We start from the raw sequence: 70676 nt of genomic DNA on the forward strand, positions 1-70676 counted from the left end.
TGTCATATATTATAATAGCATACAAAAAACAGAAATGGATAGCGTACGATCATAGATCCAATTTGGCTAAGTCAGAAGAAAGCCCATAAAATTGTCAGTCTCCAGTCGCCAGTCATAGACTGTTTTCTCTGCTACCAGACTCTGCTACCAGACCCATGATGCGTTCGGAAGTCAATGATCAGAATACTATGATCAGAATACTAAAGCTGCATGAACTGTCAAGTCTAGACTAATTTGAATCAGATTAATGAATCAGTTGATCGCAAAGGATGGCACATTTATATGCAATAAGTCCTTATCAGTATGTATAATCAATATACTCTACATGACCCAAAGTATGTGGACAACTGCTCATCGAAACATCTCGTTCCAAAATCATGGGCTTTAATATGGAGTTGGTGGAGTCCCAACTTTGCTTCTATAACAGCCTCCACTCTTCTAAGTTTTTTCCACTAGATGTTGGAACATTGCTGCAGGGACTTGCTTCCATTCAGCCACAAGAGCATTAGTGTTGGGCGATTAGACTTGGCTAGCAGTCAGCGTTCCAATTCATCCCAAAGGTGTTCGATGGGGTTGAGGTCAAGGCTCTGTGTAGGCCAGTCAAGTTCTTCCACATCGATCTCGACAAACCATTTCTGTATGGATCTCGCTTTTTGTCATGCTGAAACAGGAAAGGGATTTCCCCAAACTGTTACCACAAAGTTGGAAGCACAGAATCATCACATGGTGAAGCGTGATTCATCACTCCAGAGAACGCGTTTCCACTGCTCCAGGGTCCAATGGCGGCGAGCTTTACACCACTCCAGCCGACACTTGGCATTGCGCATTGTGATCTTAGGCTTGTGTGCGGCTGCTTGGCTATGGAAAACAATTTCATGAAGCTCCTGACAAAAGTTATTGTGCTGACATTACTTCCAGAGGCAGTGTGGAACTCGGAAGTGAGATTTTTACGCTCTTAAGCACTCGTGGTCCCGTTCTGTGAGCTTGTGTGACCTACCAATTTCGCGGCTGAGCCATTGTTGCTCCTAGACTTTTCCACTTCACAAAAATAGCACTTACTGTTGACCAGGGCATCTCTAGCAGCGCATACATTTTTCAAACTGACTTGTTGGAAAGGTGGCATCCTATGATGGTGCCACATTGAAAGTCATTGAGCTCTTCAGTAAGGCCATTCTACTGCCAATGTTTGTCTATGGAGAGTGCGTGGCTGTGTGCTCGATTTTATACACCTGTCAGCAACGGGTGTGGCAGAAATATATCTGAATCCACAAATTTGTAGGGGTGTCTTCATACTTTTGTATATATAGTTTATTTTATTAGTAATAAAGCTTATAATACATTCGCCACTGAGTTATGAGCAATATTGACCATGTATCATATGTCAAATATTTATCTAAGGTTAGGAAGAAGTTATTCTGAAATAAAACCAGACAATCTTCATGAGATTTTATGATGCGTTATTTATTAGCATTTGACCTATCTGCACACATCTTGGTAAAACAAGTATATACTGGAATTAAACAAGCAGTACATCGAAGGCTGATTAGTAGTCATTCATGCTGAATGTTATAAACACTTTTCCTAGATTTACTCAGCAGCAGCAGGAGGAATGAAAAGGATAAGTTATACAGTATTTGACAAGTAGTGTAGTACAGAAAATACATATTTTTCAAATGTGATTCTTTAGCACTCAGCAAGCTGAGAAGACATTTATTTAAAGTGCTAGCTACACAAAAGCAAAGCTAATTTAATAATCAAGTCATACATACTTTAATAGCCATAGCTGAGCACATCACAAGTGTTTGTTTCAATTCCTCCCCATGACATGTTTCTTGGTATTTCTCTCTGGTTTTATAAAAAGTATATAACATTTTGGAGCAAAAATACAAATCAATAATCCAAAGGCGGAAGACAGAATAGCAAAGATCTCCACAGCTACAGTGAACTTCCCAGGAGCGCTGACATAAGCTGGGATAAAGGTGATCCAGACTGCACAGAATATGAGCATGCTGAAGGTGATGAATTTGGCCTCATTGAAGTTATCAGGCAGCTTACGAGACAGAAAAGCCAGAACCAAACATATCCCTGCAAGAATACCTATATATCCCAACACTGCATAGAATGCAGTCTCGGAACCAGTATTACATTCTAGAACTATTTTCCTATGACTATATCTGAAGTCCCTGTAAGGTGGGTTCAGGTTTAGCCAGAGCACACAGATAAATATCTGAACCACTGTGCAGGAGCACACGATGATCCTCTGCTGGGAGGGCCCAAACTTCCCTGCCACGTTGTTGCCGGGCAGCGTAGCCCTGAAGGCTGTTACCACCACGATGGTCTTGCCCAGCATGCAGGAGATGCAGAGGGCAAAGGTCACCCCGAAGGCGGTGTGGCGCAACATGCAAGTCCAGGCAGTGGGCCTGCCGATGAAAGTGAGGGGACAGAGGAAGCACAGGAAGAGAGAGAACAGCAGTAGAGAGCTCAGCTCAGAGTTACTGGCCTTGACCACCGGTGTGTCCTTATAGTGAATGAACACCAGCATTGTGGCAAACGACAGGCAGGTCCCGAGCAGGGACACCATAGTAAGGGCGATCCCCATTGGTTCGTGGTAAGACAGGAACTCGACTGTTTTCAGGATGCATTGGTCCCTCCCGTCGTTGGACCAGTACTCCTGTGGACATGGGCTGCAGTCCGCTGCTCCTGAATAACTCACACACAACACCAGCTTATAGTTCATTAATAGCACAAATTAGTTTTCATTTTGACTGTGGATACTTGTTGATATTCCAGTGTGTTGATTGTAAACCTACCTGTTGATATTCCAGTGTGTTGACTGTTGACCTACCTGTTGATATTGCAGTGTGTAGGCTTACCTGTTGCATTGGCTATTGTCCCATCAGCACAGGGGATGCAATCAAAACAGCAGACAGATTTTCCTTTGATTTGGGCTTTTCTGGTTCCAACAGGGCAGATTTGAGAGCACACTGCTACAGGAATCTAATGAGGAAAGTAAATATGTATAGTAGTTATATTATATTATTATTAGTAGTAGTAGTATAGTAGTATACATGTTCACAATTTTCCATGCAAATACTGTAAATAAATAAATTATTGTAATGTATCTTTCTACCCTAAATATTCTGTCAAAGGTATGTTGCTATAGCTACCGATTTCCCTGTCCTCCAGACTATGCTATCTTCCTGGATGCTGAGTTCGTAGGCCTGGTTAGCAGCTAAGCCAAACTGGCCCACAGTCACATGCTGCACCTGCCCTGCCCTCAGCTGCCAGTTGATGACGTCATACGAGGCAGGGGGGTCTCCATTTCCGTCAAAGAACACAGCCTCACCAAATTGATTTATGAAATGCACAGTCTTCAGTTGATCACTGACCTATCAATTAGAAGAAGGAGAAAGATTAATGTTTTTGCATGAATAGTAGTAGGACAAGAAAAAGGTAAATGCTTTTTATCCGCCTCCTCAGCTCACCTCATTAGGCTGTATCTGTGATAGATTTACACATGGTCTCATAGGGCTTTCCCCTTCTTTTTTGCAAAATATTAAGTGATGAAGGGCATGTGCAACAGCATACACTGCCTTATACACATTATAGGACACTCTCAGCTGTGTGACGTTGAAGAACAGATCCTGTGAGTCCACAAGTGTCTCTGCTCCAGTACACGTCTTACTGCTCCTCTCAGAGCCTGAGGGCTCACCGGCTGAGAGAGGCCAACAACCCACCATCTTCTCCCAGAAATCCCTCACAAAGGCAGCCTTTCGATCTGTGTATGGACTGATGCCCATGAGAAAGTGTCGTAGTTTTGGGATGGCCATCTTCCGCACCACAAATCCTATGGCACCACCGAAGGAGCTGTATATTTCAGGGGTGGAGGGCCGGGCTGCTGTGATCCAAGCCTCACTGGCGATCCACTGAATGTGCGTTATGTTCTGCCTCACCACCTCCCTCATCAGCGGGTAAAGGTCCCCCTCAGGAACAAAGGACAGGATGACTTGGACTGTTGATTGTTTGATCATGTCCACCACATCAAGGATTTTACTGCTTGGGTAGGTTCGTAACACCGTCCCAACAAACGCAATGCAAACCCCAAGTTTTTTAACCTCTTCAGTGAAGGCTTGGACCCCATTCCGCCCATAGTCATTATCGGACTGTATCGCCCCAATCCAAGTCCAGCCAAAGTGCTTGACCAGGGCTGCTAAAGCCTTAGCCTGATGGTAGTCGCTGGGGATGGTGCGGAAGAATGTGGGGTATTTACCTTTATCACTCAGACATGCACATGTAGAGAAGTAACTGACCTGATAAAATGCAGAAAAAAATATAGAACGAAGAAGAAAGTCAATGAAAAGCTTCCTATCTTTACTCTAAGTATGATTTTTGATTTAAAATCTTTACAATTATGAGAACACATCACACACCAGACATGCAAACATTACAGGATATCAAGTACATCGGTATTGTACATATTTTCAATTTAGCTAGACACCCATCATAAATGAAGCATGTGGCTCTTACCATTGGCACTCTGAATGGTCCCAGTGTTCCAGCCACAGCCAGGGACTGAGAGGAGCCTGATTCAGCTATAAGGGCAGATATAGTAGGTAGGCATGGGGCAGTGGGCTCGATCTCCACTGGACTGCTAACCAACGTCAGAGCAGCCCGTAAAGTATTGGTTGGAGATGCACACGAGTCAAGGATCCTGTAGCCTAGGGAGACGTTGGGTAGTAGACTACTGTCTTTGTTTATTTCATCAATCGCAAATATCATCACTTGGGTCCAGCGAAAGGCCCGCAAGTCAAATCTGCCAGAGCAGGTTTAGAAGGAGAAGAAAATTGTAGAAAAAAAGATTTAATAATCAGAATGAACAGACATACACACAACTGGTATCTCATGGTACAGACGGGTGGCACACTTACCCAGCACACTTCACTTTATCAGGCTCCTTCACAAAAGAGGCACTGCTGTCCTCTTGTTTGTTGAATACAGGGAAAATACCCCCTATCATGACATCCCCTGCTTTGAACAAACTAGGCATGTCAAACCGGCCCAATAGTTCACAGGCAAACGCTGTGTGGATGCAGAGCAACGGCAATGAGCCGAGTATGACCCTCTCTAGTCCACACATGATCGCTCAGCATCTTGTGAGCGGGTTCCGTTCTATGTCTGTGCTTTATATATACCTCTGTTCCTGTTGTGGATGTGTGTGTGTGTGTGTGTGTGTGTGTGTGTGTGTGTGTGTGTGTGTGTGTGTGTGTGTGTGTGTGTGTGTGTGTGTGTGTAGGGGACAGGCAGGGGGTGTGCCCACTGGAAAACCTCCTCAGTGATGCTTCTCCCAGAGGGTTCAGCACTGGCATTCTTGGATGGCACCACTTGGCAAAAATAGTGGGTACAACAATATGATATACACATAGCTTAAAAGGGACTATAGAACAATAGAGAATAAAGAACCTATCTATTTCTATTGTAGAGGGGGACTAGAACCTTTAAAAACACGGAATTCTCATTCAAAATGGTTTAACGGCTTTATGGATTGATAAACATGGTAGTAACACTTTACAGTAAGGATCTTTAAACAGCTATCAAACGCTTATGCTAACTTTACTGGACTTGACTTGGCAAAATGTAGCTGAAGTTTATTTTAAGAAAAGCGAAGAATAGATTACAGTTTGTCCTGGCCCTCAGGGTGAGGAACCATCTAACATCAATTAGAAAGGGACTGAAGCATCATGGCCGTGTTTGTAATATATAGTAGTACCAGTGTGGCCAGACGAGGGTGCCACTTGCCTGTTTCTAATGTGAGGTTGCTTCGTTTCTTCTAATATCATCAATATCATCAAAATCAATAAATCATAGCACGTTTTTTGAGCTCATTCAATAGTTTTTACCTGATTAAGCAGAATCCTGATGAGTAAGTATGCTAAAGGAATACATTTTGACAATGTGGCCCTTTATCTTTATAGCACCCCAGTATCTCTACTTGCACATTCATCTTCTGCACATCTATCACTCCAGTGTTTAATTGCTAAATTGTAATTACTTTTTATTATTTATTACCTTACCTTACCTTTATTACCTTACCTCCCTAATCTTACCTCATTTGCACACACTATATATAGATTTTTCCATTGTGTTATTGACTGTACGTTTGTTTATTCCCTGTGTAACTCTGTGTTGTTGTTTGTGTCGCACTGCTTTGCTTTATCTTGGCCAAATCACAGTTGTAAATGAGACCTTGTTCTCAACTGGCCTTCCTGGTTAAACAAAGGTGAAATCAAATAAAAATATATATCTAAGCTGGAGTCAGCTAGAGGTGGCCCTTTATCTAACTTCCTTCATAATCGACACAAAGACATAACAATGACATCCACAAAATATCCCTTTAAAAGTACCATTCATATTCTTAAAACATGAGTTGGCGATGATACTGTTGATGATTCCTGTTGTCGTGCTTTATTGATTTATAGCCGAATGTCAAAACACTGGTTTTAAATATCCAAATTGCAAGACATAACATTACTCCCTACACGCCCACTTGCACTTTGATACATTAGTACCTTATAAACTGAACACGCACCAACTTTTACCAAGCGGTCACTTTAGACTGAAACTGATGAGCTTTGTTCTTAGAAAAAAGATGCTCTAGAACCTAAAAGGGTTATTCAGCTGTCTCCATAGAAAAACCCTTTTTGGTTCCATGTAGAACCCTTTCCACAGAGGGTTCTACGTAGAACCCAAAAAGGTTCTACCTGAAACCAAAAAGTAATCAATAGTAATCAATAGTAAACAATAGCGCAAGCAAATTAATCACTCACATCGATATTGTATTGAAATCAATGGAACTGGGACAATAACCGTGAAGACATGTACCGTTTGCTCTCCTCTTGAGATTTTTCCTGCATGAAAACTTGTAGCATATTCAATGTTTAAAAAGGCTTCTAACATTTGTAATTTATCCTTTAATACTTCAGACTTGATTTGCCATAACAAAAAAATGTATCAACCCCTACAAAAAATATAATCCACATAATAACTCACATTTACTGATGCTGCAGGAATATTTTCCTGCTGAAGCGAACTGGCTCAAAATCAGAGTTTACACATAGCTCCCATCCAAATGACGTGAATGATATACACTGAACAAACATTTCAACTCAACGTGTAAAGTCTTAGTCCCATGTTTCATGAGTTGAATATTTTTTTTATTAATCCTTTATTTAACAAGGCAAGTCAGATAAGAACAAATTCTTATTTACAATGTGTCACCCATGCTCCCGCTCCTCCTCCCTGGCACTCGAGGGTTCCAGGCTAACCGTCATCATACACTCCTGTTACATTTTACTTTTTTTTTTACATTTTAGTCATTTAGCAGACGCTCTTATCCAGAGCAACTTACAGTAGTGAATGCATACATTTCATAAAAAAAATGTTTTTTCCTGTGCTGGCCCCCCGTGGGAATCGAACCCACAACCCTGGTGTTGCAAACGCCATGCTCTACCAACTGAGCTACAGGGAAGACTGTTAGCAACATTACCCGCAGCTGCGCTCATTGGACTCACCTGGACTCCTTCACTTTGTTGATTATCCCTGTATATCTGTCTGTTCCTTGGTTGTGTTCCCTGTGTCCGCATTGTTCCGTATTGTGTTTGTTATGTGTTCCTGTCCAGACGCTGTTCCTGTTCCATTTCATGTCCGTCAGCTAATAAACCTTCACTCCCCGCACCTGCTTCTCATCTCCTGTGTCGCTCCCGTAACAACATGTGACAGAATGCGGACACCACCACAAGAAGCATCGGGGAGTTATTTTTGTTTTTGTGGGTGACGTCGGACTCGGAGGCCACCAAAGATGGAACCGGGGGTGCCTAAGCCAGCTCGTCAGGCTTCCACACCCTAGCTGGCTTGAGAAGTTTCCTTGCCTCAGTTGACTCGGCAGGTTCCCATCCCACGTCATGCTTCAGCCGGCCCATGGGGTTTCTACGCCGCAGCGGGATCTTCAGGATTTCACGCCTCGACCGGATCTCCAGGATCCTACGCCTCAGCCGGTTTGCCAGGCTCCCATGCCTCTGCCAGTTCATTGGGCTTCTACGCTCCAACTGGCTTGCCCAGTGCCCATGTCTCAGTTGGTTCGCCCAGGCGGGACGCCAGGTGGCGCCCCTAGAGGGGGGGGGGTACTGTCACACCTGCTCCTGCTCCTCCTCCCTGGCGCTCGAGGGCGCCAGGCTAACTGTCATCATACACTCCTGTTACCAACATTACGCGCAGCTGCACTCATTGGACTCACCTGGACTCCTTCACTTTGTTTATTACCCCCTGTATATCTTTCTGTTCCTTGGTTGTGTTCCCTGTGTCCGCCTTGTTCCGTATTGTGTTTGTTAAGTGTTCCTGTTCCGTTTCATGTCCATCAGCTAATAAACCTGCTTCACATCTCCTGCGTTGCTCCCGTAACAATATGTGACACAATGACAGCCTACCCCGGCCAAACCCGGACGACGCTGGGCCAATTGTGCGCAGCCCTGTGGGATTCCCAATCATGGTTGCATATGATGCAGTTTTGAAATGAATGATCCCAGAAATGTTCAATACACACAAACAGTGTTTTTCTCTCAAACAATTCAAATGTTATTAGTCACATGCGCCGAATACAACAGGTGTAGACCTTACAGTGAAATGTTTACTTACGAGCCCCTAACCAACAATGCAGTTAAAAAATATGGATAAGAATAAGAAATAAAAGTAACAAGTAATTAAAAAGCAGCATTAAAATAACAATAGTAAGAATATATACAGGGGGTACCGGTACCGAGTCAATGTGCAGGGGCACCGGTTGGTTGAGGTAATATGTACATGTAGGTAGAGTTATTAAGGTGACTATGCATAGATGATAACAACAGAGAGTAGCAGAAGTGTAAAAGGGTGGGCAATGTAAATAGTCTGGGTAGCCATTTGATTAGATGTTCAGGAGTCTTATGGCTTGGGGGTAGCAGCTGTTTAGAAGCCTCTTGGACAAAGACTGGGCACTCCGGTACCGCTTCAGTGCGGTAGCAGAGAGAACATTCTATGACCAGGGTGGCTGGAGTCTTTGACAATTTTTAGGGTCTTCCTCTGACACCGCCTGGGATAGAGGTCCTGGATGGCAGGAAGCTTGGCCCCAGTGATGTACTGGGCCATTCGCACTTCCCTCTGTAGTGCCTTGTGGTCAGAGGCCGAGCAGTTGCCATACCAGGCAGTGATGCAACCAGTCAGGCTCCTCTCGATGTTGCAGCTCTAGAACCTTTTGAGGATCTGAGGACCCATGCCAAATCTATTTCAGTCTCCTGAGGGAGAATAGGTTTTGTCATGCCGCTTGTTGTGCCGCTAAGCTACAGGACTGTTTTGTTAGCACAGACTGGAATATGTCCCGGGATTCCCCCGATGGCATACACCGCATCAGTCATTGGCTTCATCAATAAGTGCATCGATGACGTCATCACCACAGTGACCATAGGTACATACCCCAACCAGAAGCCATGGATTACAGGCAACATCCACACTGAGCTGAAGGCTAGAGCTGCCGCTTTCAAGGAGCAGGTCTCTAACTTTGAAGCTTATAAGTAATCCCGCTATGGCCTCCGACGAACCATCAAACAGGCAAAGCGTCAATAAAGGACTAAGATCGAATCGTACTACACCGGCTCTGACACTCGTCGGATGTTGCAGTGCTTGCAAACCATTACAGACTACAAAGGGAAGCACAGCCGAGAGCTGCCCTGTGACACGAGCCTACCAGATGAGCTAAACTACTTCTATGCTCGCTTCGAGGCAAATAACACTGAAACATGCATGAGAGCACCAGCTGTTCCTGAAGACTGTGTAGTCACGCACTCTGCAGCCGATGTGAGCAAGATCTTTAAACAGGTCAACATTTACAAGGCCGCAGGGCCAGACGGATTACCAGGACGAGTACTGCAAGCATGTGCTGACCAACTGAAGTGTCTTCACTGACATTTTCAACCTCTCCCTGTCCAAATCTGTAATACCAACATGTTTTAAGCAGACCACCATAGTGCCTGTGCCCAAGAATACTAAGGTAACCTGCCTAAATGACTACAAACCCATAGAAATCACGTGTGTATCCATGAAGTGCTTTGAAAGGCTGGTCATGGCTCACATCAACACCATTATCCCAGAAACCCTAGACCCACCCCAATTTGCATACCGCCCCAACAGATCCACAGATGATGCAATCTCTATTGCACTCCACACTGTCCTTTCCCACCTGGACAAAAGGAACAACTATGTGAGAATGCTTTTTTCATTGACTGTAGCTCAGCGTTCAACACCATAGTGCCCACAAAGCTCATCACTAAGCTAAAGACCCTGGGACTAAACTCCTCCCTCTGCAACTGGATCCTGGACTTCCTGACGAGCCACCCCCAAGTGGTAAGGGTAGGAAATAACATATCTACCATGCTTAGCCCCCTCCTGTTCTCCCTGTTCACCATGACTGCATGGCCAAGCATGATCCCAACATCATCATTAAGTTTTCTGATGACACAACAGTGGTAGGCCTGATCACCGACAATGATAAGACAGCCTATAGGGAGGATGTCAGAGACCTGGCACTGTGGTGCCAGGACAACAACATCTTCTTCATTGTGAGCAAGACAAAGGAGTTGATCGTGGACTACAGGAAAAGGATGGTCGAACACTCCCCCATTCACATCGGGGCTGTAGTGGAGCGGGTGGAGAGTTTCAAGTTCCTTGGTGTCCACATCACCAACAAACTATCATGGTCCAAACACACCAAATCAGTTGTGAAGGGGGCTCGACAACACCTTTTCCCCCTCAGGAGACTGAAAAGATTTGGCATGAGTCCCCAGATCCTTAAAAGGTAATACAGTTGCACCATCGAGAGCATCCTGACCAGTTGTATCACTGCCTGGTATGGCAACTGCTCAGCTTCCGACCATAGCCACCCGGACTATTTACATTAGCTAGCTATCTGGATATAACGCTATACAGTCAGCCAACACGAAGCTACCCTTAGTTACTGTATGTCAGAGAATGGTGCATTATTGGTAATTCCTGAGATACCTGGAATCTCTGATTCAAGACATGAGTAAAAAAATAAATAGTTATTGATTAGTAGGGCCTAAAACTGGAAAATGTAGGCTAATTGAAAATAGCATAATTTATATTAATTCACCAATGACCATAGAACCGGGCGTATGTGTTCTCACGCATACCCCTTTCCTGCAGTCAAATGACCAACTTGCCCTTTATTGGCCTCATGGGTGGAATGCTCTTAATATTTATTAATATTTAAAATAGAACAACACCGTTTGACATATAAACACCAGCATTTTTTTGTTGTTGTTGTTGTTTTTTACATAATGTTGAAAGTCTTCTGTATATGTAAAGTGTAATATTGGGCTGTAAACTCAAAATGTAACATGTTTTAACTCTATATCTGACATAGTACAGGTGGCCTCTTTATTTTAAGCCCATAACCATGTGTGTGAGGTGTACACCTTTGTTTCAAAGTAGATTGGTTTGAGACAACCCAGAAACAGTCTGTGTGATTTAGCCCACTGCTATATGTTTAGGCTTATACTGATAGGACCATACTGTACCTAATGTGCTGATCACACCCCTATTTCAGCCTACATGTTGGAGACCTGAATCAAATTTCAATGTAATGGATCCAGCTGGCTCATGAATGTCATCTGTTGTGTATGAGCTCTTTGTAATAGTGAAAGGGGAGTTTAGGCCTCTGATTCTCACAATGGGCAGTACTACTACTATGTGCTCCATTCACTGCTATGTCAGTGGGGAGCCCAGCAGGCCTACAGCTCAAGCAGGTAACATACAGATGTAGGATCTTAATTTGATCACTCTTTTGTTGGCGAGAATTTTCCTGTGAAGCAGGAAAGGCAAACTTGTATATATTTAAGAAATAAGGCCTGAGTTTTGTCATACCAGTGGTATACGGTCTGATATACCACATATTTCAGCCAATCAGCATTCAGGGCTTGAACCACCCAGTTTCTAATTTAGTTTTAAACAGGCTTCTAAAGTTTGTAATTTTCACTTTGACATTTCAGACTGGAATTTGCCCTAACAGAAAATGTTTCAACCCCAACAAAATCTCCATTCATAATAATTCACATAATAATTCACATTTCCTTTTGCTGCAAGTTTAATTTCCTGCTGTAGCAAACTGGCTCAAATTAAGATGCTACATCTGTAGTGTTGACACCTCCAAACAGATACCTTATTATACTTTAGAATGTCATCTGAGGGTTAATAGACATACTTTCTCTGTTTCATTGATTGATTGTGGGATTATGTTATGATCACCAGTTTGTTAATAATCAGAGTTGAGTGTGATGATAGTATTGTGTATTTGTATTTATTATGGATCTCCATTAGCTGCTGCCAATGTATGTTGTATTGCACTTAAGGATGCTTTGTGCACAGTTGTAAGAAACAGTTACATAATTACGTTTTTTTATTGTTGCTTTATTAAGATGACGTTAGATACATTTCTTAGGGGCGGCAGGTAGCCTAGCGGTTAGAGCGTTGGACTGAAAGGTTGCAAGATCGAATCCCAGAGCTGACAAGGTAAAAATGTGTCGTTCTGTCCCTGAACATGGCAGTTAACCCACTGTTCCTAGGCTGTCATTGAAAATAAGTATTTGTTCTTATCTGACTTAGCTAGTTAAATAAAGGTAAAATTATTGTGGTTACAAAGCTATCTTATTTCTATGGATAATATTAACAAGTGATTAGAAAACAATGAATTGATGTACAACAGGGAAGGGCAACTCCAGTCCTCGTCGGGGCCTGATTGGTATCACACTTTCCCCCAACCCTGTAGCTAACACACCTGATGAAACTAATTGCATTCTAAACTGAAGACCATGATTAGTTAAATATTGGAGTCAGGTGTGTTAGCTGAGGCTGGGGCAAAAGTGTGATACCAATCAGGCCACTGAGGACTGGAGTTGCCCATCCCTCGTGTACAACCTTTCAGTTTCTAGGTTTAGACATCTTGCTATGTTGAACGTATCTCAATGACCAATTTATACCTTGTTGGTGCCCTGGAGGTTTGCAGCCATGCTGCTAATTGTACATGTATTAGAACAGTCAATAGAATGAACTTAGCTTGCATAGAAGGTAGCTTATTGACCAGAGAGACCAGAACAAAGCACAAGAAGGCCAGGAGTCTGATGTAGGGGAAAGGAGGGGAGACTGTTAACCAAAGAACACAGATCAGGACCTGTATGAGAGTGAAAGCCAGAACACTGAGCCTCTGCTGTGGAAGCCCAAACCATTTCATGACATTACTGGCTGGAAGTGTAGCCCTGAAGGCCATCAACACCACTATTGTTTTCCCCAGAACACAAGAGATGCAGAGAACGAAGGTGATCCCAAAAGCTGTGTGGCGCAGCATACAGGACCATTCAGAGGGCCGGCCAATGGCGGTGAAAGGTGAGAGAGAACAAAGAGTCTGTGTGATGAGCAGCAGGAAGCTCAGCTTGCTGTTGGCTCTGAGGATAGGGGTGTCTCTGTGAGATCTACTGGTGTAGATCATAAGCCAGAACAGAGCCGTTAGCAGTAGTCCTTCTTCCACCCAGCCATAAGAGACACACTGATGTCTGCTCTGCAGGATATTTGGGATATAGTTCCTAGCATCTGGTAAAGAAACACAGTATTTAGAACAATGCAAGGATTTTACACTGTCAATAAGCAAAACATGAAAAAGCCGACATTGTAGCCTGAATAGATCATTGGTTATCTTTAATATTATTTGTGGTATTTAGGGTAAGATTACACTGACTTAAATTGTTGCAGAATTCACAATATTTTATACCTTGGCTTTCAGTCCTGATATACATTTTTTAAATTTCAGCGTGATTTTCACACTAAATGTTAGGTTGAATCAAATGCTTGATCAGACGTGTTATTCAAACAGATTATTTATAAACAATTTGCGGTTCATGATTTGTTACAAAAACACGACCATTATTATAGAGGAAGAAGAGGAAGTCAATATTACATCAGTCACAATTCACAAGTGGATTTTTCCTCACCATTTTTCTTACCGTGTTCTCTGTCAGTCGTCACTTTTAGGTTGAAACAACGTGGTACTATTGTGTTAGCATCACTCCATTTGCCCAGCGGAGACATCTTCATGCACACCGCCTTTGGTAGCTGTCAGTGGAATACTACAATAGTTACCACAACATGGACACACAATGCACTTAGACATACAATCTGTATTTATAATAGGGTGGCAGGTAGCCTAGTGGTTAGAGCGTTGGACTTGTAACCGCAAGATTGAATCCCCGAGCTGACAAGGTAAAAATTTGTCATTCTGCCCCTGAACAAGGCAGTTAAACCACTGTTCCTAGGCCGTCATGGAAAATAAGAATTTGTTCTTAACTGACTTGCCTAGTTAAATAAAGGTAATACAAATATATGTGAGAAATAGTTTTTTTGGGGGGTGAGGAAATCTGCCACTTTTAATTTTCCTCTCATTGCATCAGCCTTCATAAATAGTTCAGTAATCACAACATTACAAGTAAGCAAGTACCTGGTTTGGTGTCAATACAGCATATTTTAGACAGTCAGATTTAGTATGACTGTTGCTGCATTCCTTTCTCATGAGCATGTCAGCTGCCGTTGTCAATGCACACATGGCCCTATGGACATTGAACCATGCTTGGCCCTCAGATAAAGGGGAGCACAGCCACTGCTGAGCAGCCTGGCTCCAGTCACAGATAAAGGTACTCTGTGATCCATCTGAGGGTATCAGATTTAGTAAGAACTCAGTCAGGCCTGGGAGAACAAACCCCTTCACTTCATGTAAGGGAGCCTGACTCTCAGCTTTACCCTCCAGTTTGCATGTCCCACAGACAATATCCACTCTGCTCCAGCATGTCAGAGGCAGCATGAGGCCTAGGTTCTGGGCACAGTGACTGGACTCAGCTCTGAGGAGAATGGCTCTGGGGTTAACATCTCTGTCTCTCAGACATGCACAAGTACATATGTGGATCATCTGTGCACAAGGACAGGAGGGAGAACAACACATGTATTCAGTTTACATATTATTATTGAGCACACTAACTTGACTAATGTCTAATTCAACAAGATTTTATTCATTTTAAAACTTGCATTACTCAACGAATCATTCTGTAGGAGGTAGGGCTGCACAATATGTACTGCTGGGTATCACACTCCCTGTCAGTCTCACCTGTAGCCAGTGTGAGGAGCTGCTGAGTCCAGAGGAGGAGTGTCCCACCTGCGCCAGCATCCTGCTGCGGCTGCAGCTCCGCAGTCCTGTCGGCTCTCTCTGCCCCCCTCCATTCAAAGCCTCCAGAATGGCTCGCAGCAGGTTGTTGCTCTCACAGATGGCATAGACGTTGTAGCCCAGAGTCACAGCTGGTAGAAGTTCAGAGTTTCTGTTGATCACCTCTCCAGTGAATAGCATCATCCAGTCCTCTTGAATTGTGCTGGAGAATAAAATAGCATAAGATATCTTCACATGGCTGTACATACACCCCACTCCCACTTCAAAATCTTTTGAACAATTTGGAAGACAGTAAGATCCTCCTCCGACAACAATGAACAAAAAAACTAAATTTAGCCTACATATGAATGTCTGGTGTTACATCTGGACATTTAATACAGCTGTAACCTGCTTATAACAATTCAAGATGAGTGCAGTTTATTTGTATACATTTAGTCCTCAACGACAAAGAGAGAGATATCTGGAGTGACTTCGGGAGAAACTAGTACATTTCTCTGGCATCCTGTGGAGTTTCCCATCAGGTTGTTTAATTGCCTTTTTAGATGTCCCATGATATGTCATTTAGAGTCCAATCATTTGATCTCAGTTTCCCACAGAGACAATTAAAACAATTACAAAATCAGTGCTGATTATTAAACAACCAAGAGTGACATTTAAATCCAGATCCTTCAAATCTTACAATATAATGTTATATTAAGAAGTTATATGTGTATTACAGACAAAAATACATTAAATAAATGATTTGATTATTGCTAAATATAATGTTCCTAGAGAGAGAGATTGTTAGCGCTGAAAAGAGATGGTCAGATTTGCAAATAAAATGACATTAGTAAAAACATGTTTTTCTAATAATTACAATTCTATTTGTATACTCACCTTTCATATTTCAGAACCAGATTCATTCTACAGTGAGCGAGAGCATCTCCAGCAGAGTTGTTTAAAGTGAAACCTCTTGTCTCCCCATCCTCTCTACTGTGTGGTAGCTCAGTGCTCGGGTCCAGAGTCAGACAGAGTCTTCTGCAGTCGGCAGTCACTGCCCCGGTGAACAGAGCTAACAAGACAAGTGTGACTGGTCTCATCTCAGAGCCTCGCCTTGGCACAGTCACCATCCTGGAGAGTCTCTGTGTTTTATAGCCTCCTGTCTCCTACCCAGCTGTAAGGGGCTATTCAATTGGGGACAGACTGACAAGCAAACATAATTATTGCGTAAGGCTTCCAGAACTTAGGAGAACAAACAACATGACATCTGATTCCTTGGTCAACTAATGGTCATTTCCGTTCATTTACCACAGTAATTGTTTATCTCTTTCAAGAGACGTTTTCCCATTCCCACTCTCACTGTGTGGCCTAATATAAATCACATTTATTTATATAGCCCTTCTTACATCAGCTGATATATCAAAGTGCTGTACAGAAACCCAGCCTAAAACCCCAAACAGCAAGCAATGCAGGTGTAGAAGCACGGTGGCTAGGAAAAACATCCTAGAAAGGCCAAAACCTAGGAACAAACCTAGAGAGGAACCAAGCTATGAGGGGTGACCAGTCCTCTTCTGGCTGTGCCGGGTGGAGATTATAACAGAACATGGCCAAGATGTTCAAATGTTAACAAATGACCAGCATGGTCAAATAATAGTAATCACAGTGATCAGGTCAGGGTTTCATAGCCACAGGCAGAACAGTTAAAACTGGAGCAGCAGCACGGCCAGGTGGACTGGGGACAACAAGGAGTCAGCATGCCAGGTAGTCCTGAGGCATGGTCCTAGGGCTCAGGTCCTCTGAGAGAGAGAGAAAGAAAGAAAGAGAGAAAGAGAGAATTACAGAGAGCATACTTAAATTCACACAGGACACCGGATAAGACAGGAGAAATACTCCAGATATAACAGACTGACCCTAGCCCCCCGACACATAAACTACTACAGCATAAATACTGGAGGCTGAGACAGGAGGGGTCAGGAGACACTGTGGCCCCATCCGATGATACCCCGGACAGGGCCGGGGGTAACAGCCCTTTCCATTCTAGTGTACACAGTACAATTAGTTATTATCTAAGTAATTTGTTATTACATTACCTTTAATTTATTTCAACATCTATCTGAAATGGGTTACACTGGTTTCCAGTTACAGATAGATATCATTCACAAAGCCTAGTGTGTCAGCTGCAACAATAGACCTTGATTCTCTCTGCCATATTATGACATCTATCTGCCACATTATGACATCTATCTACCATATTATGACATCTATCTGCCGTATTATGACATCTATCTACCACATTATGACATCTATCTACCACATTATGACATCTATCTACCACACCATTATGACATCTATCTGCCATATTATGACATCTATCTGCCGTATTATGACATCTATCTGCCACATTATGACATCTATCTGCCATATTATGACATAGATCTGCCGTATTATGACATCTATCTGCCACATTATGACATCTATCTGCCATATTATGACATCTATCTACCACATTATGACATCTATCTGCCATATTATGACATCTATCTGCCGTATTATGACATCTATCTGCCATATTATGACATCTATCTGCCGTATTATGACAGTGTATAAAAGGCATCTTGTGATCAGTATAGCTTGCTTCCTCTTTGTTATCTGTGTTCTGTCTGGGGGAATCTGGTGTTGGAGGTCTTAGTTCCAGTGTGGTGGTTCTCTGTGGTGCTGGAGGTGGAGGGCCTAGGCGCCAGGTCTTGAGGCCTTAACTAAGATGTCACTAATAGTCCTGTGGTAGGAGTTAGCTTACCGCCTGGCTCAGTGACACTTCCTCCAGAGTGTGACATCGCGCTGGCACCCTCCATCAGCAGAGGAGGGGTACTGCTGGGAATCAGTATACTGTAGAGACTGTTGCTGCATTATGGAGGCAACTCATCATAATGATGAGGACACATCAGTTATCTGTTACAGGAAGCTCACAGCTATGCCCGGTGAATGGCTGGACATTAAAATGCTCTTGATACTAATGCTTCTTATATAGAGGTCTGAATACTTAATTGAAACTATAACAAAACGACATCCCTGCCTCTGTTTTGGTAAAAAGCTAAAGGAGGGACCTGGAGAATTGTAACCAGTCTCAAATTCATGGACAGAGCTATGGATGCAAGGACTGACCATCCATGATATCAACATTATATTCTTTTAACCATGTTTTGATGCTATACAGAGTTTGTTTAACATTTACTTTGTTTACAAAAATAGGAATAAAACAGGCTTATATTTTGGGTTCTGATGGGGTACGACAGTTGAACTAAGCTCATGAGGAATTTATAAGTTATATTCCTCAAGAATCAATGGGTAAACACTGTGTATCATTCATTTATTTTACATTTTAAGTTAAAAAAAAGATGTTGCAATTAAAGATTATAGCTTTAAGCTAATTTAAGGACGTTTCATATGTTTGATTGGGAATTAGAAAAAATATATATTATATTTGTTTCAAAATATATCTAATGAATGACTATCTTTGTAAGTAATTGATAATGGATAAGTCTCTTTCACATTTGATGAATATCTGAGATATGCATTAGAAGTGTATTTTTCATATTGGACACAGAGAGAATATATCATATTCAGCCAAGGCAGACTTTAAAGTCAGTCTGCAGACTTTAAAGATGAATGAAAGAGATGTAGTTATACTTAAAGCTTAAATCCACTAGAGGGTAGACCGTTTTCTTTGCCAACCCTTCAGGATTGTCGGTGTATAGTACTGTACATCTTTCCTCAGGTGCACTGGGCTGCTGCTGTATGCGTTATACTGTTGGATATGTATTGAAAGGTGTTTGGTTTTTTAGCATTATGTTGGGCAGATGGGTTACGGTTTGAATTCTAATAAAACAGCAAACATACAGTACCCAGACAATTGTACATTTTAAATCAACAACAAATGATTATAATACATTTTTTAGATTGAATTGTTTTTGTATATAGATGACCTAAAAGTTAGTAATGTATATCATTGGTCTCTACCCCATGAGATTTTTTTTGTGTGTGTTTTCCTCTGGCTTTTTAGAAGAAAGATACAAAAGAGCATTCCATAACTAGAAGCTAGAATAGCAAAGATCTGTCGTGGAAATTCTACACAGTGACACTCAAAGTCAATCTTAAATGAATCATCCTTTATTATTAGTGCTCGGGAGAGATTTCAACAAACTCAATGTACCAAGTACACATGTTGATCAGGAGCTCTATCGGGGCTCTATCCCGTTAGTTCTCTTATAGACTTCAGACAAGTTATATTTGCTTGATTTAGCTTATTCATAATTCTTAATTAATTCATCATTAGCGTATGCTTCATTCATGTGACCGACCAATACTGGTTCATGCATGTGACAGACTAATACCTCATGAGGCTTCTTCTCTCTGAGCTGAAACTGAGATATTTCTCATTTCTAAAACAAAGGTCTGGGCAAACTGCCAAATTGCAGATACTGAAAGTGAGGATTCGTTCAATAAGTCACTTTCCTGAACACAGAAATTGGTTATTAGAAAAGCACAAACATGACATTTTCCTCACAGATCTCCACAGCTACAGTGAACTTCCCAGGAGAGCTGAGATAAGCTGAATACAGTATGAGCATGCTGAAGGTGATGCATTTCGCCTCATGGAAGTTATCAGGAAGCTTTTGAGACAGAAAAGCCAGCACAAAGCACAAGAAAGACAGTAGTCCTACAGTGGGGGAAAAAAGTATTTGATCCCCTGCTGATTTTGTACGTTTGCCCACTGATAAAGACAGGATCAGTCTATAATTTTAATGGTAGGTTTATTTGAACAGTGAAAGACAATAACAACAAAAATATCCAGAAAAACGCATGTCAAAAATGTTATAAATTGATTTGCATTTTAATGAGGGAAATAAGTATTTGATCCCCTCTCAATCAGAAAGATTTCTGGCTCCCAGGTGTCTTTTATACAGGTAACGAGCTGAGATTAGGAGCACACTCTTAAAGGGAGTACTTCTAACCGCAGCTTGTTACCTATAAAAAAGACACATGTCCACAGAAGCAATCAATCAATCAGATTCCAAACTCTCCACCATGGCCAAGACCAAAGAGCTCTCCAAGGATGTCAGGGACAAGATTGTAGACCTACACAAGGCTGGAATGGGCTACAAGACCATCGCCAAGCAGCTTGGTGAGAAGGTGACAACATTTGGTGCGATTATTCGTAAATGAAAGAAACACAAAATAAATGTCAATCTCCCTCGGCCTGGGGCTCCATGCAAGATCTCACGTCGTGGGGTTGCAATGATCATGAGAACGGTGAAGAATCAGCCCAGAACTACACGGGAGGATCTTGTCAATGATCTCAAGGCAGCTGGGACCATTGTCACCAAGAAAACAATTGGTAACACACTACGCCGTGAAGGACTGAAATCCTGCAGCGCCCGCAAGGCCCCCCTGCTCAAGAATACATATACATGCCCGTCTGAAGTTTGCAAATGAACATCTGAATGATTCAGAGGACAACTGGTGAAAGTGTTGTGGTTAGATGAGACCAAAATGGAGCTCTTTGGCATCAACTCAACTCGCCGTGTTTGGAGGAGGAGGAATGCTGCCTATGACCCCAAGAACACCATCTCCACCGTCAAACATGGAGGTGGAAACATTATGCTTTCGGGGTGTTTTTCTGATAAGCGGACAGGACGACTTCAACGCATCATTTGATGGGGCCATGTACTGTCAAATATTGGGTGAGAACCTCCTTCCCTCAGCCAGGGCATTGAAAATGGGTCGTGGATGGGTATTCCAGCATGTCAATGACCCTAAACACACGGCCAAGGCAACAAAGGAGTAGCTCAAGAAGAAGCACATTAAGGTCCTGGAGTGGCCTAGCCAGTCTCCAGACCTTAATCCCATAGAAAATCTGTGGAGGGAGCTGAAGGTTCGAGATGCCAAACGTCAGCCTCGAAACCTTAATGACTTGGAGAAGATCTGCAAAGAGGAGTGGGACAAAATCCCTCCTGAGATGTGTGCAAACCTGGTGGCCAACTACAAGAAACGTCTGACCTCTGTGATTGCTAACAAGGGTTTTGCCACCAAGTACTAAGTCATGTTTTGCAGAGGGGTCAAATACTTACTCCCTTCATTCAAATGGAAATCATTTAATAACATTTTTGAAAATTTTCTGGATTTTTTTGTTGTTATTCTGTCTCTCACTGTTCATATAAACCTACCATTAAAATTATAGACTGATAATTTCTTTGTAAGTGGGCAAACGTACAAAATCAGCAGGGGATCAAATACTTTTTTCCCCCACTGTATATACCCCAACACAGCCCAGAAACCAATAGCTGAACCCACATCACACTCTAGAATGATCTTTTCCTGATAGGTTTTCATGAGTGAAAGCCAGAACACTGAATCTCTGCTGTGGAGGACCAAACCATTTCATGACATTACTGGCTGGAAGTGTAGCCCTGAAGGCCATCAACACCACTAATGTTTTCCCCAGAACACAAGAGATGCAGAGGACGAAGGTGATCCCAAACGCTGTGTGACGCAGCATACAGGACCATTCAGAGGGCCGGCCAATGAAAGTAAGAGAACACAGAAAACACAGAGTCAAGGAGAAGAGAAGCAGGAAGCTCAGCTCAGAGTTGTTAACCCTGACGATGGGGGACTCTCTGAATTGTAATTCAATTGTTGCTATCATAATAGCTAAACAAACCAATCAAATAAACAAAAAACAAAATGACCTTCATGACCTCAGAGTAGGAGAGGAATTCAATCTTTCCCCTCTCCCATTGGATCAGTACTGGACTGGGCACTTCATGCACTCGGCTGAATCTGTTTGGAGAAAAAGCCCACAAAAAAGCACAACATTAATGATTCAGGAAAACAAACAGACTCACATAAGGGTCCAAGGAGAGTGTGTGTATTCATGTTCACTCATGTGCATATCAATCAGCAATGCTTGTGCGCTGTGGAGTGTGTGTTACTTGACTTGTCTCGATACTTTACATACCAACAGGGGCTGAGTGGCTGAGGTTCAGTGTAATTGTTGTGTTATTGAATATCATGCAGGATAGCATACTGACTCCCCAGCCAGATATATGAGACAATATGACAATGTACCGTCTCACTACGTCCTCCCCAGATAATACTAACATCGTTCATATTGAACTGGTGGTCTTCAGGCAAAGAAGGTTCATAGAAACCAACAGTGGCCACTTCCATGGTCCCGATGTGGCACTATGTAAGTGCATCAGTTCATATCTGGCTGGGGAATCTCCATTGCTGTAAAAAAAAAAAAAAAAAAAGCCTCTCTTCCCCTTTCCCATTGTGAAATTGACAGTATGTAGGTAGTGCAAATGATAAAGAGGAAAATGTTAAAGAGAGAAAAGTATTTTTTTTATGTAGCTTTTGCATTCATCGTTCTGTTACTGTATTATCAGACTACAGTTAAATCATTTATTTTACTTTAAATGATTTGCAATAGACAAAGGTCACATTTATAGAGCGGTATGTAGGAAATAATCCTCAGATGTACAGTAGATTAAAAAATCACTCATAATATTGAAAACAATAAAACCCATATTTAAAAAAAAAGAACAATGTTCTAGTCAACTGAAAGAGGATACTCACTTCTTACACCTTGATAGATCTGGTAAACTCTGGAAGTTGGGTACCCTGCTGTCGTACTCCGTCTGGAAGGTGAAGATGCCTCCGGTGACGAGTTCCCCGTCCTTGGCCAGGTCTGGCAGCTCTGCCCTGCCCTGTAGCCTGCGTACAGGCTCTCCCTCACCCATCACCACCAGCAGCACCAACAGGACCAGCTCCAGCAGTGGAATGGCTCTTGGCTCCGTAGTGCAGTCGAGAGCAGGGTGACTCTGTGGCTCTTACCCCTCACAGCTCCTCTCTTTATACTCTCTGAACCATATGTCTGTCTCAGAGCCCCTGTCTGTCAGTGCTCCTGCCCCTGCTCCTGTCCCCATCCACATCCTGCCCACACACCCCTCAACCTGGCATGTAGGAGGTGTGACATGTCTCTGAGGTATCGAGAGCATGACATAGGGGTCTTAAGAGAGCATAGGAGAGCCCGCCAGCGCCGGGCTACCCAAGTCCTCACAGTGAGGACACATGTGCCATGCATGATTTAGGCTGTAGGTCTCTCTAAGTACTGTACCGTAGGTAGTGTCCTAGTGTCCACAGTCTAATGGAACACTGGCAAAATATGGCACATACATATCCGGGCACGTGGCTGCTATTTGATGGGCTCCAAAGCTCTGTTACAGCCATTCAAAATCACAGATTGAAAAGTGTGTGGCGGCTGCAGTCTGTGAGATGTACAGAAAAGAAATCAGGGGTTAATTGCAATCGACCTTTACTTGCCGAACCATTTGCAAAAAAACAACAACATTAAACTGGACTCATTGAGGGTATAAATGTGTACTATGGGTACACATTTATACCCTCAATGAGTCCAGTTCCCCTTTCTTCACCAGCTGGGGCTGTTGAGGTTTTCAGTCTGCAAGGTCAACTATCCTTTTAGAAGAGCTTTCTCTGTAACCAGAGAGGATGAGGCACCGCCGTAGACTCTCATAGACACCTGTCCAACTCCAATTATCCAGTAAGTCCCTTTGTATTACAATGGTTGGGATAAAGTGACAGGCTGATATCTGGGTGCATGGTTCATTTGATAGTATAGTGTATTTTTTGTAGTATGATTGCTAAAGAGTAGGCTTAAAGAGATTCGGTCAAATAGATTGCCCTGCTCTGGTTTGGGCCTCTTTGTATGTAAGGAGAGAGCAGCATTTTGTTGTGTTTATCTACAAAGCCCTCATGCAAAAAAAACATCCTATGTATCTGTTATCATTAATTCAATTTAGACTTACAAATGAACAAACCTGGTCTCAGGCTTCAATTTACACTGGAGGCCCTTCGGTCTCCACAGAGTTTGGTTTTTGCATCTTTTATGTGGAACAACTTACAGAGCTCTGTGAAATTAAATGTTCTGATCCCCTGTGGTCAGTACAGAGAAATGATCAGAGACCTCTACGTTAATAAATATGTCTGCTTTTCTTAATGTGTTTGTAATTTTGTATATTCTATGTTGTATGTGTTTGATATATTTATGCAGGGCTCATCTGTAAAAGAGAGCCTAGTCTTAGTATGACTTCCCTTTAAAAACATTTAAATAAAAAAATAAATGTAAAAATATAAAAGAGGCACATGGCACTATAAAATGGATCAGAATGTTCTGTTTTTCATTTCAAAATTCATTGAAGACTATTGTTAACCCTGTAGGCACCTTGCAACTAATCAGAGGTGAGTTAAATTACAAAGTAAATGATTATCATTGCCCCCAACCAAACGAATTAGGACTTTTTCATTGTATTTCATTTTTTCAAATTCTTCATCCTGTACAGTTTTAAATCAAATGTAAACACCAAATGATTTTTTATCAATTTCAATTTACTTTAGAAGAAATAGCGAATCATGCAAAGGTGGTCACTAATTGACAGAATCTGTATGTTACAGTATACTGTGTCCTTGGATGGAAAGTTGCTACTGTTGTTGTTGTGTTAGAGGATGAGCTGGGGGCCTTGAGGTGTTTCCTCCCCTGGGACTGTGCTCTGTGGCATTAGCAGCAGCTCCTCTGTACCTGGAGAGAGGTATCCCACTGTGTGTGCGTGTGTGTGTCAAAGGGCCTGCTTGTCTGTACCAGGTGGTTACTTGTTTACCTGTCTGTCTGTCTGTCTGTCTGTCTGTCTGTCTGTCTGTCTGTCTGTCTGTCTGTCTGTCTGTCTGTCTGTCTGTCTGTCTGTCTGTCTGTCTGTCTGTCTGTCTGTCTGTCTGTCTGTCTGTCTGTCTGTCTGTCTGTCTGTCTGTCTGTCTGTCTGTCTGTCTGTCTGTCTGTCTGTCTGCCTGCCTGCCTGCCTGCCTGCCTGCCTGCCTGCCTGCCTGCCTGCCTGCCTGCCTGCCTGCCTGCCTGCCTGCCTGCCTGCCTGCCTGCCTGCCTGCCTGCCTGCCTGCCTGCCTGCCTGCCTGCCTTGTGTTTTCATGCACACAATAACTTATTGAGACAGCCTGTCTATCTTTGACAATGTCCTAATGTTCATGTTTCAATATCTACTATTTGACAAAAGGTTTTTGTTGATTGTGATTTATTTAAATACACACAACACTAAAAGCACTAAACACTAAACAGCTAGTGACTAATATTCTTTTAACAAGGTTCAAACATGCAGCAGTTGTTGTCCTCACAGTTTACTACAGAACATTTGACAAACAGTATATCAGTTAGTAGGTGCCAACATTTTCTAAAATATGTTAATGACTTATATCATTGGATGTCTTCCCCATCATATGTTTCTTGGTGTTTTGCTCTGGCCTCAGCAATATAATGAAACATTTAGGAGCAAATATACAGAAAAGTAAACCAAAACTAGAGGCCAGAATAGCAAAGATCTCCACAGCTACAGTGAACTTCCCAGGAGAGCTGACATAAGCTGGGATAAAGGTGATCCAGACTGCACAGAATATGAGCATGCTGAAGGTGATGAATTTGGCCTCATTGAAGTTATCAGGCAGCTTCCGAGCCAGAAAAGCCAGCACAAAGCACAAGAGAGCCAGGAGTCCTATATAGCCCAACACAGCCCAGAAACCAATTGCTGAACCCACATCACACTCTAGAATGATCTTTTCCTGATAGGTTTTCATGTTCTTGTAGGGGAAAGGAGGGGAGACTGTTAACCAAAGAGCACAGATCAGGACCTGTATGAGAGTGAAAGCCAGAACACTGAGCCTCTGCTGTGGAGGACCAAACCATTTCATGACATTACTGGCTGGAAGTGTAGCCCTGAAGGCCATCAACACCACTATTGTTTTCCCCAGAACACAAGAGATGCAGAGGACGAAGGTGATCCCAAACACTGTGTGGCGCAGCATACAGGACCACTCAGAGGGCCGGCCAATGAAAGTAAGAGAACACAGAAAACACAGAGTCAAGGAGAAAAGCAGCAAGAAGCTCAGCTCAGAGTTGTTGGCCCTGACGATGGGGGACTCTCTGTAACAGTAGAAAATGAATGATGTCATCACGGTAAGAAACACCCCTAGCAATGAAAACAAGGCCAGCAGTGTCCCCATGATTTCATCATAAGATAAGAATTCAACTTTTTTCGGAAGGCAGGAATCTCTGTACTTGTTGGACCAGTATTCCAGCTGGCATCTCATACAGTCGATGGAATCTGAAGTTAGATGATAATAAAAACAACAGTCAGACTTTACTTTTACAATCGTAAAACATTTACATACTAAGATCGATGTCTGAAATATGACATCATTTAAAATGTTTTTTTTTTTTGAGGAGCGTGCCTCTGGGACCTGTGTCTATTTCTGAGTGACTGTTTCAGTGAGCCGTAAATGCTGTGTGTTTACGCATCACCTGTAGCGTTGCTGATCTCTCCCTCTGAACATGGGACACAGTCATAACAGCATACAGGCTTTCCTTTCTGTACAGCCTTACGAGTACCTGGGGGACAGCTCTCACTGCACACTGACACGGGTATCTTTAGGGGACAGAGAGCATACACGGTTTACTGTAAATGTTACATGTTTTACTCCAGCAGGGTCTGTTACAGTTTTCACTGCACACTGACACAGGCACCTGATACACAGAAAACAGCAAAAACAACCACAAAAATTCAATCAAAAGCAGTGTAATGACAGAATCATGTTAATATACTTGTGTACACTTAGATCCTAAAATGTATTTTGACATACGTAGTATATGAAGAATACAGATAGTTTTGTATTCACTGTAGATTTTATATATATATATAGAGAGAGAGAGATGTTTGAGTGACTAAGAGCCTCACCATTTTACTACCTCCTCTCCAAACGACACTGACGTTATTCATCATGAACTGGTGGCCTTTTGGCAGTGCGGCATCATAGGTACCAACGGTGACTCCATCCATGGTGCCTGGGTTAGTGGTTTGTAAGTTAACCAGTTCGTATCTAGCCGGTGAGTCTCCATTACTATCGAAAAACACTCTCTCTCCTTCCTCTGTTGTGAAATTCACTTTTTGAAGGTAATACAAAACCTTTTGTGGTTGGGGGGAGAAATTACAAAAATAGTTCAGCTACAATCAAAGTTGAAGAAGAACACATAACCTCACCAGCGTATTTGTTTATGATACGTAATATGTGACAATGAAAACTAGTAAATTCTCAGACTGGTTCCTGCTCACCTGCCATGGCTGGATGTGTGTGGGTTGAGCACAGCTCCCATTAGAGAAGGGGCCCCGGCTCTCCTCACATGTCAACAGGTTGTGGAGGGCATGAGCCACAGCATACACAGACTTATACACATTATTAGTGAATGTGAACTCGGACACATCTGTAAACGTGTTATGCACGTCTCTTAAACTCTCAGAGCCGTTGCATGGCTTCCTCTTAGGTTCTGTAGTCATATTGAGCGAGCAGTCGAACACAATCTCCCAGAAATCCCTGAGAAACATGCTGTTGGGGAAGTGAGAAGGGTGTACATCCTTCAGATGCTCTCCCAGCCCGGGGATGTGAGCCTTGGTCACCGTGAAGCCTATGGCGCCCACCAGGGCGCTGTGTCCCTCAATGGCAGTGAGAGAAGGGTCTGTGATCCAGGCATCACTGCCGATCCACTGCAGTCCTGTGATATTGTGCCTGTAGAGCTCACTCACCAGAACCTTGATCTCCCTGTGGGTCATGAAGGCCATGATGACCTTTGAACTGGACTGTTTAATAGTCTCCACTATCCTGAGAATCTCATGGCGCGGACCTGTCTGCTCAAATGCCTCAGAGTATTCTATACACACTTCTTCCTCCTGTGCAGCTAGCATGAAGGTGGCTAGGCCTCTATTCCCATAGTCGTTATCACTGCTTATAGCCCCCACCCAGCTCCAGCCAAAGTGCTTGACCAGTTGGGCCAAGGCTCTGCTCTGGTAGAAGTCACTGGGGATGGTTCTGAAGAAGGAAGGGAACTCCTTTCTGTTACTCAGACACCCACAGGTGGCGAAGTGGCTGATCTGTTTTGGTGAGGATCACAAAAGACAGTTTGTGACATTAGTGACAAAATATCACAGCACTTCTGGCTATTACAGCACTTCTGAATATCACAGCACTTCTGGCTATTACAGCACTTCTGAATATCACAGCACTTCTGAATATCACAGCACTTCTGAATATCACAGCACTTCTGAATATCACAGCACTTCTGAATATGACAAGCGCTTCTGAATATGACAGCACTCTGAATATGACAGCACTCTGAATATGACAGCACTCTGAATATGACAGCACTTCTGAATATGACAGCAGTCTGAATATGACAGCACTTCTGAATATGACAGCAGTCTGAATATGACATCAGTCTGAATATGACAGCACTTCTGAATATGACAGCACTTCTGAATATGACAGCACTCTGAATATGACAGCACTTCTGAATATGACAGCAGTCTGAATATGACAGCACTCTGAATATGACAGCACATCTGAATATGACAGCACTTCTGAATATGACAGCACTTCTGAATATGACAGCACATCTGAATATGACAGCACTTCTGAATATGACAGCACTTCTGAATATGACAGAATAGAGCATACTGTAGATACTTGTGCATTTGATTTAAAAGCTACATGAAGTAGTAATTTGTTCAAGATGACATTGTATTTACTAGACAGTTTATGTTGTTCACTTTATTTTCATTTTGTTTCTTACCACTGGTATTTGAAACCTCCCAACCATCTGTGCCATTCCGATAGTAGGTGTTGATCCAGAATGCCCAAGGATGGCCTGGACTGTGTCCGATTCAGTGCAGTTGTTGTCATTGATTATGCTCTTCTGTCCGTTAACCAGAGCCATCGCAGCTCTCAGTATATCCATAGTGCCACAGTGATTGTAGATTGTGTATCCAAGCTTAATGCCTGGAAGAATTTCATAGTTTCTGTTGATCTTCTCAATTGCAAAGATCATTGTTTGAGCAAACTGGAATTCTCTGAAATTATAACTAAAAAAAATTGTAGTTAGAAATTATTTAGTACACTTTAAACATCAAAAAACAAAAAAACAACAACAACGTTTGAAACAAATAAACATGATGAATATACCTACTTTATGCATCTACGAATTTTGGGGATGGTCTGAAATGTGTCTATGACCCCATCTTGTTCGGTGCGGAACGAGAAGATGCCTCCGATGACAAGGTCCCCATCCTTGGCCAGGTCTGGCAGCTCTTCCCTGCTCTGCAGCCTGCACACAGGCTCTCCCTCCCCCATCACCACCAGCAGCACCAACAGGACCAGCTCCAGCTGTGGCATGGCTCCTGGCTCTGTAGTGCAGTCAGGGCTCTTAGACTCTACAGCTCCTGGCCTTAGCCCTTATATAGCCCCTGGCCCCCCGCCCCTACAGCAGGGGTAGCTGCTATGGCTCCAGCCCTGGTGTGGCTCCTGGAGGAGGAAGGTCTCAGGAGACCAGGGGACATTCAACCAAACGAGAAATCAAAGACACGTTGAGATTCTGTCTCATTGTCATCAGGATGTTTTTTTGGTACTCTCTGGTTGTTGGGAAGGTGGCATGGTACTCTCTCTGGTTGTTGGGAAGGTTGACATGGTACTCTCTCTGGTTGTTGGGAAGGTTGACATGGTACTCTCTCTGGTTGTTGGGAAGGTGACATGGTAATCTCTCTGGTTGTAGGGAAGGTTGGCATGGTACTCTCTTTGGTTGTTGGGAAGGTGACATGGTAATCTCTCTGGTTGTTGGAAAGGTTGACGTGGTACTCTCTCTGGTTGTTGGGAAGGTTGGCATGGTACTCTCTCTGGTTGTTGGGAAGGTGACATGGTACTCTCTCTGGTTGTTGGGAAGGTTGACATGGTACTCTCTCTGGTTGTTGGGAAGGTTGACATGGTACTCTCTCTGGTTGTTGGGAAGGTTGGCATGGTACTCTCTCTGGTTGTTGGGAAAGTTGGCATGGTACTCTCTCTGGTTGTTGGGAAGGTTGACATGGTAATCTCTCTGGTTGTTGGGAAGGTTGGCATGGTACTCTCTCTGGTTGTTGGGAAGGTGACATGGTAATCTCTCTGGTTGTTGGGAAGGTTGACATGGTACTCTCTCTGGTTGTTGGGAAGGTTGACATGGTACTCTCTCTGGTTGTTGGAAGGTGACATGGTAATCCCTCTGGTTGTTGGGAAGGTTGGCATGGTACTCTGGTTGTTGGGAAGGTGACATGGTAGTCTCTCTGGTTGTTGGGAAGGTTAACGTGGTAATCCCTGGTTGTTGGGAAGGTTGACATGGTACTCTCTCTGGTTGTTGGGAAGGTTGGCATGGTACTCTCTCTGGTTGTTGGGAAGGTTGACATGGTACTCTCTCTGGTTGTTGGGAAGGTTGGCATGGTACTCTCTCTGGTTGTTGGGAAGGTGACATGGTACTCTCTCTGGTTGTTGGGAAGGTGACATGGTAGTCTCTCTGGTTGTTGGGAAGGTTGGCATGGTACTCTCTCTGGTTGTTGGGAAGGTTGACATGGTACTCTCTCTGGTTGTTGGGAAAGTTGGCATGGTACTCTCTCTGGTTGTTGGGAAGGTTGACATGGTAATCTCTCTGGTTGTTGGGAAGGTTGGCATGGTACTCTCTCTGGTTGTTGGGAAGGTTGACATGGTACTCTCTCTGGTTGTTGGGAAGGTTGAAATGGTAATCCCTGGTTGTTGGGAAGGTTGACATGGTACTCTCTCTGGTTGTTGGGAAGGTTGACATGGTACTCTCTCTGGTTGTTGGGAAGGTTGACATGGTACTCTTTCTGGTTGTTGGGAAGGTTGGCATGGTAATCTCTCTGGTTGTTGGGAAGGTTGGCATGGTACTCTCTCTGGTTGTTGGGAAGGTGACATGGTAGTCTCTCTGGTTGTTGGGAAGTTTGGCATGGTAATCTCTCTGGTTGTTGGGAAGGTTGACACGGTACTCTCTCTGGTTGTTGGGAAGGTGACATGGTAATCTCTGGTTGTTGGGAAGGTTGACATAGTACTCTCTCTGGTTGTTGGGAAATTTGTCATGGTATTCAGGTTATATACCTCATTCACTACAGTTTAGCCAGATTCTGACAATAAAAAAGATCTGTTAAATTGGACTTAGTTCATAATAAAGAAAACAACCAATTCAATTTCTAGTTATACATTGTTTATTTTCAACAATTAAACGTTCATACCTGAAATACTTAATATGTCAAAATAAAGTACATTATCATGAGAAATATGACTAAACAATGTACGCATTCATGCTGATTGTGTTTACATTTTTCCCATCATCATCTTTTTAGTGTTTTTCTCTGGTTTCATTAAAATTATATAACATTTAGGTGCAAATATACAGAAAAGCAACCCAAAGCTTGAGGACAGAATGGCAAAGATCTCCACAGCTACAGTGAACTTCCCAGGAGAGCTGACATAAGCTGGGATAAAGGTGATCCAGACTGCACAGAATATGAGCATGCTGAAGGTGATGAATTTGGCCTCATTGAAGTTATCAGGCAGCTTCCGAGCCAGAAAAGCCAGCACAAAGCACAAGAGAGCCAGGAGTCCTATATAGCCCAACACAGCCCAGAAACCAATAGCTGAACCCACATCACACTCCAGAATTATCTTTTCCTTGTAGGTGGTGAGGTTTTTAATGGGTAAGGGAGGGGACAAGACCAACCATAGAGTGCATATCAAAGCCTGAACAAACGTGAATGACACTACAGTCAATCTCTGCTGTGGAGGACCAAACCATTTCATGGCATTACTGCCTGGAAGTGTAGCCCTGAAGGCCATCAACACCACTATTGTTTTCCCCAGAACACAAGAGATGCAGAGGACGAAGGTGATCCCAAACGCTGTGTGGCGCAGCATACAGGACCACTCAGAGGGCCGGCCAATGAAAGTAAGAGAACACAGGAAACACAGAGTCAAGGAGAAGAGAAGCAGGAAGCTCAGCTCAGAGTTGTTGGCCCTGACGATGGGCGTTTTCTTGTATCTGAAGAAAATAAATGCCACAATACTAGTCATACATGTTCCTAGCAGGGAGACAGCAGTCAGCAACACTCCCATGATTTCTTCATAGGAGAGAAATTCTATTTCCTTCTTTTCACACATATCCCTCTTCTTATTGGTCCAAAACTCAGGATGACATTGATCACAGGTGACAGAATCTATAAAAAACAAAGAGAATGTAATAGGTTTTTTAAAGACAACACACAAACTGGTTTTCATTCCAGGACAACAGTGTAGGTCGTTTACTTTCTCTTATCACTGTTTGAATGATTAGTTACTACCTGTGTTATTACTGATCTCTCCCTCTGCACATTGGATACAGTCATAACAGCATACAGGCTTTCCTTTCTGTACAGCCTTACGAGTGCCTGGGGGACAGCTCTCACTGCAAACTGACACAGGCACCTGCAAAAACAAAAGCATTGGTGGTTTACATTAGAGAACATGGTGACACAATCCACTACTCCGTGTACTGTTACAAATGATAGCATGCAACACATAGAGTGTATTTGACATTCAATTAGTCCCACCAGCTTTGCATTCTGTGTCCACACTAAGGAGCTGTTGTTGATGGTGAGTTGCCTGTCTGCAGGTAGGGAGGCATCGTAGAGACCCACGGTAACAAACTCCACATTGCCGTCCTCTTTCGGCTGCCAGTTGATGATGTCATACTTGGCAGTAACGTCCCCTTTCTCGTTGAAATACACCTCCTCCCCCTCCTTTGTCTTGAAACGCACATTTTTGATGTGCTCGAGAATCTAAGGAGACATAACAATAACAGTAATAATAATAACATATAAGGAATGTTCATAAGCCAGCTTTTTTGCAGTTTGAACAGAAATGTGTGACATATGAAAATCTGAGTTACACTTCAAAATGTGTGCTTATCAACTCACTGTCTGTGGATCAGGCTGTGTCTTATTGCCACACGTCTCCCCACAGCCCCAGACATTATGGAGGGCATGAGCCACAGCCAGAACCCCTTTATAGACATTATTAAAGATAGCCATTAGAGACAGATCAGTGAAGATGTTCTGCAACCCAGACAGATTCTCCCTGCCTGTACACTCTTGCTGAGACTGACCCTTCTCCGACCTCTCACCCTGCCTGAAGCGACAGTCAAACAAAGCCTCCCAGAACTCAGTGAACATGCTGCTGTCAATGCCGGCGGACTTAAGCGGCCTCACGTCCAGGATGAACTCTCCCAGCCCTGTGACGTGGGCTTTGGCGATGGACAGGCCTATGGCTCCGTTCAGGACGTGGTGGGCCTCCACCCTGGCGATATAGGAGTCAATGATCCAGCCCTCGGAGCCCACCCACTGGTAGCCTGTCAGATTGTGGCGGGCAAATTGCTTCACCAGCAAGTCTAGGTCCAGGAAAGAGAGGAAGGCGACAATGACCTTGGATTTGGACGTCTTGATGCTCTCTATGACCCTCTGCAGCTTCTCCTCAGGGTCTGTCCTGAAGAAGGCCACAGAGTACTCCAGACAGATCCCCAGTTGCTCTGCCGTCTCAATGAACGTGGCCATGCCGTTGTTTCCATAGTCGTCGTTGGTTCGAATGGCGCCCACCCAAGTCCAGCCAAAGTGCTTGACCAGCTGGGCCAGGGCTCTGCTCTGGTAGTGGTCACTGGGGATGGTTCTGAAGAAGGAGGGGTACTTGACTTTATCACTCAGACACCCACATGTGGCAAAGTGGCTGATCTGAGGAAGAAAATTATACAGGTCACAATAGACAACCAATTAGGACATACAACTATCTATCGACAGTATAAGAATAGATAACACATCCAAATATTACTATTTAGGGGGAAAGCATTTTTTTCAAAAGGTTTTTAATGACTACCAATGAGCATGTTTTGAGTTCATGTATAGAACATCTTAATGCACTGATACCCTCTTGACTCCTAACCCTGCCCACTGCCTACCATCGGGATATGGAAGGGACCGAGGACGGTAGCAGTGGCCATGCTGGGCGAGGAGGAATCCTCCCCCATGATGGCCTGAACCTGGGCTGGCCTGGAGCAACCTGAACCCTCTGTGGCTGTCTCCTGGTTCCCGTTAGCCAGCGCCAGGGCCACCCTCACCCCTCTGGCTATGGAGCCACATGAGTCATAGATCTTATAGCCTAGAGAGACACCGGGCAACAGGGATGTGCTGTTGTTGATCTCCTCTATGGCAAACAGCATAGCCTGGGTAAACTGGAACGCTCTGAAATTCAGACTAGTTCCAACATAACAGGTGTTAATGACAGGGTTTGGGGTTCAAATGTTCCCTGACTAAAATGCACAATATTTTCTCCTTAATAAATATTGAAACAAATATTTTCTAAGAAATGATTCTAGAGATACATTATTGAAACCGATAATTGTTGATAACCATAGTAAAGATAGATAGAATTTGCTATTTTAATATGTATGTTATTCTTAAAACTTACCCATAGTATTTTCCCTGATTTTCAATATTATGCCAACCTCATTCCTGCCAGTAGTTTACCTGGTGCACTGCAGAGGTGGTGGGCTCTGTGTGTAGTTCAGCTCTCTGTTCTGCCAGCTGCTGTGGAATGAGAAGATGCCTCCCAGAATGATGTCTCCGTCCTTGGCCAGCTGTGGGTACTCTGGTCCTCCTCTCCGCCTGCACACCACCAGGCCCTCTGGTTCTGCCCTGGATAAAGCAGCCACCAGAACCAGCTGTAGCATCGCCCAGCCCTGCTCTGGCCACCTATGTGTGGACAGCATACCTGACACTGCTAAGCTTCTGTAGTGTGCTAGTCTGGCATTACAGGTGCCCAACAAAGGGATGGCAGTGCTGAAACTGATATTTATACGTTCTGGCACAATGTGACACAGTCATACTCCACCAGGGAACGAGCACCATTGGGCATCAGTGAGGGAGGTGCTGCATTGTGTCATGATAACAACCCTGTATTGATTACCGGAAAATTCATGGCATGATTAGTGTGGAATTGTTTTAAAAGGTCATACCAAGGATCATTTAGCTATTTGATTTAGAATTTTAAGACCACTTGAAGTATCCAAAAAATATCCCCCCAAAATATTTGATGAAACATTGAATTTGGCCTTACTGCTAATAGCCCATACAAATGCATTGAATAACATATTCACTACATGGTACAATAGATAGTCACCCCCAAAAATCTAAAGGAAGTTTGCTTTGAAGTATCTGTATTATATCTGAAAGATATGAAAAAGATCAGCAAATTTAACAATTTATTTTTCGCTCTAATTTGTCTCCATGTAACGTAACAAAATGTGGAAAAAGTCAAGGGGTCTGAATACTTTCCGAATGCAGTGCATTTGGAAAGTATTCTGAAAAAACATTTTGTTACGTTATAGCCTAATTCTAAAATTGATTCTATTGTTTTTTCCCCTCATCAATCTACACACAATACCCCATATCAACAAAGCAAAAACAGGTTATTTTTTTGTTGTTGAAATTTCTTACAAAAAATTATAATAATATCACATTTACATAAGTATTCAAACCCTTTACTCAGTACTTTGTTGAAGCACCATTGGCAGTGATTACAGCCTTGAGTCTTCTAGGGTATGAGGCTACACACTTGGCACACCTGTATTTGGGGAGTTTATCCCATTCTTCTCTCCATATCTTCTCTAGCTCTATCAGGTTGGATGAGGAGCATTGCTGCACAGGTATTTTCAGGTCTCTCCAGAGATGTTCGATTGGGTTCAAGTCCGGGCTCTGGCTGGGCCTCTCAAGGACATTCAGAGGCTTGTCCCGAAGCCACTGCTGACTTGTATTGGCTGTGTGCTTAGGGTTGTTGTCCTGTTGGAAGGTGAACCTTCACCCCCGTCTGATGTCCTGAACGCTCTGGCCAAGTTTATATCAACAATCTTTCTGTACTTTGCGCCATTCATCTTTCCCTCAATCCTGACTAGTCTCCCAGTCCCTGCCGCTGAAAACATCCCCACAGCATGATGCTGCCACCACCATGCTTCACTGTAAGGATGGTGCCAGGTTTCCTCTCGACATGAGTCTGACGCTTGGCTTTCAGATCAAAGAGTTCAATCTTGGTTTCATCAGACCAGAAAATATTGTATCTCATGGTGTGAAAGTCCTTTAGGTGCTTATTGGCAAACTCCAACCGGGCTGTGATGTGCCTTTTACTGAAAAGTGGGTTCCGTCTGGCAACTCTACCACAAAGGCCTGATTGGTGGAGTGATGCAGAGATGGTTGTCCTTCTGGAAGGTTCTCCCATCTCCAAAGAGGAACTCTGGAGCTCTGTCAGAGTGACCATCAGGTTCTTAGTCACCTCTCTGACCAAGGCCCTTCTCCCCCGATTGCTCAGTTTGGCTGGGAGGCCAGCTCTAGGAAGAGGCTTGGTGGTACAAAACTTCTTCCATTTAAGAATGATGGAGGTCACAGTGCTCTTGGGGGATCTTCAATGCTGCAGAAATGTTTTGGTGCCCTTCCCCAGATCTGTGCCTCGACACAATCCTGTCTTGGAGCTCTACGGACAATTCCTTCAACCTCATGGTTTGGTTTTTGCTCTGACATGCACTGTCAACTGTGGGACCTTATGTAGACAGGTGTGTGCCTTTCCAAATCATGTCCAATCAATTGAATTTACCACAGGTGGACTCCAATCAAGTTGTAGAAACATCTCAAGGATGATCAATTTCGAGTCTAATAGCAAAGGGTCTGAATACTTATGTAAATAAGGTAATTCTTTTTTTTTTATATATAAATTTGTCAAAAAAATCTAAAAACCTGTTTTCGCTTTGTCATTATAGGGTATTGCGTGTAGATTGATGAGGCTTATAATAAGGCTGTAATGTAACAAAATGTGAAAAAAGTCAGTTTCCTAATGCAATATATACAATATGTTCTGATTTCTAAGACATTCTAAGTTGTGTATCATTCACAACTAAATGTGCCAAATAGCTCAACAAAATGTTCAATTACAGTATATTCTTCTTACTTTAAAATCAGATAAAATAAATGAATGGCACAGGACTTCCAAGCATATCTTGTCAGCTAAATGAACAAGCCTACAGTCTATGGCATGGAGCATAGCCAGATAGCATAGGCTTACAGTAGGCCAACTCATATTCTGTACTTCTGAAATGCATTTTCTTCATGTTTCTTTAGACCTGCCTAAAATAAATATTGGATTTATTGTGATGGTGTGTATTCAATTGATTTATTATACTTTTTAAATGTAGATAATCTAAAGGCGGCATCAGCGTCTTGTATGTGGAGATGCTAAACGTGTTTATGTTAATTAACGGTCAATTACCGGGAGACCAGCAGTCTTTTGAATGACAATAACCACCTGACACATTTTCATAGTCCCTCCCTTTAATGTAACATTTCTACCACCTGTGTCACGCCCTGACCATAGAGAGCCTTTTTATTCTCTATGTTGGTTAGGTTTGGGTGTGACTAGGGGGGGTGTTTCTATCTAGTCGTTCTGTTTCTATGTTGGCCTGGTATGGTTTCCAATCAGAGGCAGCTGTTTATCGTTGTCTCTGATTGGGGATCATATTTTGGCAGCCATTTCCCCACTATGTTTTGTGGGATCTTGTTTGTGTATAGTTGCCTTGAGCACAGCATAGCTTCACGTTCGTTTTGTTCTTTATTGTTGTTTTTTTTGCCGGTTCACGTAATTTATTTATTTATTTATTTCACCTTTATTTAACCAGGTAGGCAAGTTGAGAACAAGTTCTCATTTACAATTGCGACCTGGCCAAGATAAAGCAAAGCAGTTCGACAACATACAAAAACACAGAGTTACACATGGAGTAAAACAACATACAATCAATGATGCAGTAGAAAAAAATAAGACTATATACAATGTGAGCAAATGATGTGAGATAATGGAGGTAAAGGCAAAAAAATGCCATGGTGGCAAAGTAAATAAAGTATGGCAAGAAAAAACACTGGAATGGTAGATTTGTAGTTTGAAGAAAGTTAAAAGTTAAAATATAAATAATATGGTGCAAAGGAGCAAAATAAATAAAATAAATAAATACAGTAGGGGAAAAGGTAGTAGTTTGGGCTCAATTAAAGATGGGCTATGTACAGGTGCAGAGATCTGTGAGCTGCTCTGACAGCTGGTGCTTAAAGCTAGTGAGGGAGATAAGTGTTTCCAGTTTTAGAGATTTTTGTAGTTCGTTCCAATCATTGGCAGCTGAGAACTGGAAGGAGAGACGACCAAAGGAGGAGTTGGCTTTAGGGGTGACCAGAGAGATATACCTGCTGGAGCGCGTGCTACAGGTGGGTGCTGCTATGGTGACCAGTGAGCGGAGATAAGGGGTAATAAAGATGATGAACCTAAACCATGCTGCATTTTGGTCCGATTCTTACAACAACGGTCGTGACAGCCTGCTTCTTGTTAAAGGAAATTATATGTTGTAGGAAGTACTTACAATGTTACATGTAATCTGTCTAATTTGAAAGGAATTAATGCCTTTGGGGGAAAGATTTAAAAAACTATAATCACATGAAAGTTATATAGTACAACTGAGGTGAAAGGGTGGAAATGCTTCCTACTCTAACTTGGTTTTGTTCTGTTAGTGACACTTTGAGCTCTTTGCAACTGAAGGGTCCCAACTTCCTATTTTACCTTTATTTAACTAGGCAAGTCAGTTAAGAACAAATTCTTATTTTCAATGACAGCCTAGGAACAGTGGGTTAACCGCCTTGTTCAGGGGCAGAACGACAGATTCATTTTACCTTGTCAGCTCAGTGATTCGATCTTGCAACATTTCGGTTACTAGTCCAACACTCTAACCACTAGGCTACCTGTCGCCCCGACATGTGATGGAACAGACATGGAAAACCCCCAAATATTACCCAAGTGACAGGGCTTGTTGAGGGGGAACTTTTTATCCTCTATGGGATAATGTGCACTAATGTGACTAGAATGACATTGTAAACAATAACCAACTTTCCAGGACATAGACATGTCTTACATGGGCAGAAAGCTTAAATGCTTGTTAACCTCTCTAGGGCCGGCGGGACGAAATCGTCCCACCTACGTAACAGCCAGTGGAATCCTGTGGCGCGTTATTCAAATACCTTAGAAATGCTATTACTTCAATTTCTCAAACATATGACTATTTTACAGCATTTTAAAGACAAGACTCTCGTTAATCTAACCACACTGTCCGATTTCAAAAAGGCTTTACAACGAAAGCAAAACATTAGATTATGTCAGCAGAGTACCCAGCCAGAAATAATCAGACACCCATTTTTCAAGCTAGCATATAATGTCACAAAAACCCAGAAGACAGCTAAATGCAACGCTAACCTTTGATGATCTTCATCAGATGACAACCCTAGGACATTATGTTATACAATACATGCATGTTTTGTTCAATCAAGTTCATATTTATATCAAAAACCAGCTTTTTACATAAGCATGTGACGTTCAGAACTAGCATACCCCCCGCAAACTTCCGGCGAATTTACTAACAATTTATTAAATTACTCACGATAAACGTTCACAAAAAGCATAACAAATATTTTAAGAATTATAGATACAGAACTCCTCTATGCAGTTGATATGTCCGATTTTAAAATAGCTTTTCGGTGAAAGCACATTTTGCAATATTCTAAGTAGATAGCCCGGCATCACAGGGCTAGCTATTTAGACACCCAGCAAGTTTAGCCTTCACCAAACTCCGATTTACTATTAGAAAAGTTTGATTACCTTTGGTGTTCTTCGTCAGAATGCACTCCCAGGACTTCTACTTCAATAACAAATGTTGGTTTGGTCCCAAATAATGTTCAAACAGCGGCGTTTTGTTCGTGCGTTCAAGACACTATCCGAATGGTAAATAAGGGTCACGCGCACGGTGCATTTCGTGACAAAAGATTTCTAAATATTTCATTACCGTACTTCGAAGCATGTCAACCGCTGTTTAAAATCAATTTTTATGCCATTTTTCTTGTAAAAAAGCGATAATATTCCGACCGGGAATCTGCAATTAGGTAAACAGACGAAAGAAAATAAAGCATGGGGTCGACTCGGGCATGCGCCTAAGCCCATTGTCCTCTGATCGGCCACTTGTCAAAGGCGATAATGTGTTTCAGCCAGAGGCTGCCTCGATATCGTTCAGCTTTTTCTCGGGCTCTGAGAGCCTATGGGAGCCGTAGGAAGTGTCACGTTACAGCAAAGATCCTCAGTCTTCAATAAACAGAGGCAAGAAGAACAACACCTTGTCAGACAGGCCACTTCCTGCATGAAATCTTCTCAGGTTTTTGCCTGCCATATGAGTTCTGTTATACTCACAGACACCATTCAAACAGTTTTAGAAACTTTAGGGTGTTTTCTATCCAAAGCCAATAATTATATGCATATTTTAGTTACTGGGCAGGTGGAGTAACCAGATTAAATCGGGTACGTTTTTTATCCGGCCGTGTAAATACTGCCCCTAGCCCTAACTTAATCTTTCTGCAGTGTCCAATTTACAGTAGCTATTACAGTAAAAAAAGACCATGTTGTTTGATGAGAGTGCACAACTACAAAACACTTTTATCACTGCAACCGGTTTGATACATTCACCTCTGAAGTTAAATAATGTACTTACATTCAGTAATCTTTCTCTGATTTGTCATTCTGAGGGTCCCAGAGATAAAATGTAGCATGGTTTTGTTTGATAAAATCAATTTTTATATTCAAATGTAGGAACTGGGCTCTACAGTTTGAACCCCTGCTGTCTCTGGCCTCATACCCACCCCGCCTGGCCATCTAGATTTGTGAAGGTTTGTGTCTTTTCTGCAGGGAAGCTAATATATCCATGATGTATGACATGTAAACTTTCATTTTTTTATTATCATAGGATTTTTGTATGTTCTCTATAGTCATGTACTTGAAAATGTATCAATTGACCAACTTGGCACATTTGGGCAAACTCCTGGCAGACTTGATCCAAAATATAGTGTGGTAATGTAATGCTTCACTGGCTCAGTCTGTAACTTTGCACACACTGCTTCCATCTGGTGGCCAAAATCTGACTTACACCTAAACTCCTATCTGATTGTATTGCGTTTCTCTTGCATTTCAAAGATTTTTTAAAATATATACACTACCCTTCAAAAGTTTGGGGTCACTTAGAAATGTCCTTGTTTTTGAAAGACACATTCTTTGGCCATTAAAATAACATCAAATTGATTAGAAATACAGTGTAGACATTGTTAATGTTGTAAATTACTATTGTAGCTGGAAACAGCAGATTTTTAATGGATAGGCGTTCAAAGACCCGTTATCAGCAACCATCATTCCTGTGTTCCAATGGCAGGTGGTTTTATCTAATCCAAGTTTATCATTTTAAAAGGCTAATTGATCATTAGAAAACCCTTTTGCAATTAAGTTAGCACAGCTGAAAACTGTTGTACTAATAAAGAAGCAATAAAACTGGCCTTCTTTAGACTAGTTGAGTATCTGGAGCATCAGTATTTGTGGATACGATTACAGGCTCAAAATGGCCAGAAACAAAGAACTTTCCTCTGAAACTCGTCAGTCTATTCTTGATCTGAGAAATTAAGGCTATTCCATGCGACTAATTCCAGTGGGTCAGAAGTTTACATACACTAAGTTGACTGTCCCTTTAAAAAGCTTGGGAAATTGCAGAAAATGATGTCATGGCTTTAGAAGCTTTTGATAGGCTAATTGACATAATTTGAGTCAATTGGAGGTGTACCTGTGGATTTATTTCAAGGCCAACCTTCAAACTCAGTGCCTCTTTGTTTGACATCATGATAAAATCAAAAGAAATCCATAAATTGTAGACCTCCACAAGTCTGGTTCATTCTTGGGAGCAATTTCCAAACGCATGCAGGTACCACGTTCATCTGTACATACAATAGTACGCAAATATAAACACCATGGGACCACGCAGCCATCATGCCGCTCGGGAAGGAGACATGTACTGTCTCCTAGAGATGAACGTACTTTAGTGCGAAAAGTGCAAATCAATCCCAGAACCTCAGCAAAGGACCTTGTGAAGATGCTGGAGGAAACAGGTGCAAAAGTATCTATATCCACAGTAAAACGAGTCCTATGTTGACATAATCTGGAAGGCCGCTCAGCAAGGAAGAAGCCACTGCTCCAAAACCGCCATTAAAAAGTCAGACTACGGTTTGCAACTGCACATGGGGACAAAGATCATACTTTTTGGAGAAATGTCCTCTGGTCTGATGAAAAAAATATATAACTGTTTGGCCATACTGACCATCGTTACGTTTGGAGGAAAAAGGGGGATGCTTGCAAGCCGAAGAACACCATCCCAACCGTGAAGCACGGGGGTGGCAGCATCATGTTGTAGGGGTGGTTTGCTGCAGGAGGGACGGGTACACTTCACAAAATAGATGGCATCATGAGGCAGGATAATTATGTGGATATATTGAAGCAACATCTCAAGACATCAGTCAGGAAGTTAAAGCTTGGTCGCAAATGGGTCTTCCAAATGGACAATGACCCCAAGCATACTTCCAAAGTTGTGGCAAAATGGCTTAAAGACAACAAAGTCAAGATATGGAAGTGGCCATCACAAAGCCCTGACCTCAATCCTATAGAACATTTGTGGGCATAACTGAAAACACATGTGCTAGCAAAGAGGCCTACAAACCTGACTCAGTTACAGCAGCTCTGTCAGGAGGAATGGGCCAAAATTCCCCCAAATTATTGTGGGAAGCTTGTGGAAGGCTACCTGAAACGTTTGACCCAAGTTAGATACTTTATAGGCAATGCTACCAGATACTAATTGAGTGTGTGTAAACTTCTGACCCACTGGGAATGTGATGAAAGAAATAAAAGCTGAAATAAATCATTCTCTCTACTATTAGTCTGACTTTTCACGTTCTTAAAATAAAGTGGTGATCCTAACTGACCTAAGACAGGGAATTATTAGTAGGATTAAATGTCAGGAATTGTGAAAAACTGAGTTTAAATTTATTTGGCTAAGGTGTATGCAATCTTCCGACTTCAACTCTGTCTATGTATAAAATCATGTTTCAATAAAGTTGACTGAAGTAGAAGCTCATCTTTTGTAGGTATTTTGACTTGGTAATGAGTAATAAGTACATAGAAATACACTTCATTTTAACTCGAGAAAGCCTGTGTAACACCTAGTAATTACATAGAAATACACTTCATTTTAACTCGAGAAAGCCTGTGTAACTCCTAGTAATTACATAGAAATACACTTCATTTTAACTCGAGAAAGCCTGTGTAACACCTATTAATTACATAGAAATACACTTCATTTTAACTCGAGAAAGCCTGTGTAACACCTAGTAATTACATAGAAATACACTTCATTTTAACTCGAGAAAGCCTGTGTAACTCCTAGTAATTACATTTTGCTTATGCAGATATTACATGTATTATGTGGCGTAGTTGTGGTTTTATCCTCTCACTTGGTTGGCAAGGAGGTTCAGCTTGTCATAACATTAATTATAAGTAAAAAATATTATAATCTGGGATGACATTCATATGGTAGACCCTAGTCAGTAAGGTGGATCTATATCTGATCTGTTTTAGTAAACCCAGATGGTACATTTTTTGGGGGGGAGGGGATATTGCTGTCAACAACATTGAGTGGATATTTTTTGAAGAGTTCGCTTTCACAGGTTGGTAATGAGAGCCTATTGACTCAACATTTGTAATCTCGGACACCCAGCGCATTTGTCCACAAGATAGTACAACCTTGTGACAATTATTACTGAATAGGATGCAGTTGAGAAGAAACTACACACTAAATTGAATGGAAACTCATTTGAAATAAGCATGGTAACAAGCATGGTGTTACACCTCTAATCACAAACTGCAGTTACCACCAGTTAAATATTGCTATTTCAGGGTAACTATACAATTAACCACATTACTTGTTACAGCGTAATTACACGTAAAGACCCCTTAAAATGAAGTGTTGCCAAAAATAAGCAGCATGGTGATTTCATTGTTTTGGTGTAGTGATTTTACCTTTTAAAATAACTGACAGAAGTGATTTCAACATTTTATTAGTTTCACTGAGTTTCAATGGTTATTATCACAGTTGAGAAGAGATCTCTGAGAAATTAGCAGAGAAACCATTATCAGCCATAGTTTCTTGCATATTACACAGATAAGGATATAAAGATATGAGATGAAATTACGCGCTGTAATATTATCTAAAAACATTCAATTAAACAAAAACTTTATAAACAATATCATCTAACATCAAAACATTTTAAAGTCAGTAATGTAAAAATATATTCAAAAGGTGTTGTAACAAAGTCACAGTGCTTTTGATGACGTTTTTCCCATCAAATGTTTTTTGGTGTTTTTCTCTGGTTTACATAAAATTATGTAGCATTTTGGGAGAAATATACAAAAGAGCATTCCATAACTAGAGGCCAGAATTGCAAAGATCTCCACAGCTACAGTGAACTTCCCAGGAGAGCTGACATAAGCTGGGATAAAGGTGATCCAGACTGCACAGAATATGAGCATGCTGAAGGTGATGAATTTGGCCTCATTGAAGTTATCAGGCAGCTTCCTAGCCAGAAAAGCCAGCACAAAGCACAAGAGAGCCAGGAGTCCTATATAGCCCAACACAGCCCAGAAACCAATAGCTGAACCCACATCACACTCTAGAATGATCTTGTCCTTATATGTCTTCATATTGTTGTAGGGGAAAGGAGGTGAGACTGTTAACCAAAGAGCACAGATCAGGACCTGTATGAGAGTGAAAGCCAGAACACTGAGCCTCTGCTGTGGAAGCCCAAACCATTTCATGACATTACTGGCTGGAAGTGTAGCCCTGAAGGCCATCAACACCACTATTGTTTTCCCCAGAACACAAGAGATGCAGAGGACGAAGGTGATCCCAAACGCTGTGTGGCGCAGCATACAGGACCATTCAGAGGGCCGGCCAATGAAGGTAAGAGAACACAGAAAGCACAGAGTCAAGGAGAAGAGCAGCAGGAAGCTCAGCTCAGAGTTGTTGGCCCTGACGATGGGAGTCTTTCTGTAGTGGAAGAATATCAGTGCTATTGTCATTGTCAGAAACCCACCAAACACAGAGAATACTACCAACAGTATACCCATGAGTTCCTTGAAGGTGAGGTATTCAATGCCTTTCAAATTGCAGTTATTCCTCTCTTCATTTGACTTGTACTCGGGGGGGCATGTTGTACATGTCACTGCATCTGAAAGCATAAATAGTTTGATTATGTACAGCGAGTACATCTTCAGATAGACCAGTAAAGTGCTGGCTGAGATTTTTCCCAACATGAACAGGATGAAGGCTAGCGTAAAGGCTGCGAGTCCTGAGGTCTCACTTGTGGTGTTGCTGAATTCCCCGTCTGCACAGGCGATGCAGTCAAAGCAACAGAAAGGTTTCCCCTTAACGAAGGCCCTGCGTGTCCCTGGCAGACAGCTCTCACTGCAGATAGACCTGGGTACCTGGAACACACAGACACCCTTTTACGCCAAGGGATCACTCATATTTAAACACACACAAGTATACAGCATACTTTAATGCAAAACTCTTAATGGAACAGTCACAGTTGTGTTGAATGATTAATAGATGCTTCTCCATAAGAAGTCTTCACCTCAGGCTGATTGTCTGCCCAGACAGCACTCACACCTTCCTTCATCTCAAACTTCTGGCCCTCTGGTTGTGAGGCATCATAGTAGCCAATGGTCTCAAACAAGATGTTCCCTGTGTTATCCATCTGCCAGTTGACCAGGGCGTAGCGCGCCGATGGGTCCCCCTGATCATCAAAGAACACCCTCTCACCATGCTTAGTGGTGAAATTCACCTGGGTCAAGTAATGTAACACCTGGAGGAAGAAAATAAAATAAGTGGTGTTGATTTTGAACTTTTTCCCCTTTTTTTCCCCAATTTCGTTGCATCTAATTGGTAGTTACAGTCCTTGTCTCATCACTGCAATTCCCGTATGGACTTGGGAGAGGCAAAGGTTGAGAGCCATGCGTCCTCCGAAACACGCCCCTAACCAAGCGGCACTGCTTCTTGACACACTACTTGTTTAACCCAGAAGCCATCCGCACCAATGTGTCGTAGGAAACACTGTGCACTTGGCGACCGTGTCAGCGTGCATGCGCCCGGCCTGCCAGAGGAGTTGCTAGAGCGCGATGGGACAAGGACATCCCTGCCAGCAAAACCCTCTCCTAACCCAGATGATTCTGGGCCAATTGTGCGCCGCCCCATGGGTTTCCAGGTCCCGGCCAGCTGCGACAGAGCCTGGACTCAAAACCAGAATTTCTATTGGCACATCTAGCAACTGCGATGCAGTGCCTTAGACCACTACGCTACTCGGGAGGCCCAGAGGTATTTTTTTAACACAACCTTACGTTCTCCACCTGACCTCGTGTCATAGGCAAAAGGTGTTATTTGTTGGCTTAGTAACACCACATAGTTACAGGCTACAGGTGTTATTTGTTAGCTTAGTAAAGCCACATAGTTACAGGCGTTATTTGTTGGCTTAGTAACACCACATAGTTACAGGCTACAGGTGTTATTTGTTGGCTTAGTAACACCACATAGTTACAGGCTACAGGTGTTATTTGTTAGCTTAGTAAAGCCACATAGTTACAGGCGTTATTTGTTAGCTTAGTAACACCACATAGTTACAGGCTACAGGTGTTATTTGTTGGCTTGGTAACGCCATATAGTTACAGGCTACAGGTGTTATTTGTTAGCTTAGTAAAGCCACTTAGTTACAGGTGTTATATGTGAGCTTAGTAACGCCACATAGTTACAGGCTACAGGTGTTATTTGTTAGCTTAGTAAAGCCACATAGTTACAGGCGTTATTTGTTGGCTTAGTAACACCACATAGTTACAGGCTACAGGTGTTATTTGTTGGCTTAGTAACACCACATAGTTACAGGCTACAGGTGTTATTTGTTAGCTTTGTAAAGCCACATAGTTACAGGCGTTATTTGTTAGCTTAGTAACACCACATAGTTACAGGCTACAGGTGTTATTTGTTGGCTTAGTAATGCCATATAGTTACAGGCTACAGGTGTTATTTGTTGGCTTAGTAAAGCCACATAGTTACAGGCTACAGGTGTTATTTGTTGGCTTAGTAAAGCCACAGAGTTACTTTACCTGCCACGGCTCTATTTTATCCCTGGCTGCACACGTGTTATCTTGAAAAGGCCCCTGTCCACTCTGACAGGTAGTGAGCAGGTGTAGAGCGTGAGCCACAGCATACACAGCCTTGTAGATGTTGTTGAGCAGACTAGCGTCTGACACATCTGTGTAGCGGGAGCCCGTGTCTCTCAGGGATTCCCTCCCTGTGCAGGCTCTGACCGGGGAGCCAGGAGTCATGCTACAGCTGAACACGCTCTCCCACAACTCCACCAGACCCCTGTCCCCCAGCTGGGTGGAGGGCCGCCTGTTGGCCAAGAACTCCCCCAGGCCGGGGATGACCGCGTTGGGTACAGCGAAGCCCACCGCCCCCTGGACCACGGCGTAGTTGACGTGGGAAGCGATGTAACGGTAGGTGATCCATCCCTCACTACCCACCCACTGCAACCCCGTCACATTCTGCAGGTACAGCTCTTTTATCAGGATTTCCAGGTCTGTGCCGTCTGCGAACGCCACGATCACCTTGGAGGTGGACTGTTTAATGATGTCCACCACCTTCAGGAACCACTCTCTGGGGTCGGTCCTGTAGATTGCCACTGAGTAGTCTACACACACCCCTTCACTGGACGCTGCTTTCAGGAAGGTGGCCATGCCATTGTTACCATAGTCACTGTTGGTTCTGATGGCCCCCACCCAGCTCCAGCCAAAGTGTTTGACCAGCTGGGCCAGGGCTCTGCTCTGGTAGTGGTCACTGGGGATGGTTCTGAAGAAGGAAGGGTATTGCCTTCTGTTACTCAGACAAGCACAGGTGGCTGAATGACTGAGCTGGAAAGACAACAAAGACAGACGTTTCTAACACACTGCTCCAACGTTGCCGTTCTGTAAAAGTAGCACGTGGGCACGGCAGTATTTTCACATAGTATCATCTCTGCCTTTCACTCTCTCAATACATACACACATACACTCCCTGACTCACCACTGGTATGTGGAAGGGCCCCATGGTGCGTGCCATGGCTATAGTGGAGGTGGAGGTAGTCTCCCCTATGACAGCATACACAGTGGAGGGCTTGGTGCAGCTCTGTGGCTCCTCCTCATATCCATTCATCAGAGAAAGGGACGCCCGCACAGAAAGGGGGATGCTGGGGCACGAGTCAAAGATCCTATAGCCCAGAGACAGCCCTGGCAGCAGCTCAGAACTGTTATTGATCTCCTCTATGGCAAAGATCATAGTTTGGGCATACTGGAGCTCACCTGGGTCCAGCCTGCAGAGAGGACTTCTAGTACTGTCACTTCAGTTTTAGTCAGAGAAATCCCAGCCAGAGAGAGACGTATAAAGCGTTTAGTCAGTGAAAACCCAGCCAGAGACAGACCTATAAAGCATTTAGTCAGTGAAAACCCCAGCCAGAGACAGACGTATAAAGCCTTTAGTCAGTGAAAACCCAGCCAGAGACAGACCTATAAAGCATTTAGTCAGTGAAAACCCCAGCCAGAGACAGACGTATAAAGCCTTTAGTCAGTGAAAACCCCAGCCAGAGACAGACGTATAAAGAATTTAGTCAGTGAAAACACAGCCAGAGACCTATAAAGCATTTAGTCAGTGAAAACCCCAGCCAGAGACAGACGTATAAAGCATTTAGTCAGTGAAATCCCAGCCAGAGACAGACCAATAAAGCATTTAGTCAGTCCCAGCCAGAGACAGACAGTTTAACACTTTTTGAATATAATTTCTCTTACACACCTGTGATCATACATGTTTGTCCATGTGAACAGAGACATAAGCATTATGATTCACACCGAACTATTCAACATTTTCTTACCCTTCACACTGGATGCTTCCTGGGTTGACATGCAGAGTTGGATGCAAACTGACTGGGTTTTGGTGAAAGGAGAAAATACCTCCTAAGTTGATGTCTCCCTCCTTTGAGAACTGTGACAGTTCTTTTGTTCCATAAGGTCTGCACACAGGCTGCCCAGCCTTAGCTGTCACTATCAGCAGAGTGATCACAAGGAGGTAGGCTAGCTTCAGCATAGCTTTTCACCGAGTGTCTCACCTCTCACCATCCTGACAATGCTCCATCTGGGCTCCTTTATATGTTACCATTAATGATGGGTATGATGCTATAGGAGCTTAGAACTGTTTCAATGTCTTAGCTTCAACCAATGATAACACTCACTGAGTGATTGACAAAACAGTTGGCCTATTAGGTGTTAAGTAAGAATAGTGCAGTCCCGTGTGTCTTTCCCAGAACCAATGGCTCAGTCACTTCTGAATATAGATTCTAAAAGATGAGTTCTCTGAAGAAACCTTTTTTTTTTTTTACATGGCGAGTTTTTGGGGAAAACAGAATGTTTCCGGTGAAACTGTAATTCAGGCAGAAATACAACAAAGTTGTTTTTGGATTATTAGCAAATGGTTTAGTATTATTGTTTTTCTTGTTATAATTTGTCCCTAGAAAATAACTTATTTCAATCAGTCAACATGTACTGCAGGTTATTTATAATAAGTGGTACCAGGAGAAAATCTGACCTATCTACAATCAAAATCGATGGCCTTCCCTTCAGGAAATATATATTTTAACTAAACTCTCCATGAAAGATAAAAAAACAAAAAGATGTGACCCTCCCCTATACCCAAAATAATAATTAAAACATAAAGTGGATAGCAGAAAACATGCCTACCATTTATCCTCACTTCTAGAACAATCCAGGGCCCTGTTTCACGATAGAGATGAAACATAGGTGTACGAGTTTTTTAACGATGCATCTTTCCTACAAGAGCCGAAGATTTAACGTGTTTCCCAAAACATTAGGCAGAGAGAACGGTCGCTAAGTGCATCGTTGGAGAGTGTGTTGATATTGACAGGATCGAAAGAAAGACAGCGCTGCTCTCGGCTCAGCTTGATCCACTCAAACATTTCCTTAACTTTAGAAATATTTCAGAATACTGACTATTTTGAGTGGGGGGGGGGGGGGGGGCAACCAGTGTACCTCTATAATGCCCACAACCTCCCCAACCCCTCTCAATACTAAAGTGTGTATAAAGTTTAAGTAATATGATATAATACTTTGGAGCAAATATACAGAGAAGTAAACCAAAACTGGAGGCCAGAATAGCAAATATCTCCACAGCTACAGTGAACTTCCCAGGAGAGCTGACATAAGCTGGGATAAAGGTGATCCAGATTGCACAGAATATGAGCATGCTGAAGGTGATGAATTTGGCCTCATTGAAGTTATCAGGCAGCTTTCGAGCCAGAAAAGCCAGCACAAAGCACAAGAGAGCCAGGAGTCCTATATAGCCCAACACAGCCCAGAAACCAATAGCTGAACCCACATCACACTCTAGAATGATCTTGTCCATGTAGGTATTCATGTTCTTGTAGGGGAAAGGGGGGGAGACTGTTAACCAAAGAACACAGATCAGGACCTGTATGAGAGTGAAAGCCAGAACACTGAGTCTCTGCTGTGGAGGACCAAACCATTTCATGACATTACTGGCTGGAAGCGTAGCCCTGAAGGCCATCAACACCACTAATGTTTTCCCCAGAACACAAGAGATGCAGAGGACGAAGGTGATCCCAAATGCTCTGTGGCGCAGCATACAGGACCACTCAGAGGGCCGGCCAATGAAAGTAAGAGAACACAGAAAACACAGTCAAGGAGAAGAGAAGCAGGAAGCTCAGCTCAGAGTTGTTGGCCCTCTCAATGGAAGTATTTTGGAAGTGAATGAAGAGCAATGGCACCACTTTGGTTAAACACGCTCCGACCAATGAAATTGCAGCCAGGAGGATTCCCATGGTTTCGTCAAATGAGAGAAATGCCACCCCCTTTGGGACACAGCGTCTCTTGTCTCCATTTGACCAGTATTCCAGGGAACGTATAAGGAATGTACAAGGAAAACGCTATAATCAAGTTGTGTATTATAATAGGCAGCTGTCACTTCCCAGAGCCGTTTGCTTTTCTTGTTAGATCCTAATGTTAGCTAGCTAACTAACATTGAACTTGGTTGATTAGCGCCCAGCACTGTGGCATTGTTGGCACTTTGTTCATTGTTGTTTAACTAGCTAACGTTAGCTGGCTGTCTCGCTAGCTAATGTTACGTGACGTGTGCACAACACCCGTTGAATATGGCCGGTGTCAGTAAACATCTAGAAAAAAGTGCAATTACATTTTTTACAGCTTGGCTGGTTAGGCTCTTTTCATGTTATCCAGAGGTAAACAAATCATTGGCCAGAGCATCAGGTGTGCGCTCCGAGAGCGCTCCGAGATGTTTGGGGCTAAAGCTTAAGAGGGTGTGAACGATGCTGAATGGGTGTAGACAATGAAGAGCTCTCCAGTAGGTACCAAAACATTCTAAGGCAATTTTCTCAAAAGTGAGTATACAAGTTGATCAACTTCAAAGCAGAATTACTTTCACATTGTTCCTCAAATGCAGTGCATGATATACCATTTTGTAGCTCTGAGTCTCTACTTTCATCCAATGTAAAAAACACAATTTCAAATTTTGCCACATAAGACCGAATCCAGGTGGTGAGTCACATATTCTAAAAGTTAACACATATTCTACAGTTGATGTATCTTTTTGGTCAGTGGATTTGGTTTGTATCAGTCAGAGCCCAGCTCTATCCACTAAGAAACATAAAGGGCCGCTAGGGGTCCCCCGGACCAAAAATAAATACATTTAGCTTAAGGCTAAGGGGCCGGCTGTGGTATCAGTTTTCTCACCTGTAAGGTTGCTGATCTCCCCAGCAGCACAGGGGGGATACAGGACAAACAGCAGACTGGTATTGTTTTTGATCACTGTCTGGAGGAACCCTGGGAAGCAGCTGTCACTACACACAGACCAAGGCCTCTGAAACACAATACCTGCTCACTCCCTCTAACCTTTCTGTCTCTCTTTACTCTTTCACACATATTATTAATCCCCCTTGGTCACACAATCATTCAATTCATTCCTGCCTACACATTGTATGTGTCATCTCCGACAAATATAAATATCTTTAATCTAATTATCTATGTTTTATGAAAGTACCTGTAACTGCTACCATGTGTTTTCTGTGTAATTGTGTACCTTTAAGGGATTGCCAGCCCATTCTATCTTTATCCCATTCATGGCAAACTGTTGTCCATTAGAAAGAGAGGCATCGTAATTCCTCGCTGTGACAAACACAGTCTCTGCTGCCTGGTCTCTCTGCCAATTCACCACCTCATACGTGCCGGGGGCTCTCCGTTCTAATTATTTTTTAAAACACTCTCCCCAGACTTCATGGTGAAGTTTACGTCTCATAGGTATGTCAACACCTGCATGCGTTAAAATAATCACCATGTACTTATGTACACTGTCAATGGTAGGAGAACACTTTTTGGTTCTGAATAAAACCATGTTGGTTCCATGTAGAACCCTCTGTGGAAAGGGTTTTACACGGAATCCAAAAAGATTCTACCTGGAACCAAAAAGCGTTCTTCAAAGTGTTCTCCTAAGGGGACAGCCGAAGAACCTTTTAGGTTCTAGATAGCACCTTTTTTAAGAGTGTATAATTAATGTAGTTTAGAAGTAGAATGGTGTGATTGTAAATATTTGTCATTTTCATAAAACCAGTCAGTCAGTTATCAAATAAGTTGAACAAAATGAACTATCTGTGGGCCATAAAGGTAGCCGCTCACCTGTCCTGGCTCGATGCTGTCTCATCTGTCCTGGCTCGATGCTGTCTCACCTGTGCTCACTCAATGCTGTCTCACCTGTCCTGGCTCAATGCTGTCTCTGTGTCCACAGTTCCTATTCACACCTTGGCCTTTACTGTGCCTGCAGGTCAACAGGTCGTGTATGGAGTGGGTTTCAGCATACACTGCTTTATACACATTACTAGAGAAGCTTAGCTCGGACATGTCAGTAAAGGGGTTACTGATTAAAAATAAAATTATATGGTGAAACTATTCCTTTTTAAATAGTTTGTGGAACATCTGTTAGTCAAATCACAGTGTAAAAGCAGCTGAGGCGGGTCTACTCTTGGCCATTTCTTTGTTTTGTGGTGGAAAACTGAGTGGGTCGAACATAACACGGCAACCCTGTTACCCATAGATAGACAGGCTAGAAATGCTTAAAAACTTCTTAAGCATCCGCCCCTTTTTTTCAATTTTCGCCTGAAATGACAAACTCAAATCTAACTGCCTGTAGCTCAGGACCTAAAGCAAGATATGCATATTCTTGTTACCATTTGAAAGGAAACACTTTGAAGTTTGTGTAAATGTGAAAGGAATGTAGGAGAATATAACACATTAGATCTAGTAAAAGATAATACAAAGAAAAAACCAACCGTTCTTTAGTATTTTTTTGTACCATTTATCTTTGAAATGCAAGAGAATGGCCATAATGTATTATTCCAGCCCAGGTGCAATATACATTTTGGCCACTCGAGGGCGGCAGTGTACGTGCAAAGTTTTAGACTGATCAAATTAACTATTGCATTTCTGTTAAAAATGTTGTATCAAGACTGCACAAATATGACTAAGTTGGTTATTAATAACTTTCTATGTTCACAATTGTGCACTATCCTCAAACAACAGCATGAAATTATTTCATAGTAATAGCTACTGTAAATTGGACAGTGCAGTTAGATGAACAAGAATTTAAGCTTTCTGCCAATATCAGATATGTCTGGGAAATATTCTTGTTACTTACAATCTCATACTAATCTCATTAGCCAACGTTAGCTCAACCGTCCCGTGGAAGGGACACTGATCATGAAGACGTTTTTTAAACAGATTTTTACCAAAACTGAGGCAGGGTGTTGGCTTTAGTATTGTTTCAATTAAGGACTGTAACTTTCAAAGGCACTGACAAAATATATATATTTAGCCTCTTGAGATGGGAAAACATGTTTTTTATTCAGTTGAACATGTCCTCTTCATGACAGAATATTAAAATCAGGTGAAATCAACCTTCTTTTTTTCCCACCAAGTTACACTAGCCAAAAGGGACTCATTTTGTGGAAAGACACAGTAGCGTATTTGCCAGAATAAGGACATGCCATTTGCTTGTGTCTTTCACTGGCAGTGGGGTGCATGTACTGTATGTTGACAGAATAGCATTGAAGCTTAACACATTTCTAATGACATGTTTTACGTATTCCAGCAGAGCAGCATATGGAAAGATTTTTAGGAAAAGCATCATTACATGTTTTTATTGTAAGTTTCCATTTCATTTCATTTTCCCCATCATGTGTTTCTTGGTATTTAGCTCAGGTTTAAACAGGATTATACAACATTTAGGAGCAAATATACAGAAGAGCATTCCATAACTAGAGGCCAGAATAGCAAAAATCTCCACAGCTACAGTGAACTTCCCAGGAGAGCTGACATAAGCTGGGATAAAGGTGATCCAGACTGCACAGAATATGAGCATGCTGAAGGTGATGAATTTGGCCTCATTGAAGTTATCAGGCAGCTTCCTAGCCAGAAAAGCCAGCACAAAGCACAAGAGAGACAGCAGTCCTATATACCCCAACACAACCCAGAAACCAATAGCTGAACCCACATCACACTCTAGAATGATCTTGTCCTTATATGTCTTCATATTGTTGTATGGGAAAGGAGGGGAGACTGTTAACCAAAGAACACAGATCAGGACCTGTATGAGAGTGAAAGCCAGAACACTGAGCCTCTGCTGTGGAGGACCAAACCATTTCATGACATTACTGGCTGGAAGTGTAGCCCTGAAGGCCATCAACACCACTATTGTTTTCCCCAGAACACAAGAGATGCAGAGGACGAAGGTGATCCCAAACGCTGTGTGACGCAGCATACAGGACCATTCAGAGGGCCGGCCAATGAAAGTAAGAGAACACAGAAAACACAGAGCCAAGGAGAAGAGCAGCAGGAAGCTCAGCTCAGAGTTGTTGGCCTTGACGATGGGAGTGTCTTTCTTTATCAAGTAGAGAATAGCCACAAGCACAGTTAGAAACACTCCAAACAAGGAGAAAAGCATAAGTATAATCCCCATGACCTCAGTAAAGGTCAGGAACTCAATAGCCTTAAATATACATTTGTCTCTGCCGAGATTGGACCAGTACTCATCAGAGCAGTGTATGCAGCCATTAGAATCTGAAAGGAAATCATGATTAGTATGATTAGTAGTAAAGTAGAACACATGATGTCATAATCTAGACATTACATTGACCAAGGACTGAACTCTGAAAAACTGGATTAGGACACACATCGCGCAATTTGTGTAAGTTCTGTGTAGAATGAGTGTTGGGTTTGTAGTACCTGTAGCGTTGCTGATCTCTCCCTCTGAACATGGGACACAGTCATAACAGCATTCAGGCTTTCCTTTCTGTACAGCCTTACGAGTGCCTGGGGGACAGCTCTCACTGCACACTGACACAGGCATCTTCAGGGGACAGAGAGCATACACGGTTTACTGTAAATTTTACATGTTTTACTCCAGCAGGGTTTGTTACATAAATGTTTTCAATTGTAATAATGAGCCACACAATAAGGAAGGAAAATATGTTTTATTGTCACATAGACCGGATAGGTGGAGTGAAATGTGTTGTTTAACAGGGTCAGTCATAGTATTACAGAGCCCCTGGAGCAAATTAGGGTTAAATACCTTGCTCAAGGGCACATCGACAGATATTTAACCTTGTACGCTTGGGGTTTTGAACCAGCAACTTTTCAGTTACTGGCCCAACGCTCTAACCGCTAAGCTTCTTTTATTCAGAAACGTTATGTTTGTAAACAGTTAGTTTACATCTGTTGGCACATATTTACTGTACCTGTTGGAGCCCACCAGGCCACATGATGTCCTCTGTCCTGAGGACAAACTGTTGTCCCGGGGGTAGGGAGGCATCATAGTAACCCACTGGTTTAAACTGGACCCCTCCGTCTGGCCCACGCTGCCAGTTCACCACCTCGTACGTGGCTGCTGCAGCACCTGTACTGTCAAACCACACCTGGTCCCCTGTCTTTATGGTGAAATTCACCTGCTTCAGAGACTCCACTACCTGTGAAAAAAAGGAACAACTATACGTTTTTTTTATTTTGATATATAGACAGGCAGTGAGGAATAGAGAATGGATGTTTTTAGTTGCTGTTACCTGCCAAGGTTCAGTTCTCACATTTTGATCACATCCGCGTCCCTCTTTGCACTTCAGTAAGCTGTGCAGAGAGTGGGCCACTGCATATATGGCTTTATAGATATTACTAGAGTATCTGAGCTCTTCCACATCTGCATTATATTCTCTCAGCTCTATCAGATCCTGACTCTCACTACAAGGCCTACTCACTGTTGCATTCTCCTGGAGGCTTGTCTCTGTGCATTGAAATGCCGTGTCCCAGAACTGTTTTATCACAAAGTCGGAGAAGCCGCTGATGTTGGCCTTCTGGACAGCAAACCCCAGTGAACCCCCCAGCACACTGTAGCTAGTAGGGGTGACTAGGCTGTCTGCAGTGATCCAAGCCTCCACACCAATAAACTGTAGGCCGGTGATGTTCTGCAGACTGAGCTCCTCCAGCAGGTTGTTCATCTCCACGTGGGCCAGAAAGCCTACGATCACCCTGGCCGTCCCACCTCGGATCACATTAACGACCTTTAACAGCTTCTCTGGCTCCGTCCGGCTGAACTTCTCTGAGTATTCCACACAGACACCCTCCTCCTTGGCTGAAGCCAGGAAGATAGCCATGCCGTTGTTGCCATAGTCACTGTCACTGTTGACCGCTCCTACCCAGCTCCAGCCGAAGTACTTGACCAGCTGGGCCAGGGCTCTGCTCTGATAGAGGTCACTGGCGATGGTTCGGAAGAAAGAAGGGTACTCCTTCCTGCTGCTAAGGCACTCACATGTGGCAGAGTGGCTGATCTGAAGAAGAGAGAGAGGACGAGAGAAACAGGGAGAGAGAGAGAGAGAAAGGGAGAGAGACAGGGAGTGGGAGAGAAAGAGAAAGGAAGAGACAGAGGGAGAGAGAAAGTGACGGAACTGAGTACACTAAAACAAGATTGACTTAAATTCTCGTATAATTGCTTGTCCTATAGGGCCTCTTACCACAGGTATTTGGAAAGGACCGGTGGTGCGTGACATCACTATAGTGGAGGAGGACTCTGACTCTCCGATGATGGCGTGAACTGCTGTTTGGCCAATGCAGGTCTTTCCCACCGTCCTCTCCTGGCCGTTCATCAGGGCCATGGCCGCACGCATAGAGTACAGAGTCGAGCCACAGTTGTCATAAATACGATATCCAATAGAGACATTTGGAAGCAGAGTGTTGCTGTTGTTGATCTCCTCGATGGCGAAGATCATGGTCTGAGCAAATCGGAACTCTCTGAGGTTTACACTAGTGGAAGGGTTAAGAAAAATATCAGTTAAAGTTGTACAAATCATGAGCATACAACCACAAAAGTTGTGTTTAATTTGATTAAAAAAATAATAATAATAATAAAATAGCCAAATATTCAATAAACTGTAACCGAGTAGGAGCTTACCTGGAGCAGGTGAGAAGTGGTGACTGTGAAGGAGCTTACCTGGAGCAGGTGAGAGGGGGTGGTGTTTCTGTGAAGGAGAGCAGGGGCTGTGTGATTTTGCTGTGGATGGAGAAGGCTCCTCCAATAGTCACGTCTCCTTCCTTGGACAGCAGAGGGAACTCTGGGCTCCCCAGCATCCGACAGACAGTCTCCGTACCCTCTGCCCCAAAGACTCCTAACAACCCCACCACTACCACCCACAGCAGCTGCATCACACTCTCATACACACTCTGAAGGGGTTTCAATCCCTGACCTGAGACCTGAGCAGACTCCTACACTGAGTTTTATACTGACAAAGATAGCTGCAGGGCATGGTGGACTAGAGTTATCCAATCGGAGACAGGCATAATGGGACGGTCTCTATGGACCACTGTGGATATTATTTCCTCTATTGTAATAACGTATCATCACTGCGCTGCTTTAAAGACAGGATAGCAACATGACATTTCACTGCGCTGCTTTAAAGACAGGATAGCAACATGACATTTCACTGTGCTGCTTTAAAGACAGGATAGCAACATGACATTTCACTGTGCTGCTTTAAAGACAGGATAACAGGATGACATTTCACTGTGCTGCTTTAAAGACAGGACAGCAGGATGACATTTCACTGCGCTGCTTTAAAGACAGGATAGCAACATGACATTTCACTGTGCTGCTTTAAAGACAGGATAACAGGATGACATTTCACTGCGCTGCTTTAAAGACAGGACAGCAGGATGACATTTCACTGCGCTGCTTTAAAGACAGGACAGCAGGATGACATTTCACTGCGCTGCTTTAAAGACAGGATAGCAACATGACATTTCACTGTGCTGCTTTAAAGACAGGATAACAGGATGACACTTTAGTGCATCAGGGACATCATCAGTGATCATCAACTTTCTAGGTTTGGGGGGTTGAAATGTATTATATTCAAATACACTATCCTGTAGGTCCATAGCATCATGAAAGGGAATGTCCTGTCTCCCAGTGGTAGAGCTCCAGGACTTCAGCTGAGTTGTAGAGCTCCAGGGATTCAGCTGAGTTGTAGAGCTCCAGGGATTCAGCTGAGTTGTAGAGCTCCAGGGATTCAGCTGAGTTGTAGAGCTCCAGGGATTCAGCTGAGTTGTAGAGCTCCAGGGATTCAGCTGAAATGTAGAGCTCCAGGACTTCAGCTGTGTGGTAAAGCTCCAGGACTTCAGCTGTGTAGTAGAGCTCTATACATAATTGAGAACCCTCTGGTATCAGAGCATTCCATGATGACATGACTCTATACATAACTGAGTCACCTCTGGTAACAGCTCATTCCATGATGACATGACTGTATACATAACTGAGTCACCTCTGGTAGCAGAGCATTCCATGATGACATGACTCTATACATAACTGAGTCACCTCTGGTAACAGCTCATTCCATGATGACATGACTCTATACATAACTGAGTCACCTCTGGTGGCAGAGCGTTCCATAATGACTGAGAGACACATTAAATCTGTTTTTGGTTTGGGTTCCGTGAAGAAACCCATAATGTCTTGTCTGGTGGGGTATGTACAGTATGTTGGTTTGAAGTGTATGCAAATAGATTCTACAAGTGGTGTAAAAAACTAAAATGAAGTTTGTTCTGAAGTGTCTATCGTACATACAGTTGGAAGTTGACATACACCTTAGCCAAATACATTTAAACTCAGTTTTTCCCAATTCCTGACATTCAATCCTAGTAACAATTCCCTGTCTTACGTCAGTTAGGATCACCACTTTATTTTAAGAACGTGAAATGTCAGAATAATAGTAGAGAGAATGATTTATTTCAGCTTTTATTTCCTTCATCACATTCCCAGTGGGTCAGAAGTTTACATACACTCAATTAGTATTTGGTAGCATTGCCTTTATACTGCTTAACTTGGGTCAAACATTTCGGGTAGGCTTCCACAAGCCTTCCATAATAAGTTGGGTCAATTTTCCTCCTGACAGAGCTGGTGTAACTGAGTCAGGTTTGTAGGCCTCCTTCCTTGCACACGCTTTTTCAGTTCAGCCCACAGATTTTCTATAGAATTGAGGTCAGGGCTTTGTGATGGCCACTCCAACACCTTGACTTTTTTGTCCTTAAGCCATTTTGCCACAACTTTGGAAGTGTGCTTGGGGTCATTGTCCATTTGGAAGACCCATTTGCGACCAAGCTTTAACTTCCTGACTGATGTCTTGAGATGTTGCTACAATATATCCACATGATTTTCCTCCCTCATGATGCCCTCTATTTTGTGAAGTGCACCCGTCCCTCCTGCACCAAAGCACTCCCACAACATGATGCTGCCACCCCCGTGCTTCACGGTTGGGATGGTGTTCTTCAGCTTGCAAGCCTCCCACTTTTTCCTCCAAGCATAACAATGGTCATTATGGCCAAACAGTTCTATTTTTGTTTCATCAGACCAGAGGACAATTCTCCAAAAAGTATGATCTTCATCCCCAGGTGCAGTTGCAAACCGAAGTCGGACTTTTTTGAGCAGTGGCTTCTTCCTTGCTGAGCGGCCTTTCAGGTTATGTCGATATAGGACTCATTTTACTGTGATTATAGATACTTTTGCACCTGTTTCCTCCAGCATCTTCACAAGGTCCATTGGTGTTGTTCTGGGATTGATTTGCACATTTTGCACCAAAGTACCTTCACCTCTAGGAGACAGAACACATCTCCTTACTGAGCGGTATGACGGCTGTGTGGTCCTATGGTGTTTATACTTGCATACTATTGTTTGTACAGATAAGCGTGGTACCTTCAGGCGTTTGGAAATTGCTCCCAAGGATGAACCATACTTGTGGAGGTCTACAATTATTTTCGGTGGTCTTGGCTGATTTATTTTTATTTTCCCACAATGTCAAGCAAAGAGGCACTGAGTTTGAAGGTAGGCCTTGAAATACATCCACAGGTACACCTCCAATTGATTAAAATGATGTCAATTAGCCTATCAGAAGCTTCTAATGCCATGACATCATTTTCCTGAATTTTCCAAGCTGTTTAAAAGCACAGTCAACTTAGTGAATGTAAACTTCTGACCTACTGGAATTGTGCTAAAGTGAAATAATCTGTTTGTAAACAATTGTTGGAAAAATTACTTGTGTCATGCACAATGTATATGTCCTAACCAACTTGCCAAAACTATAGTTTGTCAATAAGAAATTTGTGGATTGGTTGAAAAACGAGTTTTAATGACTCCAACCTAAGTGTACGTAAACTTCTGACTTCAATTGTATAGGGACAGACAATGCATCTGCATTGCTTGCTGTTTGGGGTTTTAGGCTGGGTTTCTGTGTAGAACTTTGTGACATCGGCTGATGTAAAAAGGGCTTTATAAATACATTTGATGGAATTTGATTCATATAAGAAAGATCAAGAAACATTAGTTATTTTTTTGTTCATGTATTTAACCCCTTATTTGTGCCACTTAACAGTCTCCATATATACAGTACTTCCATCATTTTTTTAAACTGGTACCAGGGGACCTTCAGACAAGTCTTGTGAGACCTCTGGACGTCCTAGAGCAAAACAATGTACGTGTTTGTGAGAGTCTCACCTTTCCACGGAGGGGTCATAGTGTGTAGCCCAAACTGTTGAGAAGTTGGACTTTGACCTTAGGAGGTTAACCCTCCTGTTACGTTGTTGGTCAATTTGACCCATTTCCACATTTGATTTGTCTAAAATACTAGTTAACCTCTCTTTTTCTCCATGAAAATAAATTACTTTTCCTCATTTAGGGTCATGAACCTGCACTACCATTCAAAAGTTTGGGGTCACTTAGAAATGTCCTTGTTTTCCATGAAAACATACATGACATGAGTTGCAAAATGAATAGGAAATACAGTCAAGATGTTGACAAGGTTATAAATAATGATTTTTAATTAAAATAATAATTGTGTCCTTCAAACTTTGCTTTTGTCAAAGAATCCTCCATTTGCAGCAATTACAGCCTTGCAGACCTTTGGCATTCTAGTTGTCAATTCGTTGAGGTAATCTGGAGAGATTTTACCCCATGCTTCCTGAAGCACCTCCCAAAAGTTGGAATGGCTTGATGGGCACTTCTTACGTATCATAGGGTCAAGCAGCTCCCACAACAGCTCAATAGGGCTGAGATCCGATGACTGTGCTGGCCACTCCATTATAGACAGAATACCAGCTGACTGCTTCTTCCCTAAATCGTTATTGCATAGTTTGGAGCTGTGCTTTGGGTCATTGTCCTGTTGTAGGAGGAAATTGGCTCCAATTAAGAGCCGTCCACAGGGTATGGCATGTCGTTGAAAAATGGAGTGATAGCCTTCCTTCTTCAAGATGCCTTTTACCGTGTACAAATCTCCCACTTTACCACCACCAAAGCAACCCCAGACCATCACATTGCCTCCACCATGCTTGACAGAGGGTGTCATGCCCTCCTCCATCTTTTCATTTTTTCTCTGTCTCACAAATGTTCTTCTTTGTGATCCAAACAGGATACTAAAGGGTACTATTTAATGAAGCTGCCAGTTGAGGACTTGTGAGGCATCTGGTTCTCAAACTAGACACTCTAATGTACTTGTCCTCTTGCTCAGTTGTGCACCGGGGCCTCCCACTCCTCTTTCTATTCTGGTTTGAGCCAGTTTGCGCTGTTCTGTGAAGGGAGTAGTACACAAACAAAATAAAGTCTGTTTTTACTTGATTCTTTGACTGTCTTGAGTTGTGTTTTAAACTGTGTGGGTCAATCTGACTCATATCACAATGGACGTCATTTTTCAGCAAAGCAGAAGGGTTAAAGGTGAATCTAGACTGACTGATCTACAAGTCACCTTGCATCATAAATGACTATTGAATAGTACGTGTAGAACAGTCAGGCAGTCACAATTGACCCATGATACATCACGGTTTGGATGCTCTTGAACAGAGCCACTGTGTTTGAGTCTGTGCGTGAGTACTTGTGTGTGCACATGTCTGGCAGACAGCTTATTTGTTTATGTTTGTGTGATTTTGGCAGATTGCTGTAATTTTAATTTGATGTATTCACTTCCATCATTTATCTTTACATCACCTCATTCTTCTGCAATTTAGGCCCATCATAATCATCTAGATGTGGGTATTAAAATCAGACTTTTGACAGTCACACTACGTAAACAATTCATTCAGTGTGCCTGATTTAGCGAGGCATTGGGCGTTGTGTACAATGTGTTGTTATTATGTTTCCCAGCCCTGCAGATGTTTAATGATCTTCTGATATTTCATTAAAACCTGGGTTGTTTGTGTTGTGTGTTTGTGCAGACGCCTGTCAGATCGTATTCCAGGCGAGTGATCTTCTGAGGGCCGTCCATAGGGGAGTTAGAGCTGAGCTCAGGAACACGTGTTGAGCTGGAGGAGCCTGAGGCCTGCCTCCTGGACCCCCGTGGTTCTTCCTGGTTTCCCTTTGTGTCTTGCACCGTGCTAACATTATGACTCTGAGCTGAGGAAAACATGGTCTGCCCCCTGGACCTCCCCGTGGCGTTGATAGTGGTCAACATTACCTGGCCAATAAAGAACGGACAGAGGAACAGCACTTTCTAATCACAAATGCAATGTTAACTTTCAAACGTTCAGCCTCCCTGCTAAATAACACTGAGCTTTCAGCCCCCCTGCTAAATAACACTGAGCCCATTGTAAGGCTCACATAGAGTTTCAAAACATAGAGTTGTAAAACATAGAGTTTCATTACATAGAATTTCAAAACATAGAGTTGTAATACATAGAGTTGTAATACATAGAGTTGCAATACACAGAGTTGAAATACATAGAGTTGCAAAACAGAGTTGTAATACATAGAGTTTCAATACATAGAGGTGCAATACATAGAGTTCCAATACATAGAGTATCAATACATAGAGTTGCAATACATAAAGTTGCAATACATAGAGTTACGATACCTATCAAAATAATGAACGCTTCCAGAATACTTTCCACAAGCATGTACTGTAGCTATGTCGTTGGTTCAATTATGGTTAATGTGGGATAGTGAGCAGATACGCTATTGGTACAGTCTTGGACTGCTGTAAGACAATGACACAGTCTTGGACTGCTGTAAGACAATGACACAGTCTTGGACTGCTGTAAGACAATGACACAGTCTTGGACTGCTCTAAGACAATAGGACAGTCTTGGACTGCTCTAAGACAATGGGACAGTCTTGGACTGCTCTAAGACAATGAGACAGTCTTGGACTGCTGTGAGACAATGGGACAGTCTTGGACTGCTGTTAGACAATGGGACAGTCTTGGACTGCTCTAAGACAATGGGACAGTCTTGGACTGCTGTTAGACAATGGGACAGTCTTGGACTGCTGTTAGACAATGGGACAGTCTTGGACTGCTCTAAGACAATAGGACAGTCTTGGACTGCTCTAAGACAATGGGACAGTATTGGACTGCTCTAAGACAATGGGACAGTCTTGGACTGCTGTAAGACAATGACACAGTCTTGGACTGCTGTAAGACAATGGGGCAGTATTGGACTGCTGTAAGACAATGAGACAGTATTGGACTGCTGTAAGACAATGCGACAGTCTTGGACTGCTCTAAGACAATGGGACAGTCTTGGACTGCTCTAAGACAATGAGACAGTCTTGGACTGCTGTGAGACAATGGGACAGTCTTGGACTGCTGTTAGACAATGGGACAGTCTTGGACTGCTCTAAGACAATGGGACAGTCTTGGACTGCTGTTAGACAATGGGACAGTCTTGGACTGCTGTTAGACAATGGGACAGTCTTGGACTGCTCTAAGACAATAGGACAGTCTTGGACTGCTCTAAGACAATGGGACAGTATTGGACTGCTCTAAGACAATGGGACAGTCTTGGACTGCTGTTAGACAATGGGACAGTCTTGGACTGCTGTAAGACACTGGGACAGTATTGGACTGCTGTAAGACACTGGGACAGTATTGGACTGCTGTAAGACACTGGGACAGTATTGGACTGCTGTGAGACAATGGGACAGTCTTGGACTGCTGTAAGAAAATGACTCCTTTGTCGATGACTTCTCTGTTGCCCAGTCCAAAATCAACCAATCAAATTGATGTGTGTATTTTCAGTAATTTATATAATTCAGGGCTCATCTGTAAAATAGATATTGGTCTCAGTATCACTCACTTGTAAAATAAAGGTTAAATACAAGTAAAAAAAAACAAACTCTTACCACTATCCCTGGACTGTATGAAAGGAAAATAGATGGGGTATAAAGAACATGAAATACCCTTCAGTAGGCCAGATGGAGTTTCCAAGATATTACTTATACCTAACCCATCCTTTCATCTGTCCATTCTGGCATGGGCTAGGGGTTAGGTGTTGCTTTCAGAGTATGCGTATATCTGCCCATTCACAGGTGTTGGCTGCTAACTATCTCAGTGAGACAGAGAGGCACAGAGGGCCTTATCATGGACTCTGTCTCCCTCCACTGGCTGTGTTGACTGAGAGCAGCCTCGCTAGATCACTATTAGTGAATGACAACATGCAGAAGCATTCTCTCTGTCAACACGATGTTGACTGCAGGATGTATTATATAGCATGTTATTCAACAGGGGTTGTATAGTTTCCTGATATTGTGAGAAATATATATTTATTTTATCACCATTATTACATTTTACATTTACATTTTAGTCATTTAGCAGACACTCTTATCCAGAGCGACTTACAGTAGTGAATGCATACATTTCATAATTTTTTATTTATTTTCGTACTGGCCCCCCGTGGGAATCGAACCCACAACCCTGGCGTTGCAAACACCACACTCTACCAACTGAGCCACCATTATTACCTTGACTATTACAACAAATTATTATGTTCTCCCTTTGCTGTAGCTTCTCTAGATGGACTCTCATGTGTGCACCAGCATTCTCAACATTATTTGCCAAATCTTGTTTAAAGGGGAAATCTGCAGTTGCAACGTCCATTTTTGAAATCATAATAATTGTAAATATTCTAGGGATGTAACGATTCACCTACACGCATTGGTCTCCGGTTCAAATGTTGAGATATGAGTGCATCGGGTCTGGGGGATCCCAAACTAATCCAAATTAAGCATGAATCAGAAAACCGATTCAAACGTTAAGAATTGCTCACTATTGTTTTTTTTAACTTATTTGTTTTATACCTCTATCTGTTGAAATGATGCGTTCTCTCCTTCAGTTCAGTAGCCTATTAACTTTTATGCTTGTAACTGCATATGACTGTCAGATAACATGTGTGGAGGACACACAGCTGCTGGAGCCAAAGACAGGTATCACTGTTCTTCTAATAGGCTAGTCGTAAATCTGGCGCCTTCAGCATTCAGATGCTGCAAAATTTATTTTGCGATGTCAATTCATAGGCTTTATTAGTTGAGTGACAACCAATGTGATTTGCTGGGTCATTGTTAACAAATGCACTGTAGAAAAGTGTGTTTTACAGGAGTTATGTAGCCTACCAGAGTGGACGCAACTCACATTTTCAGTCATGCAAATTTTATTTCGATTTTAAAAGTTCCCCGTAATAAATAGTTTGGCTAGTTTTGCTATAAACAGTCAGTGTATTTGGTAATTTTTTGATGAACAGGGTAACGAGGGTAATGATTTCGGATTTATTGGTCAGAGTGGAGAAGCTCTTCTTAAATTACAAATGGGCTAAACCACTTGCTTTCGAGACGGGGGAGGGGGTACAATTCTAAGCATGGCATTACATATTAATTGGCTAAATGCCAATGCTAATTTCTAAATATAAATAATTACAGAGTACTAGGTCAAAACATTTTCAAATGTCCAAAAATGGGTAACCTCTGCTGAGTCCCCAACAACTGGATGGTCCAGCGTTGAAGGGAAATGGAAAGAGAGCTTGTGACGAGACGTTAACAAGGCCACACTCAATCTTAACTCCTCCTCCACATCTACTGGATTGGTTGAACAATTCTTTTTTTTTAGTTCACGTCAAGACCAGTATGTTGAGGATCTAGTTTCAGGCCTTTCTTTTACGCCTGCTACGATAGGTTAATCAGTGGGTGATGGGGATTTCAGATAATATAAAGTGGGGGGGACAAAAAATGCAGACTTTTTCCCCTCACCCTAGTCTGATAGTGGGGTGGTCTCAGCGCAGGTGCCTACACACCATTGACACGCACGCACGAACACACACACGGGCACACGCACACACGCACACGCACACGCACGCACGCACGCACGCACACACACACACACACACACACACACACACACACACACACACATACACATACACAAACTAACAGAGGGCCACTCAGCTTAGAGAAGTAATCTCAAACAGACACAGCTCAGAGAGGCCCAGCTCCTGAGCTCCCATCAGCAGCAGAAATGTATTTGAAATGGAAAATGAATGTGTTCATGCCAAAGAAATAGTATCGAACCGAATCGCGTTGATTCGTTCCCTAATCAAACCGAATCACATCAAATCGTTTCAAACTAAAACGTATCGTGTCGGAGACCATGCATCTAGATGCCTGTTGAATCTTTCATGAAAGGAGAGACGCTAACATCACTAATATATACCCATTGATTGTTGAAGAATTTAACTTAGAAATGCCTCAGGAGCTCAGTTCAACTGTCACACTCCATCAGAACCCAACATATCAACTAGTTTTACTCCAATTTTTGTAAACAAAGTAAATGTTAAACAAACACTGTATAGCCTTAAAACATGGTTTGAACTAATATTTTTATATCATGGAAGGTCAGTCCTTGCATCCATATCTCAGTCTATGAATTTGAAAGTGGTTACATTTCTCCAGGCCTATCCCTCAACTTTTTATCAAAACAGAGGCGGGGTTCCCGCTTTGTTATTGCTTTTACTGCAGATTGGCCCTTTTAAAGATATAGTGCGCCAATTCCTAACTGGATAAATTAGTAAGTAAATCATGTACTGATGTCAATGGTAGATTTGTTTTAAACTTTGAGATGTGTGCTTATACAGCAGGCTACGTCAGCCCATGTTGATTGTCCTGGATCCTGGAAAGACCCTTTCATATCTGTTAATCAGGCCCATCTGTACATCAGCCAAGCACAGTCATTGTGATCGATCATTACACATCTGTGACTGTCATCCTCACAGTATTGTTCTATTAACGTTCAACTAGTAAGGATAGGCTTATATCAATGTCTTCAGAAAGGTTTCACTTTATCTCTCCATTTCTATAGGACATATAACATTGTTTATTGTATAAATAGGTCTACTCCTGTGGTCTGTGGTGTGCGCAGCCCTTCCCAGCCCATAGTTAATAAGTGTTTTTTAATCATTGAACAGAGCCACAGTTACCCCTCTGAGTGCACCTTGCCAGCCTGTTGCATCTCCTAATGCATCTCCTAATCACGTCCCCTTATCCCTCTGCCAGACCTGGAGACTAATTATGTTTCCACGCCACACCTGGTGAACCCTCGCCTCATCGCCCCCGGGCCCTGATGTCATCACCTGTGTATGAAAGACCTACCTGCCCCCGCCTGCCCGCCCGGCCTCTCCGATCCTCCTGTACCCCCAGGGCTTACCGTAAATTGGCAGGTCTGGGGCAAGGTCTCCTCACCGTTGCCCGTCCCTAAGCGCCGCGTTAAACCGGTTCAGCGAGTCTTTGTCATGCTTCGTTACATCTGGCCTAAGATGGCTCGTTAAAACAGCGCTCCAGGCAAGGCTGGGACGTTGCACAGGTGATTTTCCGGTGCTCTAAGTTCACAACAACCCTCCCTGTGTCTCTCCGGGGAAGCCTCTGTGTAATTGTTTTTCTAAGCCAGTCTGCTACAGTTAGTGGTGTTTTCCACTTCGAGGCACCTCAGTTGAAACTATGGGAGCTCAGGGAGAGAAAATATTATGTTTGGCGTCTCCACCTACATGCTTTTCATTAAACAGTAGCAGGGTGAGGGGGGGTTGAACATTAAAAAGAATAATAGCTCGTCCTTAAAATAAGTTGGGGCCTGTTTGACTACCTGTACTCTAGAGCTAGTATACATCTGTATATGTACCGTATATTGTACTGAAGTGAATGTACAGTGTTACAACACAGTCTGAAAGAACTCCATATCCACAAAGGAAATAACTACCATATGAATCTATCTCTCTCTCTCTCTCTCTCACTCTCACTCTCTCTCTCTCTCTCTCTCTCTCTCTCTCTCTCTCTCTCACACTCTCACTCTCTCACTCTCACTCTCACTCTCTCTGCCAGGCCATCACCTTTCATATATTAGATTCATATCTCTCAGATCCCCATCTCTGTCACAGGGCAAGAAGTGCTCTCATGTTATAGGACCTCTACACTAGGCGGTGTCAGAGGAAGGCCCTAAAAATTATCAAAGACCCCAGCCACCCCAGTCATAGACTGTTCTCTCTACTATCGCATGGCAAGCGGTACTGGAGGGCCAAGTCTAGGACAAAAAGGCTTCTCAACAGTTTTTACCCCCAAGCCATAAGACTCCTGAACAGGTAATCAAATGGCTTCCCGGACTATTTGCATTGTGTGCCCCCCCTACCCCCCCAAACCCTCTTTTTATGCTGTTGCTACTCTCTGTTTATCATATATGCATAGTCATTTTAACTATACATTCATGTACATACTACCTCAATTGGGCCGACCAACCAGTGCTTCCACACTTTGGCTAACAGGGCTATCTGCATTGTGTCCCGCCACCCATCCCCTGCCAACCCTTCTTTTGCGCTACTGCTACTCTCTGTTCATCATACAGTGGGGGAAAAAAGTATTTGATCCCATGCTGATTTTGTACGTTTGCCCACTTACAAAGAAATGATCAGCCTGTAATTGTAATAGTAGGTTTATTTGAACAGTGAGAGACAGAATAACAAAAAAAAATCCAGAAAAACGCATGTCAAAAATGTTATAAAATGAGGGAAATTTTAATGAGGGAAATAAGTATTTGACTCTCTGCAAAACATGACTTGGTACTTGGTGGAAAAACCCTTGTTGGCAATCACAGAGGTCAGATGTTTCTTGTAGTTGGCCACCAGGTTTGCACACATCTCAGGAGGGATTTTGTCCCACTCCTCTTTGCAGATCTTCTCCAAGTCATTAAGGTCCTGGAGTGGCCTAGCCAGTCTCCAGACCTTAATCCCATAGAAAATCTGTGGAGGGAGCTGAAGGTTGGAGTTGCCAAACGTCAGCCTCAAAACCTTAACCTGTTTTGGATAGGGGGCAGTATTTTCACGGCCGGATAAAAAACATATCCCGATTTAATCTGGTTATTACTCCTGCCTAGAAACTAGAATATGCATATAGTTGTTTGATTTGGATAGAAACACCCTAAAGTTTCTAAAACTGTTTGAATGGTGTCTGTGAGTATAACAGAACTCATATGGCAGGCCAAAACCTGAGAAGATTGCATTCAGGAAGTGCCCTCTCTGACCATTTCTTGGCCTTCTATAGCCTCTTTATGGAAAATAGAGGATCTCTGCTGTAACGTGACATTTTCTAAGGCTCCCATAGGCTCTCAGAACGTGCCAGAACGGGGAATGATGACTCTGCAGTCCCTGGCTGAAAAACAGTAGCGAATTTGGATAGTGGTCGATCTGAGAACAATGAAACAGGCGTGTGCGCATGCAATTGAAGAGTCCATTTTACATTTTCAGTCTTTGAACGAAAACGACGTCTCCCGGTCGGAATATTATCGCTATTTTACGAGAAAAATCGCATAAAAATTGATTTTAAACAGCGTTTGACATGCTTCGAAGTACGGTAATGGAATATTTTGACATTTTTTGTCACGATATGCGC

The 70676-nt window shown here is 42.8% G+C and overlaps 6 protein-coding genes and 2 pseudogenes across 6 annotated transcripts; all 8 read right to left on the reverse strand.

The window, feature by feature from the left end:
* Positions 1-1807: 1807 nt before the first annotated feature.
* On the reverse strand, positions 1808-5068 carry olfcn1 (olfactory receptor C family, n1). The gene is made up of 6 exons (XM_029770544.1): positions 4929-5068; positions 4528-4813; positions 3486-4310; positions 3165-3389; positions 2874-2997; positions 1808-2700 (listed from the first exon to the last, which is right to left on the reverse strand). Exons 1-6 carry the CDS (start codon positions 5045-5047, stop codon positions 1808-1810), a joined length of 2472 nt encoding a protein of 823 aa, XP_029626404.1. The 5' UTR covers positions 5048-5068.
* Positions 5069-7871: 2803 nt separating this feature from the next.
* LOC115206862 (uncharacterized) lies at positions 7872-15057 on the reverse strand. The gene is made up of 4 exons (XM_029774039.1): positions 14588-15057; positions 14097-14205; positions 13323-13686; positions 7872-8163 (listed from the first exon to the last, which is right to left on the reverse strand). Exons 1-4 carry the CDS (start codon positions 15050-15052, stop codon positions 7872-7874), a joined length of 1230 nt encoding a protein of 409 aa, XP_029629899.1. The 5' UTR covers positions 15053-15057.
* Positions 15058-19232: 4175 nt separating this feature from the next.
* On the reverse strand, positions 19233-22043 carry LOC115204971 (extracellular calcium-sensing receptor-like; annotated as a pseudogene).
* Positions 22044-25606: 3563 nt separating this feature from the next.
* On the reverse strand, positions 25607-29309 carry LOC115204972 (extracellular calcium-sensing receptor-like). The gene is made up of 5 exons (XM_029770546.1): positions 29040-29309; positions 27529-28341; positions 27154-27381; positions 26721-26844; positions 25607-26523 (listed from the first exon to the last, which is right to left on the reverse strand). The coding sequence occupies exons 1-5, from the start codon at positions 29292-29294 to the stop codon at positions 25607-25609; spliced, it is 2337 nt and encodes a 778-aa protein (XP_029626406.1). The 5' UTR covers positions 29295-29309.
* A 2164-nt stretch (positions 29310-31473) lies between these two features.
* On the reverse strand, positions 31474-34538 carry LOC115206646 (extracellular calcium-sensing receptor-like). The gene is made up of 5 exons (XM_029773817.1): positions 34263-34538; positions 33232-34038; positions 32866-33093; positions 32617-32740; positions 31474-32493 (listed from the first exon to the last, which is right to left on the reverse strand). The coding sequence occupies exons 1-5, from the start codon at positions 34521-34523 to the stop codon at positions 31595-31597; spliced, it is 2319 nt and encodes a 772-aa protein (XP_029629677.1). The 5' UTR covers positions 34524-34538; the 3' UTR covers positions 31474-31594.
* Positions 34539-44330: 9792 nt separating this feature from the next.
* On the reverse strand, positions 44331-48668 carry LOC115206647 (extracellular calcium-sensing receptor-like). Its single transcript, XM_029773819.1, has 5 exons — positions 48402-48668; positions 47444-48250; positions 45922-46152; positions 45649-45772; positions 44331-45516 (listed from the first exon to the last, which is right to left on the reverse strand). The coding sequence occupies exons 1-5, from the start codon at positions 48651-48653 to the stop codon at positions 44603-44605; spliced, it is 2328 nt and encodes a 775-aa protein (XP_029629679.1). The 5' UTR covers positions 48654-48668; the 3' UTR covers positions 44331-44602.
* A 487-nt stretch (positions 48669-49155) lies between these two features.
* LOC115206863 (extracellular calcium-sensing receptor-like) lies at positions 49156-53311 on the reverse strand (annotated as a pseudogene).
* Positions 53312-54618: 1307 nt separating this feature from the next.
* On the reverse strand, positions 54619-58087 carry LOC115206648 (extracellular calcium-sensing receptor-like). Its single transcript, XM_029773820.1, has 6 exons — positions 57942-58087; positions 57466-57754; positions 56524-57282; positions 56203-56430; positions 55691-55814; positions 54619-55525 (listed from the first exon to the last, which is right to left on the reverse strand). Exons 1-6 carry the CDS (start codon positions 58076-58078, stop codon positions 54624-54626), a joined length of 2439 nt encoding a protein of 812 aa, XP_029629680.1. The 5' UTR covers positions 58079-58087; the 3' UTR covers positions 54619-54623.
* Between the last annotated feature and the right edge of the window lie 12589 nt (positions 58088-70676).

Source organism: Salmo trutta, chromosome 13 (assembly GCF_901001165.1).
Source record: "Salmo trutta chromosome 13, fSalTru1.1, whole genome shotgun sequence".
Lineage (NCBI taxonomy): Eukaryota > Metazoa > Chordata > Actinopteri > Salmoniformes > Salmonidae > Salmo > Salmo trutta.

Coding starts and splice junctions, on each gene's coding strand:
- olfcn1 (XM_029770544.1), bottom strand. CDS start 5,047: ATGCCTAGTTTGTTCAAAGCAGGGGATGTCATGATAGGGGGTATTTTC. Junction 4,311..4,527: donor GACCATTCAGAGTGCCAATG/GTAAGAGCCACA, acceptor GCATTTTATCAG/GTCAGTTACTTCTCTACATG. Junction 2,701..2,873: donor GACAATAGCCAATGCAACAG/GTAAGCCTACAC, acceptor TGAGTTATTCAG/GAGCAGCGGACTGCAGCCCA.
- LOC115206862 (XM_029774039.1), bottom strand. CDS start 15,052: ATGATCCACATATGTACTTGTGCATGTCTGAGAGACAGAGATGTTAAC. Junction 14,206..14,587: donor CTGTATTGACACCAAACCAG/GTACTTGCTTAC, acceptor TTCCACTGACAG/CTACCAAAGGCGGTGTGCAT. Junction 8,164..13,322: donor GCCAGTAATGTCATGAAATG/GTTTGGGCTTCC, acceptor CCCCCCCTCTAG/GGGCGCCACCTGGCGTCCCG.
- LOC115204972 (XM_029770546.1), bottom strand. CDS start 29,294: ATGATCTTTGCAATTGAGAAGATCAACAGAAACTATGAAATTCTTCCA. Junction 28,342..29,039: donor GGAGGTTTCAAATACCAGTG/GTAAGAAACAAA, acceptor TCACCAAAACAG/ATCAGCCACTTCGCCACCTG. Junction 26,524..26,720: donor AGAGATCAGCAACGCTACAG/GTGATGCGTAAA, acceptor ATCTAACTTCAG/ATTCCATCGACTGTATGAGA.
- LOC115206646 (XM_029773817.1), bottom strand. CDS start 34,523: ATGCTGTTTGCCATAGAGGAGATCAACAACAGCACATCCCTGTTGCCC. Junction 33,094..33,231: donor CACAGCCTGATCCACAGACA/GTGAGTTGATAA, acceptor ATGTCTCCTTAG/ATTCTCGAGCACATCAAAAA. Junction 32,494..32,616: donor AGAGATCAGTAATAACACAG/GTAGTAACTAAT, acceptor TGTTTTTTATAG/ATTCTGTCACCTGTGATCAA.
- LOC115206647 (XM_029773819.1), bottom strand. CDS start 48,653: ATGATCTTTGCCATAGAGGAGATCAATAACAGTTCTGAGCTGCTGCCA. Junction 46,153..47,443: donor ATAAAATAGAGCCGTGGCAG/GTAAAGTAACTC, acceptor TTCTTCCTCCAG/GTGTTACATTACTTGACCCA. Junction 45,517..45,648: donor GGAATTCAGCAACACCACAA/GTGAGACCTCAG, acceptor TTATGCTTTCAG/ATGCAGTGACATGTACAACA.
- LOC115206648 (XM_029773820.1), bottom strand. CDS start 58,078: ATGCTGGGGAGCCCAGAGTTCCCTCTGCTGTCCAAGGAAGGAGACGTG. Junction 57,755..57,941: donor CCCCCTCTCACCTGCTCCAG/GTAAGCTCCTTC, acceptor CCCTTCCACTAG/TGTAAACCTCAGAGAGTTCC. Junction 57,283..57,465: donor GTCCTTTCCAAATACCTGTG/GTAAGAGGCCCT, acceptor TCTCTTCTTCAG/ATCAGCCACTCTGCCACATG.